General features: G+C 29.4%; 3 protein-coding genes across 3 annotated transcripts; 2 read left to right on the top strand and 1 right to left on the bottom strand.

Moving 5' to 3' along the window:
* The first annotated feature begins 12361 nt into the window (after nucleotides 1–12361).
* On the top strand, nucleotides 12362–19923 carry LOC134718917 (uncharacterized). The gene is made up of 6 exons (XM_063581763.1): nucleotides 12362–12513; nucleotides 16177–16385; nucleotides 17204–17300; nucleotides 17921–18101; nucleotides 18869–18948; nucleotides 19685–19923. Exons 1-6 carry the CDS (start codon nucleotides 12396–12398, stop codon nucleotides 19903–19905), a joined length of 906 nt encoding a protein of 301 aa, XP_063437833.1. The 5' UTR covers nucleotides 12362–12395; the 3' UTR covers nucleotides 19906–19923.
* LOC134718078 (uncharacterized) lies at nucleotides 19906–23696 on the top strand (the record flags this gene model as incomplete). Its single annotated transcript, XM_063580569.1, has 4 exons — nucleotides 19906–20475; nucleotides 21099–21238; nucleotides 21671–21864; nucleotides 22891–23696. Coding segments are annotated over 4 exons (1710 nt in total), but the record flags the coding sequence as incomplete, so codon positions are not given.
* A 4699-nt stretch (nucleotides 23697–28395) lies between these two features.
* LOC134718077 (uncharacterized) lies at nucleotides 28396–32239 on the bottom strand. Its single transcript, XM_063580568.1, has 2 exons — nucleotides 31599–32239; nucleotides 28396–28995 (listed from the first exon to the last, which is right to left on the bottom strand). Exons 1-2 carry the CDS (start codon nucleotides 32237–32239, stop codon nucleotides 28800–28802), a joined length of 837 nt encoding a protein of 278 aa, XP_063436638.1. The 3' UTR covers nucleotides 28396–28799.
* Nucleotides 32240–52156: the final 19917 nt, after the last annotated feature.

Here is a 52156-nt window from a genome sequence, read left to right as displayed (position 1 = left end):
ATATAAAATTATGGGTTTAATAAGTGAATCAAATAATTTACATGATAAATCAACAGGGACATGATGAAAATTAGACATATATTTTTTTAGTGAAAATAACGCTTTAAGCGCTTTTTTGGATAGTTCATGTGTAGATCTCTTAAATTTTCCTTTATTATCAATAATGTTCCCAAGAAAATTATACTCTTTAACTTCAGCTAACTGATTTTGTTAACTGAAGATTCACAACACTTATACATATCTTTAATTACTTCAAATATTTTCTTTCCAACATCATCCTTCTTTAATTTGTATAAGAGACCAGCATGCCAAACAGTGTCAAAAGCACGACGCAAATCAACAAAGCAAGAGTAAATTTTACTCTTCTTTTTTGTCAAAATTTTATCATTAAAGTTTTTAGAATAAAAATACTATCTGCTGTCCTATGATTATTTCTAAATCCAAATTGATGAACTGAAAACTTGTCTTCATAGTAAGTTACAACTCTAGAATTAATAACAGCACTGAAAAGTTTAGCAATACAATTTTGAAGGGAAATTCCCCTATAGTTATTAATATCTAGCTTATCTCCAGCTTTATGAATAAGTATGGTAAAAGATTTTCTCCAGTTTGATGGATATTTACCAGAATCAAGAATTAAATTAAAAAGCTTAGTAATAGCTTTACAAGTAACAACACCACTATATTTAATAATTTCATTACAAATTTGGTCTGGACCAGAGCTTTTCCCAGTTTTTAATTTTTGTATACATTTATTTACTTCATTGATAGTAAAAGGTTTATCAGTTACCTCATTGAATAAAAGTGCATCAGTTTCATTTAATATATCGGTTTCAATTTTAGTTTTAAATTCTTTATCATAGTTTACAGACTCTCCTTGATGCTTAAAATGATCAATAATTTCTGGAAAACCAGCTTGAAGCTCAATTTTTTTATTAGTGTTCTCATATTTTAATGACTTTAATAATTTCCAATATTGTTTAGGGTCTGTATCTCTAAGGTCTGAAAGCTGACTAAATATTTCCTTTTTAAATTGATTTTTCTTTCTTTTTATTAATTTTTTACACAGTTTACAGTGACCTAGGAAATTATTTCTTAAATTGAGGTTATAAGGATTTATTCGTAATAATTTGGCTAGATTTGATACAGTTTTCTTTACATCAGCTAGTTCTCTATCTTCCCATGGCTTTTTCTTTTTTAATTTCTTTTTACGAAAGGATTTAATAATTTTACATGAGCGCATGGTTAATGTTTTAAATATATTATTTAGTTGTTGTTCTGCTATTTCAACCCCAGAACAATTTATTTCAAATGGTGTATTTTCATAACCAAGTATTTCATCTCTAGTGCTGCTTTCTTCTAAAACAGTATATAATTTTTCCTTAGAAATAGTCTCCCATTTAAATGTCATATCTATCTCACTATATTTTCTGTCTATATTCATATTTTGCATGGATATACACCCTTTTAAAAAGACTACAATTTGAGTATGATCAGATACATATGAAGGTTCTAATATTTGAAAAAAAACTAACAGAGTTAATGAGGTCCACACTGGTCAAGGCATAGTCAACAGTACTACACCCACTGGGTTTAAAACATGTCATATTTCCCAGCATATCACCAATAAAACGTCCGTTCAAAACTCTTAGCTGAGAGGCAATACAGAGATCAATCAATTGCTGGCCTTGGGAATTAAAAAATTTATCTAAAGAATTTCTATCTATATTAAAATCTTGTACATAGTCCTCTGGAAGTATATCTTGTAGAGAGCTATGAATTTTATTTTCATCTGCAATAAAGTCATCATGATTTGCAATTCGAGCATTCAAATCCCCAATTACCAGAACATTACCTTTATCAGACACTTGGGTAATTTCTGCCTCCAATTTCAAGAAGTCATCATCATAATGGGGAGAATTTAGTGGGGGGATGTAAGTGGCACAGACAAATAAATCTTTATCAAGGCCAAAAAAGTTCTTATCTAATTTAATCCATAAACGGTTTTTTGATGACGTTAAATCTTTTATTTCATTACCATATGTGGATTCTTTAAAACCCTCAAGAATTTCTGGATAATTTTAAATCTCGGTCTTTTTCTGAAATTAGTTTTATTACTAGTTATCAAAATATTTTTAAACCCAAACAAGTACAAAGTTGAAGAGCATTGAGGATTCAAAATTCCAAAAAGTTGTGCCAAATACGGCTAAGGTAATCTATGCCTGGGATAAGAAAATCCTTAGTTTTTCAAAAAGTTCAAAGTTTTGTATACAGAAAATTTATAAAAATGACCACATTATTGATATTCGGTGTTGACTACTGGGCTGATGATACCCTCGTAGACGAAACGTCCACCAGCAGTGGCATCGACCCAGTGGTGTAAATAGTTATCAAAGTTACCAGAATTATAATTTAGTACGCCAGACGCGCGTTTCGTCTACACAAGACTCATCAGTGACGCTCAAATCAAAAATATTTTTAAACCCAAACTTTTGATTTTTCAACCTTGTATACAACCATTCCCTATGTGAAATTGAAAAACCGCCTGAAAGAAATAATCCACAATGCTTTTCATCATAAAAATGGTAGCATACGTTATAAATTTGTCACTTAAGGTTCATCGTAACCTTTTGGCTAAACTGGCCGTATTTATGTGAGCCAAAATTTGTTCCTGTGAAAAAAGTTCCAGTGGACCTAATTTCACAGGTAATTTGTTCTGGGAGAACTTTTTACACAGACAATTTCTATATAATTTGTTCCATCTATATGAAATAAGTTCCACACTTTACCTGTTCTGGGTTGGTGAAATTTGTTCCTTACCAAGTGAAATAAGTTCCATGTTTGTAAGATTTGTTCCTTACCTGGTGAAATAAGTTCTGGATTTGTGAGATTTGTTCCTCACCTGGTGAAATAAGTTCCTTGTCTATAAAATATGTTCCACTGGTTTAACAAGTTATCTTATATACTGAGCACTTGCCATCAGTCAGTTTAAAGTCATTATAAAAACATGTATATTGATAATGTAATAAATAAAAAGTGTAAACATCCAATTTGGATCATGTGGAGTTCAGCAAAAGTTAAATAACATACTCAATTAATAATACTAAAAATGACAATTATGAACCAGAAAAGAGAGGAATAAAAAATAACAATAAAAGTCATTCCCCAAAAAAAGATATCACAGTTAAAGATGAACATTTTTACTTTTTAAAAAAGGACAAAGTGACTGATCAATTATTTTAAAAGACAAAGAAACAAAAGACACACTCTTTAAAAACTGCAATGAACATAGCTTAGTACATGTATGATAAGAACACCCATACATGACAGATCAACAGGAAACAAGGAGGTCGAATACCACATAAACGACAAAAACATAGATACAAACTATGATACATTATCAGCGCTTTTATTTCTTATCTCCATCCTACAGTCATGCATTCAATTGCAAATGTACCCCATGCAAGCACAGTACTTATTTTCTGTGAAATAGGTTCGAGTAGAACATTTTCATTGATTTCTATAAAATACCTTTGTTCAAAATTAATATCACAGGAACTTATTTCACCTTTTCTTTTTAAATTTTAGTATTGGAACAAAACTCATGGTGCTGTAATCTTTGTTCCGGAACTTATTTCACACTTGTTTAAAAAATTAGTTCCGGAACAAATTTTATAGTGCTGGAACATATTTTCTGTGACATAAGTTCCGGTGGAACATATTTCATATGAAATTTGTTCCGGCGGAACAAATGTCACGCCGGAACAAATATTTTGTTACATTTACACTCCAAATTTTACTCTGAGCACAGACTAACCTATACACCTGGAACAGTTTTGAGGGGTGACAGGAACTAGATATATAAATTTTAAATGCATTTTATGTTTCAGAAAATTATAAACTTTTCTAGATTTTGCTATCCATTTTTTTCGTTCCTGCAGAAGGTGCAACAATTAACTAAGTAGTGAAAACGATTGAGAAGCTCCCCTCATATAATCAATGTTGTGAGTAGTATTGATTGAAATGGACAATAGACACCTGAAGACAATAGGTGATTTAACAGGTTTAAACTGTGTAACTGAGTGGACCGTATCAAATGAAACTCGGGTGTTTGTTTATTTTGCTATCTTCTGCAGACTGGAAAAAAATGCACATCAAAATGCAGGTAAGTTTTTAATTTTCTGAAACGTAGACTTCATATAACTTTTATATATCTAGTTCCTGCCATGCCTTTAAACTTTCCTGGATGTACCAGTTTGTCTGTACTCATAGTAATTTTTGAGGGGTAAACACGGCCATATTTTTCAATTCCTTATGATGAACCTTAAGGCATATTTTGTTAATAAGAAACAAAAGGGTAAAACATACTACACAGAGGAACACGTGATCAGTAAGCTGGAGTTTCTTATTGACAACATATTTTATGGTCTTGAAGTATAGATTTTGCGTACTGGCGTTGGGTTATCATCCCTATAACGTGTTATAGTATTCTTTTATTTGTCTTTATTAATATTACTTGTACTGTTAAGTCATATTGGTTACATATTCTTTTGGAGAGACTGTGGTTGTGTAAAACCTCATACTTTGAACGACAAAATTATTTCATTTACCATTATTACTTTTGCATATTGATCTTGAATACTGTGAATGACAAAACTATTTTATTCATTAATACTACTTTCTCTGTTAAGACTTTTTTATATGATAAACATTTGACATGAAACTGTAGTTATGTATCCTGTCATACTTTGAATCACACAATTATTTTGTTTATTATTATTACTTTTACTGTTATCTGTTTTTGTTATATCTACTTTACGTGACTCTGCATGTATGTATGCCGCCATACTTTGAACGACAAAATAAATTTTATGTCTACCTGTGCGAATTTCTAGCGCGCAATTTTACACCAGTACTGAAAACCGTCTATCCTTTACGAGAAGACTTTACATATTTAAATTAAGTTGTATAAGAAAAGCAAATAAAAAGTTCATAAAACTAAAAATTGTCTCTGGCTCGAAGAAGGATGTGTTTACTGAAGTAACTGGTTACACTCCTTACAAGATTCAAAATAAGTTCAACTTTTTGAAGGGATATTATGATTATATATGTTTCAATGACCAGCTTAATTCTGGAACAGACAATTATAAAACCCTAAAATGGTAATATTAAAAAGCAGTAATTCATGAAAGATTTTCTCCTTTTCCAATAATGTTGTATCATTAAAAGTAAAAACACAAAAATACCGAACTCCGAGTACAAACATAATCACGATATACAAAATGTGTGTTACATAATAAATTCGTTGTCGTGAGCACCCGTATTGATATTGTTACTCCTTTACTCATGTAGTAGGAAGAATTTTTATTTTTACATTACCTTAACCTGAGCTGGAACCGCGGGAGCAGCACTTGCTTTGACAGTCTTGCTAGCCTTTTCAAAATCCGTCAAAAAGGATAAGGAGAAAAAAATAATTGTACAGTACTAATGTATATTTTTTCCTCTTTCTTCAAGACATTGATTTGATATTGATACACATTCTCTGACAAATTGTTTGGCAGCAAGTTTGTTTAAATCATGATGGGATTCTTTCATTCGGAATGAATCTGAGATGAACTTTGCACTGTCTTATTTTTAAATTAAAATTTAAAAAAAAAAATATTGTATTTATTTGTGTGTTATGTATATTTTAGAAATGCATTTAGTGTGCCAAAAATGTGCAAACTTGACGGTCGTGACTTCAATACCAAGCAATGACGTCTTTCAAAAAAATTACCTATTTTGAGGAAAATCTTTCTGGTATATGGAAGTCAAAACGAAAAACATTAAAACACGATTTCTTGGTCTTCTTTTATGTGGGATATTTTGACCTTCTCTCTTTCTGCTTACGTTTCTGTCTAGTTTTGGCTTTGAAGTCATTTGGTGTAAATCTATATTTTCCTTACATATAGTTATGCGCTCCAAGTTAGAAATATAATTTAAGTATTGTTTCCCAGATAACGCAAACAGTTTGAATTTGGTTCCAGGAAATTCGACGATAGATTTAACTCCAGACTGTTGTATTTCAAGTATAAATGTAGTGCAATCAGTATGTGTTAAATACTTTAGTTCAGTGTTACTACTGCCAATATTCTGATTTGCTACTGTATCGCTTTCAAGACATCTTTTTATAAGATTTATTAAGGCTCTCTTTACCCCTGCTGATTTGTTTGTCATATTTTGGGACTCATCTTGTTATTGCTTCTTTGAGATTTGAATAATCGTGTTTGCTTATTGCTTTATTTTTTAAAGGGTGATTTTGGTGCTGAATCTGCCCTCCGAATCCTTTACTTGTGTTATTAGTTGTTTAATTTCTTTGCTTTGTACTAAGCAGGATCTTGCCAGTTGCATATATTTTTGGCATAGCTCTTAAGAATTAGCACCTGTTATTCGATGCTAACTTCCACATGACCGTGTGGTTTTTTCTCCATCTATTCTCAAGAAAGACAATTTAATTACATTTTTTGCTAGTACAGCAACATTCTCCGTTATTCCACCCCAAGGGTGACTGGGGTTTAGAAATATGGTCATTTGGTCTTCTCCCGACCGGCAGTAAAACGCTTGCCGAAGTGGGGCGTCCGTTTGGCTGTGCGGGATGTATCAAGTTCGCAGTCACGTCCGGTCAGAAGGGGGACGTTAAATCCGATGCCTCGTGTAAGGAGATTGCCACGCTCTTTGCACGTTAAGAACCCTCGCAACAACTCTTTGAGGGGTCCGTAGGTGGCCTGTTGCAAGGCAAAACCTTCCGGCACTTCATATACAAGGCCGTTTTGTGTTTCACTTTTGGGTATGATTGGCAAACTGTTTCCAGACTCCAGGTCTTTTGCATTTACTCAATATTTGTACATTTACATTCTTGTCAGTATTGGATATTAATTTTTACTGATATTGATTGTTGGTTGTTTTACGCCGCATTGGCACAAAAAGGCTATTTCGCGGCGAGAGCTAGTTCGAATAATTTTACAAACTAAAGCATATTTTTAAAATAAGACAAAAAGTCCTTCAATATACTAAATTCCTAGACTAAAGCAAATTGATGATTTACAAATAAAAATCAACAGTAAGATAACGTGATAAAAATTAAAAACGACTTAAATATTAACATTTATATATTCTATAATAAATTTCGATTTCTTTTAAAAATGCAACAATATTTGTAAATGGAACATTATTGAATAAATCATACACATATTTTTGACATTGAAATGCTTTTTACAAATATCAGCAAAGTCAATAAATTAATTAAAACAGGTTAGCAGTTGCAAGGTACACATTGTGGTTATCTTCATTTTTTTGAAGATACTCGTGTGTTATAGTATGACAAATACGACATCTAGTAATAACACACTGATCTTTTCTGCACATAAAGTTATTAAAACGTTTGTCTAAATTAGGTACCATTTCATGCAATTTATAATCATCTATTTTACTCAATTCATTTTTCAATATATTAAAAACATATTCTCTACACATGCTAAAGTGCCACGCATGATATACGCGAAAGTCATGCGTGAATCATGCGAAATATGAAGCATGCGTAAATCGCATGATCTTCACATGCGATTTTCACACGTTTCAAGCTTGCGTGTATCGCATGTTTTCTTAAACGCATGAGGCGCGTAAATCATGTGTGAATCGTGCGTAAATCATGCGGTTTTAGCAACATAATAAGTCCCTGGATCATTGTAGCGCCTGCAAGCCCGACCTTCCTGTACGTCGTCATTTAAGATCACATGGGCACGCCCAAGCTGATCTTAAAAAACTTACAATCACTATCATGGATCACAACGAGGATTGGTCAAAGGCCGACGACAGACTTGCTCGGGAAAGTTTTTGGATAAGAAAGCGGAGGACAGTTTCCCAAGAGGGCATTAATGAAAAAACATAGAAGAGTCACTAATTTTTCCTACCATCACTAATTTCCTGGCATCACTTGTGGCCAGTAACTACGACTTCCGTACTGGACCCTTACACTTTTCAGGAATTTTTGAATTATATTATTTTGATTACAGTTGGCAAGAATGTGTAAGTACGCAGCCACGTTCTATTACTTAACCTTAGTAAAAAATTATTACTCTAATTTTCTTATCATCAAATTACTATATTTTTGGTATGTTTAAATACGCAGTCTCTGATGCAACTGCCCTACCGTTGTCATATTTTAAATATCATACCAGTTTAGATCGGTCAGGACTGTTTATTGGGACTGTATTCCAACGCAGTTGTTTTACATCTCAACTGTCAACACCTTTGGGAATTTAGAGTTGTGCCAGTTCACGTCGTAAATTACTTTTTTTTTGGCATATTTTTGTAGTCTTTGCGGTGTGTTTGAAAATTTTAAAATTGTTCCAGCGTTCGCTTAAATTGTATAAATCAAGATTTTGATAGAGTCTTAATTTGAATTGACATGATTCATTTTTCATCGTGCAATTACCGAAGAAGGATATCTGTTGTCCGAAATATCCAACATGTTGTTCGTTTTATTGTGTTTTTGGTGATCTTGTATTCTTTTAGACTTGTTATATAGATATACGAGTCTAAATTGAAAACTACTTTCAAACCTATGACTGCGTTGGATAAATATGTTAATTTCGTTTACACAATTTTGATATATTCTTAAACATAGAATATCATTCAGTATGTGTGCTTGATTTTTTTTTTAATTGACATTTTAAGGGGAGAAAACGCGGACATTTTCTGAAGGAATTTCCACAAGGTTTTTTTTGTATTTTATCTGATAAAAACTTACGGCAAAACAATATTTGCTGTTGATTTTTGATATTTGGTGACGATTCCTCAATAATATAAGAGAACCTTATGCCAAGTTTTGATAAAGTCTGATCAAATTCATCCTATTTAAGCTCCCATACAACCTGAAGTACAATGGACAGTAGTTTGAGAAACTTATGTATACTACATGTTACTCACTCTGCAAAATCTACTCCCTCTATAACGGCCCCATCTATTTGAAGGTCTTCTCAAATAATCTTTCTTCATCTGCATCCAAGAAGTTATCTTCTTCGTCCAGTACAAAGTCTAATAGAGCCCATCGCCTCTTCGTTCTTCAGAAAAGAAGCCAGTAAATACATCCTCTCGGAAGTCTTCTGATTCGATTTTCAATAACCTCAGGTCTGATAATTTTCTACAAATTATCAAATCACATCAAATCATTCCAGAGCCGGAAATGATGGACTCCATCATAACTTCCTTGAATTTTGGGAATAATGTCAAATTAAGGGGAAGTATTGGGTCAAATATACATGCTGAAACAGATGGGTAACATGTATCTTTTGTGAAGTTTAATGTAAAACAATCAAAACCCCCTGGAGGAACAGTTGAGCACCCTGTAATAAACTTCATTAGATCTTCTTTCCCAAATGCCAACATTTACCTTCTGTAAATGTAAAAGAATAAAAATGTGAACATCAAATGTCCAAACAAATACAAAGCAAAAGAAAGACACATGCAATACAATCATAATAACCATTAACATATTCATATGCACATAAACTAAGACTATTTATCAGTCAAGAAAGATATAGAAAAATTGAGTCAGACATAATAATCTGTCTTAAGAAAAGGAGTTTCCAGATCTTTTTTTTATTATGGATACATATACTGTTAACAAATTTGAAAATTGTGCAAATTTGGTAAAAATCCATAAGAATATAGATGTATTTCATTCCCCAAAAATTAAATTTAAATTTAGAAATTCTTATTGCGATTTAGTATCGCTCACCTGACTCTACTTGGGTTTTGGAAATAATATAAAAAAAAGATAAAATTAGGCTACACATTAACAACACTTGGCCCGCACCTGATTAGGGAATGAACATTCATGCTAGGTTTGGTTTCATTCAATTTAGTGGTTCTCTAGAAGACTTTTGTATGTATTTCCCATATGTTAAACTAAGGCCCCCCCTGTGGTGGCCATGTTGGACGTGGGATTGGCGCCAAAGGAACAACACTTGGTATTAAAGCATCTTATTAGGAACATTCGTTCAATGTTCATTCCATTCCATGGTTCTCTAAAAGAAAACGTGTATGTATTTCCAATAGGGTCCTACGTTAAACCAAGTCACCCGATGGAGGCCATCTTACAATGTAGATGTTGGATCCGCTACAAAGATGTTGGTCAACACCTCAACAGGAACATTCATTCAATGTTCGGTTTCATTCCATATAGTGGTTTTTAAAGAAGTCATTTGTATGCATTTCCCATAAGGTCCTATGTAAAACTAAGTCCCCCGCAAGCGGCCATCTTGGATGATGTAAAAAGTGTATGCCGCCGCTGAACGCCAAACGTGCCCTCAATGACCTAAATTCTAGAGGTCAGAAGGCATTTTTAGCTCACCTGACCTGAAAGGTCAAGTGAGCTTTTCTCATCACTTGGCGTCCGTCGTCCGTAAACTTTTACAAAAATCTTCTCCTCTGAAACTACTGGGCCAAATTTTACCAAACTTGGCCACAATCATCCTTGGGGTATCTAGTTTAAAAAATGTGTCCGGTGACCTGGCCATCCAACCAAGATGGCCGCCATGGCTAAAAATAGAACACAGGGGTAAAATGTATATTTTGGCTAATATCTTTGAAACCAAAACATTTAGAGCAAATCTGACATGGGGTAAAATTGTTAATCAGGTCAAGATCTATCTGCCCTAGAATTTTCAGATGAATCGGACAACCCGTTGTTAGGTTGCTGCCCCTGAATTGGTTATTTTAAGGAAATTTTGCAGTTTTTGGTTATTATCTTGAATACTATTATAGATAGAGATAAACTGTAAACAGCAATAATGTTCAGCAAAATAAAACCTACAAATAAGTCAACATGACCAAAATTGTCAGTCAACCCCTTAAGGAGTTATTGCCCTTTATAGTCAATTTTTAACAAATTTTCGTCAGTTTTTGTAACTTGTACAAAAATATTCTTCTCTGAAACTACATGGCCAAATTAAACCAAACTTGGCGATAATTATCATTGTGGTATATAGTTTGAAAAATGTGTCTGATGACACCGCCTACCAAACAAAATGGCCGACATGGCTAAAATTAGAACATAGTGGTAAAATGCAGTTTTTGATTTATATCTTTAAAACTAAGACATTTAGGGCAAATCTTTCAAGATTTAAATGTCCATCAGAATAAGATCTATCCCTTCGCAAATTTTCAGATGAATCTGACAACTCGTTATTGGGTTGCTGCCCTAAAATTGGTAATTTTAAGGAAATTTTGCAGTTTTTGGTTATTATCTTGAATACTATTATAGATAGAGATAAACTGTAAACAGCAATTTTGTTCAGCAAAGTAGGATCTACAAATAAGTCAACAAGATAAAAATTGTAAGAGTACCCCTTAAGGAGTTATTGCCCTTTATAGTCAATTTTGAACAAATTTTCGTCATTTTTGTAACTTGTACAAAAATCTTCTTTTCTAAAACTATGGGCCATATTAAACTAAACATAGCCACAATCATCACTATAATATCTATTTAAAAAAAGTGTCTAATGACCCCACCTACCAACCAAGATGACAGACATCAGTAAATACAGTAACAGGTGAGCGACACAGGCTCTTGAGAGCCTCTAGTTAAATTAACTAATATATTTAAAAATACTCCTTGTGACATTCAAAATTTTACATTTATATTTGATCATACTGTAAAACCAGTTGTACTGTATGCTTCTGAAATTTTAGGCATGTTTGACACCAGAAAATGTAATAAATATAACTGAAAATATGTTTGACCAGATTTTTAATACTATTCCAATTGAAAAGGTTAATCTTAGTATGTGCAGATATCTACTGCAAGTAAATAGAAAAACATGTAAACTGGCATTGTATGGTGAGCTAGGCCGTTTTCCATTATATATTGATATTATTATGTCAATGGTTAAGTACTGGATTAGATTATATAATGATAGACCTAAAGATGCTTTATTGTCAGAAGCATTAGCTGAAAATATTACTATGATAGATAATAACCAACAATGTTGGCTTAGTTGTATTAAATGTATTTTTGAATGAATGTAGATTGTCACACTTTTATAAGAATCCAAAATTTATTAAAAATATTTTTTTGTTAGTATTAAGGAGATATGAACCTGACGAATTTGAATTTTCTGCGCAACTCGAACTGTCGGTAAAATACGAAACTTATTATTGTACAAATAAATAATAAAAACAAAATTTATTAAACGATTGAATATATTGAAACTTTTGTTATAAATGAAAGTTGTTTTATTGTTGTTTAATGGAAATAATTTTGCGATCGCACGATTACGACATCGTTTAATTTGCTGCGCCATTTGTAAACAACAACAGTCGTCTGCTGTAACGTAACGTTGGTAGATGCAGTGATGACAAGAATACGTAAGCATGGCTTCAAATCTAAAAGATATCTGAAGGTGTCGGAGAGTCAACATGCCCGATGGACCAAAACATCGACTTACTCTAATGATCACAACTATTTTTCCAGTAAGTAATCCATTTGATTCCCGAAAAATACACGACAACATCAACACAAGTTTTACAACTACAGTATTTAATATTACAATGAATAAATTATATACGTAAAATTATGTTGACCATAAAGATAATCTTTATATAGATTAGTATTAGTCCTAGATTGTTTTTACATCCAACGACTGTTTCGCCAGAAAATCTTGGACTGAGGGGCCCTCACTGGCCAGCTTGTGCAAGTTGTGGCAAAAAACCGTTGGACGTCAGAGCAATCTTGGACTAATGAGTTTTAATACCAGTAACTGAGTAAGGTTAACATTTGCCTTCAAGAATAAATGTCCTGGACTAGCATGACAAGTCATATTTTAATTCCACTTTCAAAGGTCCTTTTCATTAAAAATCAAATACTTTCTCATAATCTTTATTATAAAATAACTGTAAAAGTTGAAGTTAGCCCCAGGATGTGAACTGGGATCAAGTCTGTTTCACGCCTGGTCAAAATAATTATGACTGGCAAGGCTATTTTTTTTTTCTGGGACGCCCTCCTATGAGGTTGTCCCAAAAAAAAAAAATAGCATTGCCAGACCTAATAATTATTTGGACTATTTTGCTCAATAACCATTGTCCTTCCCTATGCCCATATAACCCTGCTCAGTCGCTCTGTAATTCTCCTATCAAGGCTTTAAAACAAGACCATGCATTATCAGCCACGTCACAATGTGAAAGGAGAAGTTATCAGGGATGTCACAATACAAGAGATGTTATCAAGCTTGCTTTTGTCAAGTGTAAAACTGTCTTAGGACGAGGGAAAAGACCAGTAACAGAACAATAAAAAGATAATCAAGTTTTCTTCTTTAATATAAATCGATATCATAAAATATCAGCCACTCGACATAATGCATATAAACAATAGCAGACAACCGAAAGCGATCGGCGCTTTAATGTCCATAGTTTCGAAATAATAAATAAAAAATCACAATAATAATGAAGGGTGGCTGGGGTATAGAAATATGGTCACTTGGTCTTCTCCCGACCGGCAGTAAAACGCTTGCCGAAGTGGGGCGTCCGTTTGGCTGTGCGGGATGTATCAAGTTCGCAGTCACGTCCGGTCAGAAGGGGGACGTTAAATCCGATGCCTCGTGTAAATGGAGTGCCACGCTCTTTGCACGTTAAGAACCCTTGCAACAACTCTTTGAGGGGTCCGTAGGTGGCCTGCTGCAAGGCAAAATTTCTGTCCCTATCCAATATACCCTCATTTTCCAGTGGCAGTCTAAATTTACCCGACCATCATCCCAGATGGCCTCTATTGTATTTATTGTGAACTTGTTCTCGTCCTGAATATGCATGAAATATTTGCCACTGGACGTTAAGCAACCAACAATCAATCAAACATAATGAGAAACATTCATAGGATCCAGGGGGGCCCAGCCCCCCCCCCCTTTTGTGGGAAAAATTTGGTTGATTATATAGGGAATTATTGAAGCATGACTGGAGCAGGCCCCCTCTTAGGTCAGTCAGAGCCCCCCCCCTTTAGGAAAAGTTCTGGATCCGCCACTGACATTTAGATCATTCGCTCCACTCACTCGTAAAAAAGGTTCACTTTGTGGCTTGTGGCTGATATTTTAAAATATCAATGTCACATTGTGTAGAAAACACCATAATCTATACGTACCACACACCTTTGCGCCCTACGTCCATTCGCGCCTTACATATTTGCACCCCATTTTTGTTGAAATTCCAGTTGAATTATTAGATATATTTTTTCATATGTATATATATTCCCTAAAAAAATTATATATATTTCCAGAATAAAATTGTGTCATAAGAGACATACATGTATCAAATGTTGTTTATTTTTTATCAAATGATGATTAATTATTAAATGTTATTTATGTACATGTATGTATGATAGCTGTTAATTGGTTAAAGCTTAATTTGGTCTCTTGCTTTGATATAAATACTGCAGATAGGTATGAGAAACACATTGTAGGGTGTGAACATGTATAGGGTGCAAACAGACCTGAAAATCATGATTATTTTTTATCTCCTTTTATGTTAATACTGTAGACAGGTATGAGTAAAACATTGAAGAATTTAAATGAAAAACATAAAAGATCGCAATACAAAAAAAAACACTTTATTTTGAAGAAATGAACAAAAACTATTTATACCAATATACTTTATACCAAGACTCAATTACTAAATTATTATAAATCACAAAACCAATAAAAAGTGTGCAAAAGGACTTTGGGTGCGAACATGTAGGGTGTGAAAGGGACAAACATAATTGGACTTAAACATATTTTTGGGTGAACAGATCTGGATTCGATGTACATGCATAGGACACAGGGAAATAAAATCATAGAATTGACTGAGTATGCAGAACGAATGACTTGCACAAATTTGAACTCCTTCTTAATGCCAGATCTAGATAATCCAAGCATCCTTTCCCTATCCAAAAAAAAAATTGTTGCTCCGGTACAAATGTTAAAATTTACATAAGAACATTTATTCAACGTTTATGCGTGTCTCCAGCATTTTAAAACAGGATATATTGTAATTATTTATCACTTACGGGAATATATAATTTCACTTCAGGGGGGGGGGGGGGGGGGGTTAATGCTACCAATCAAATCATTTTATCAAAATTTAATACTTACACAGGTTGTCGGGGAAAATCTGGATTCAAAATATTTGTATTTGTCATCTGCCTGACCAAAATATGTGTTTAGGAAATAAATCTCTTTGAATTTAAATAGAAATGTTGCCTAAAATTATTTTTCTAGGGGTGGGGAGCATGATTGAAAAAATAGCTAGTAATAATCATAATAATAAATATATTCTATTAAAATCTGTAAATACATAACATGTATCACACCTAAACTTTTGAAATTGCATCATCTGATTCTAATAAACATGATAAAAACAAAAACAAAAATTTCTGATTAATTTATTAAAACTAAGCTACTTCCAATAACAAGGCTTTATATGGGTGGGTCTTTATTATAGGTTTGACTTTCTTGATTTGAATTCAATGAAATTTTGTAACTTTTTGAACAGTTTATATGTAATGTATGTATACATATATATACTAGTCTCCTTTTGAGGGTTTGACAACAAAACGAAGCTTATATTTGTAATATATATCGTGTAACCAGACTTAAAATAATTTTCTTTATTCTATTTTATTGCCACAGTGCACAAAGAAAACCTGACAAAAACAAATTGAAAGAGGGAGGACATACATTTTAATAAATTTACAGAAAAGCCTTCCAAATATGTACATTTGTACATGTACTTTTGTATGAAACATTGTATGTTTTATTTTTAAATTTCATATGACTTTAATTTAAGACAACAGTTGCATGTAAAATGTTGACATACCCCAAGACTAAACCTTCATACGTATTGTCTATTATAATAACTCCTGAACTTATATGGATCTCTCCGTCATTGTATCTTTTATTATTCATTTATGTTTACGATTAATGACACCAATAATGATGTGACTGTAATGGTTAATAAATGCACAATTATTCCAAAAATGACGGCAATGCATCCTAGTGGAGTATCATCACTCAGAGTATATACACATTATATATACATGTATATGAATGAATATAAAATGTATACATGTACATTGTACCTGCATTCATTATTGTTTTTTTATAATTGCAGTTCCAAACATCTCAAATGCAACAAGGGAGGAAGAGGTATCTAATGAAGGAAAACAAACTAGGTCATCTGAAGACTGGAGAGAAGGGAGAAGAATTGTTGAGCTAGATGTCCTTGCCACTGGTCTAAGAGCATGTCTTAAATGTGGTCTGCCCCTACAGCTTGGACATACTATTGACATACAGACATATGGTCTTGGATGTCTACTGAAAGTAAGTAATTCAGATTTAAACAAAAAATCTAAAATGTCTAAACACTCTGAATGAATTCAGCTTGTCTTTCTATCCATCAAAAATAATTTCAATCTATGATTCAAGAACAGCCCTGAATTTTAATGATCAGTCGTCATCATTGGAATACATTGTGTAACATGTGTGTTTTAACAAGAATCAAATCTTTAGGTCAAAGTTCAGTATTCAGAAAATCAAACCAGAGAAAGCCTATTCTAAAACCTAAGTGTCAATACTTAATTTCAATATATATATATGTAATTGATGAGTGCTTTCAATATATATATATATGTAATTGATGAGTGCTAACTCCCTGGTTGTGTTCAATGCATTGAAGACCTCAGCAACACTCACCTAAACAATTTGCTAGAACTATATTTTTATTTGAGAGCATTAAATATACAAAATACATGAACATGTACATGTACTACTAAAAACCGGGGGTCTGTAATCTTGAATGGTATAATGTAAATTAATTTCCAATGTGAAATGGGAAAAGACAATTTGATATGCATGTTCATACCTAATGAAGCATTATAATAAAAAAAAGAAGGATTTTGATATGACATGCTTCTAGCATTTTAATAACAAACCGAGGAAGTTACTACATTTTTGTATATGTAACGGTATGACATGACTTACTCACTATTTAAGCTCTGTCTGCCTTTTTGTCATTAAAAAGTAACATTGAAAAGATGGGAAGAGAGTAATGACATCTAATTTTGATGAGATTTTTGTCATACAAATACTGACGTTTAACCATTTGTCTCTTTATAAAATCAACCATTTTTTTTCTTCAGGTACAGTGTTTTAATACCATTTGTATGCATGTAAACAGTGTTCCTACTGGAAAGCGTCATGACAGAGTATGGGATGTCAACAGTAAACTTGCAACAGGTACATGGACATGAATGCACAATGTTATCCAGTCATGTAAATATAGTCAATCAGCATCCAGGCAAAATTTTTTCACTATCACCTACATTTTCAGGGTTCACTTAGTTGGTTAAAGTTTATGTCATACATTACTATATCTGAGCCATTATATTTATTCGGTCATATAAACTTGCTAGCATTTTAACAGATAGAGTTCTTGCAAGATTTTTATAAAACTAATACTATAGAGCTAGTTTTGAAATGCTGGATGATTGACTTTTTGTCAAAGAGTTATGCCCCTTGGAAATGTTAGATTTATGGAAAATGGCCTTGTTAGCACTCTATGGGGGTACGATTCATGCCAGACTTTTGTATAACTTAAACTCTTAGGTTAATATCAGCAATATCTTGAAATAAATTATAAAATGGTGGGATATCAACTTTTTTAAAGAGTTATGCCCCTTGGAAATAAAAAAAAAACATGTTCTTATGTTTTAATTAACTGGTATAGTTCTAAAACTATAAAAAATGATTTTAAAAAAAAATCATCAGCATTGCGAGATCAAAAAGTCTGCAAATATTCATCAAAATTGTACTGCATCATTATTTAGATAATTGTATCTTTGATTATTTTATTACAGCCCTTCTTCACTCTGGGCTTGGAGAAAGACAAGCTAATAGTTTCCTATCAGAGCTAAATATTCCAGCATTCAGTTATAAACTTGTTAGTGCAAGACTGAAAGAAGTAGGGAATGTTGTTGAAGAGGTAGCCAAGGAATCAACAAATGAAGCACTGGAGAAGGAATTGGCAGCTGTAGAACAGTATGTACCTAAAATAAATAAAAATTGAAACATTAAACTTAACTCAAATTCATCAATGGGATACTTATAATTTAAATTATAATGATTAAAAAGAAGATGTGGTTGCAAATGAGACAACTCTCCACAAGAGACCAAAATAACAAAGAAATTAACAACTACAGGTCACTGTGCAGCCTTCGACAATGAGCAAAGCCCATACCGCATAGTCAGCTAAAAAAGGCCCGAAATGACCATGTAAAACAAATCAAACAAGAAAATAAACAGCCTTATTTTACATTAAAAAAAATCTACGAAAACCAATATGTAACACATAAACAAATGACAACCACTGAATTACCGGCTCCTGACTTGGGACAGGCACATACATACTTAATATAGGTGGGGGGATGGCTTTTGATCATGTTAGTTTGATCCTAATCCTCCCCCTAACCTTGGGCAGTGGTATAACAGTACACTATAATAAGCATTGATTGAATTTAAATTTTTCATGCACTGTAAAAAATAAGAAATTATTTTTATTTTTCAGTAACTGAGACCTTCAGTTTTCATTATAAAAATTTGGAATGTGACTTCAAGTTATTTAGATTTCTAAAATTTGACTAAATGATTTGATCCAATAATGCTTATGGTTAATATGGGTTTGGACACAAAGACAATATATTTCTGACTACGATTGACGATTTCATTTGATTCATACAATCTTTGACATCTCCAGTTACATTTTATATTATGTTTAGTTTATTTACTAGTACTTTTATAAATTACAGAAAGAATGGTACACTTGTGGTTGCTGTAGATGCAGGATGGCAGAAAAGAGGAAGTGGTAGAGCATATGACAGCAAAACAGGTATAAATAGACACCACCAGTTATAAGAATGAAAATAGACATTGACATAACATCATATTACAGATAACACCAAGAAACAAAATAAAACACGATGGTCTTTCATGTCAAATATTTATATCTTTCTAGTCAGGTTGAGTCAATGAACTGTTATGAGGTCAAATATCAATTAAACAAGCATTAACTACATGTACAAATATGCCATTTGGAAATGATGAATAGTTGTCGTATTGGCTATTGCTGATCATAACTCATTTCCTTATTTTTGTCAAGCCTGAGACTTTTGTTGCAGAAAGCTAAAAATAGGTATAGTGAGTTGGCATTTGCGGTGGTGTTAATTTTCTTCTTGAAAGCTTTATATTTTTAAAGATTGAAGACCTGTATGTTCATAATCTGTATTTAGATGCCTTATGTTAAGAAATTTCCTTCTGTCACATGTCTATTGTCCTTGACCATATTTTCATGGTTCAGTGTCCAATTGAGAAAAAAGTTAAGGTGAACATGTCCAACTGTCAGATGCCATCTGACCTTGACTTCAGTATATAAATATTATTTATAAGATTAAAAATGTTTATTAAATATCTTGTTTTGATATGTAGTAAACAAAATATCTCAGATAATCTTATAAAAACCAGATTACATAAGATATCTTGATTTTAGAATGAATAGTAAAACGGCTTGCCATAATAAATACATATCATAAACAGTTTTGATTTAAGAACTTATTTTTGATTACTAGGTCATTGTTCTATGATTGGTCCAGAGACGGGGAAAATTATAAACTACTCCGTAAGATCAAAAGAGTGCAGAGTTTGCAGTAGAGCAGAATCCAGAAATGAAAGTCCAAGAAAGCATGCATGCTACCGTAACTGGGAAGGTAGTTCAAAGGGGATGGAGGCTGATATGGTGATAGAAATGGTGAAAGATGTACAGAGTAAAGGCTGTACAGTAGCTGCATAAGTTGGGGATGAGGATTCAACAACAATAGGACGAGTACGGGCAAACATCAGTAATAGCATTGAAAAGATATCTGATAGAAATCACTTAAAGAAGATTCTTGGAAACAGTCTTTACTCTCTCAAGAAAAATCATCCTGTATTAACAGTTAAAATAATCAAATATTTACAAAGTTGCTTTAACTATATAATAGCACAAGGTGAAGGTAATCCAGAACAAATAGCAAAAGATCTCAATGCACTTTCGAAACATCCTTTTGGCGATCACCAATGCTGCTTAAGTCGATGGTGTAAATTTCTCAGCAATCCAAAGTCTGTTTTTAAATCATTTCCTCAAGGAAAACCTCTGTCAGGTGCAAGTCTACAAAAGTCTCTGGAAAGTGTTTTTGAAGGATATGCTAAGAACAGCCTTAAATTGTCAACTGTCGGAAGTACTCAAGCTAATGAGAGTTTCAACAGAATGGTTTCTGCTAAAGCACCAAAGCATGTTCATTACAGTTCTTCTGGAAATTTGAATTACAGAGTTGCAGCAAGTGTTGCCCAGAAGAACACAGGTCACAGATACCTAGTTAATGTAAGTTTTACTACATTGGATTCATTATTATTCGTGGGTTTCGAGGGTACATGTGAACCATTTAAATTATTCATGAATAACATATTCGTAATAGGCTATGTATACAGAGATTGGAAAAACCATGAAATCAAATATCCACAAATTTGCAAGTTTTCAGTAAACCACATAAATTGATATACACGAAAATAAATGAATCCACAGTATATATATTAGAGCCCCTACTTGAAAAGTGGGCAGTACATAGTGTTTGTGGTGTCCTTGTGTCCACCCATGGCCATCTGTCTGAAGACATATCAGATTTGCATATTTCCTAACCTTTTTTTATTACAACAACTTTTTAAGAGTTATGGGACTTTGACTGTGGCTCATCAAATTCAAATAAACATCCAAGGCAAATATCTTTGTATGTAGAAGCAGCATATATTGTAAAGATTAGAACTTATCTGAAAACTTTACATAATGCTGACATACCACCTCAGTCTTGTTTTTGTAGGTCAGCATTCAAAAGAATAATTGCTCTTGTAGTGTAGATCTGTTTACTTAGCTCTTATTATTTTGTTTTTTGTAAGAAAAAATAGTTTTATATAAATATGAAGTCTTATTTGTTATTTTTCATTTTTCAGGTTAATAAGAAGTTGGGTCTTTCACCAGGTTACCATACTCAGCGCCTTGCCAGATTAAGAGATTATCAGCGATCAAAGCAGAGGGCATTGGCAACTACAAGAGCATTTAAAAGAAAACGACTGGAAAAGAAAGCTAAGATGTAATTAATGTATATTTTATTTCAAAATATAACCCATTTATTTACCTGTGTATAAGAAAAATAATAATGTCCAATGAAAAACCATATTTTTTCATTGTGGAATAACCTTTACAAAACCACATCTATTGAATAACCTCATTTTTCAAAGTGGAATAACCCTTGAAAAGTACATCTTCTAGCAATTAACCTCAAAAGCCTCTTATAACTCATAGATTAATACTGAAACACCATATATATATATTTGCTTTTTTCGTTTCCATAAAATCAGTAAAAAGCTTGTATTGAAATTAAATTTGATATTTTTATAACTTAAATGGGAGTTTTCAAGACAAATAATATTTAATATTTATAGCATAAGACCCAAATGGTAAAAAATATAAAAATTGGGTAACTATTTTTCTTGATAATTGAAATAAATCTTATTTCATTTAGGCACCAAAAGCTTGCATCTGCAGAAGTCAGAGAAGGTGTCTCCTATCAAACAGGATGTTCTCTTGATGCAGCAATATCGGATGATATTCAGTCTATTCCTGCACCAGTTATTACTCCAGAATATCTTCCTTTGGAACCAAAGACCTTGAATGACAGTTGCATGACATACTTTGATGTTGAAACAACAGGACTTGGTAAGGATTACTTATTATGACAAAAGGCTCCAAGTATTTAAGATTTGAATACCTCTTTTTGTAGATTTACTGGGGTGTAAAAGAATTGTCTGACGTACTTTTTGGAGAAGCACAGATTTGCTTCATTCTAAAAATATGTTCACAGTAAATGCCTTTACAACCCTATAAAATTACTAAAAAAAAAGATTTATTAATAATAACATACTATTTTGTAAGGATCATGAAAAGAATTTTTTTCCCCAGTTTTTTCTTCTATTCACCTGTGCACTTTATTGTGAAAGCCAGTGTCATCAGGAAGTTACATTTCATTTTGAAATAAAGGTTACTTTTAGAATGATGAGAGATTATTGTTAACCAATTAAAATAACGTGTTACAAATGTATAATGAAACATACATGTAATGTTATTATATAGATATGCGTAGACGTGGTATGAATGCCAATGTGACAACTCTCCACCTAAGTCTTTAACATGGAGCCTTTGCTCATACTGGACAACAAGCTATAAAGGACCTAAAAATGACTAGTGTAAAACCAATGTCATATATATTTGAGATCTACAAAAACATTGTTTTTTTGGTGTTTTTTTTCATTGGCTAAATTTGAAAACAATTGTTTCAATTACAGAAATTTAAAGGATTCTTCTAATACAGAACTTTAATGCCAACCCAACTTTTCAAAACAGAAGTTCTTGTTAAAAATGTGGAAGGAGGGTGAAAGAACAGAGGTGGGCAACTGATCAACATAGATCACTGTGACATACTTTTTACACTTCATCACATTTTTGCTGTATTCAATGTTCAAGTTAATATATTAGCATCTAGACTATATTTGGTAGAATCAAGCAACCTTGCATGAAGATGCATCAGGGATAAATGGTCAGCTTCAAATCTAAATTGGGTTGCTGTTACTGACATTTGATGCTTCTAAACTCATGACAATATTTTGAAAAAGGTGGTAACTAATGCTAAATGAATTTGTTTAACAGGTAACTTTGAACCTCTAGATTATATTGTTTTTATTTCAGGCAGAGATTCTCACATAATACAGTTGTCTGCTGTCAACAGCCAAAACACTAAATTCAATAGATACATAAAACCAGCTAGACCAATATTACCCCAAGCCTCAGAAGTGACTGGTTTGAAGTTTCAAAATGGGAAAATGTACCATGACGATAGAGAAGTTCAGAGTATTGGAATTTCTAATGCCTTAACAGCTTTTATTCTCTTTCTGAAAGAAATTCATAACACCGTACTTGTTGGGCATAACTCCAAAATTTTTGATGTTCCAATATTAATTAATGCACTTGAAAAACATGGTCTACTTATTAACTTTATGTCATCAGTAAAAGGATTTATTGACACACTTCCTCTTTTCAAAGAGTGTATACCAAATCAACCGTCATATTCACAGCCAAAAATTTATAACACTTTATTTGGTGAACTGTATAGCGCTCATGATTCAATGGAAGATGTTGTTGCTCTACGTCGCTTATTTGAAAAAATATCGCCTAGTCTTGTATTGAAATCCAAATTCTCTGGCACTTATGAATCTCTAATGCAGTTGTATCAACACAGAAACTGTACAAAAGGTTTGCTTACAACACTGAGACCTCTAACAAATAGCAAAACTATAACGAACTGTATGGCAACGAAAATTGCTAGTAGTGGATTAGGTCTAAGCCATCTTCAACTGGCACATAAAAGAGACCGACAACAAGGAATAGAGAATCTATTTACAGAACTATGTGCACATCCATCAAAAGTTCGTGTTACAAAGTCAAAAAAAATAATACAGGCAACATCAACCTATCTGAATGACTTGGAGGAATGAATTGTAATATACACATGTAGATAAAGTTTTATTGACAAAATAGACTACTAAGCAAAGCTGCTTGATTTTATTTGTGGTTGATATTTTTACTATATATCAAAATTTATATGAAAAAAAGAAATTGTAATTCGAGTATAAAGGGTGGTGTCATAAAATAATGACCCCTTAAAGGCAGGAAAATATATCCTATCATATGGGTAATAAGGGTACTTTTTTTTAAACTCTACAAATCTACTGTACACTACTTAGGCTGTACATAAAAGAATATGATTGCAGACCAAAAGTGTAAAGGGAAGATAACCAATGTTACATCTCTAAAAGGGGGTTATACTCTGTCTCATTCCTTATTTATATAGTTAAAAGGGGGGGGGGGGCTTTTTTATCTGCATCTTAGGCAAATACCATTCAAATACCAAAGAATGTCCTGCTGGATCTTTCTTGCCTAACATATACTTTTTTTCTGTCTTTAGAAAATATAAAAAAAAAATCATACATCAAGTAAAGCAGAATTATACAAACATTTACAAGGAAATGTTTGAATATTCAGATTTAAAATTATTTCTTTGGACAAAGATAGGAATAGAATATTTTATTCCCAATAACTTGGACATAAATTTTCTAAAAAAAAATTTAAAAACAAAATAGTGAAAAGTACGGGAAAAATTTCCCTCCAAATTTCCACTATATAACCAGTCAAAAAATTCCTGCCATCTTATGGCTTGAGTTGATATTTTAGGTTTACTAAATTTATCCTTAGGGCAAAGTAACCACAATTTATAGGTAAAATCATTTTATACTTCTATTATGTACTGTCTTCTGTAGCATTATTAGGTGGGCAAGCTCATCATAATTTGAGATGGTAAAGTTATATTTTTTCTGTTACTGTAACTTTTTTTCCAAATCATGTACCCATACTTTTTTTTCTGTAATAATTTAGCTTACTGTAAAGGCTTTAATATGATAACAAAAAAAAAGAAGATTAATTATTCCAAATTATATTTTATGTCATTTATATAGGCCATGGTTGTTATAAAATCAGTGAAAATTTAGTAAATTTGGAAATTCTGGAATATCTTATTTGAACAAGTTTGTGTAATCTCATATTTTTTTGTTATTTACCTGATGCTGATGTTGTTGACATGTGAATACTACCAATAAATTAATTTCCAACAAATGCATTTACTCTTTTTTGTTGAATTATACCCTAATATCCTTCTTATGAGAATATACACAAATATGGTATATTCAGAGGTCGTTGCCATGGAAACGGTGTCCTGTACATGCCAATTTTATTTTATTTTTCTGACAATGGATATTGTCCCTTTGAGTACATACCCTTTTTATGTTACTTTAATTATTATTTTGTCAGGTTCATATCACCTTGAGAAAGTGTCTTAAGTGTAAATTTGAAAAACAGTGGTCTCAGCAATTACAAAAAAGTGATAAGTTGAAAACATATAGATTATTTAAGAATATTTTTAAATTTGAAAAATATTTATCTGTTGTTAATAATGATAATGATAGAGTAAGTATGACAAGGTTCAGAACCAGCAGTCATAAACTTCATATTGAAATTGGTAGAAACACTATACCAATAACTCCTATAGATTACAGGATTTGTAAGAACTGTAATATCAATTTGGTTGAAGATGAGTTACATTTTTTATTAAGTTGTCAAAAAATTTCTCATTTAAGGAAGGAGTTCATCTACAACTGTTTAAATAAAAACATTACTAATTCAACAATATTAATTCTCAGTTTATGTGGTTATTAAGTAATGAAGACACTGATGTATGTAAAAGTATAGCTAAGTACATAAACATGTGTTTTGCTTAGAATATGAGTGTGAAATTTTTGTTTGCTGCTTATAATGTAAAAGCTTATGTAAAATGATTACTTATATTTTTTACACTAGAGTTACTCCCCTTGGAACACATATACTTTGGTACTTGTAGTATTAATTTTAGTTAAGATTGTTTAAATGTTATTCTTTGTTGTATCTATGCTACTAATGATCATGTTCATAATTGAGCTTTCTTTAATAAAGTATTTCGTATTTCAATAATATTTTGATACACCACACAGGTAACAGAGACAATTTTGTCGTTCACAGTCAAGATAAATGGTAGTTTGTTTGAGTGGGTGTTTTTTTTTATAACTTTGTTTGTGTTTATATAATTTTGTTTTACCATGTTATAGACCATGTCGTACTAAAGTACATTTTCAACCAAAGGGTTCTTGTGTGGCTTACAAGATGTGCTTTTAACTGGACCGTTTGGTTCTATCCTTTCTATCCTTTCAAACAACTATCAAATTTGTACTGGAACACGTTACTTTATTAGGTCTTGTATTCTCTTGATGACATATGAATTTCCTTGCCTTTGGCACTGGCTTGTTTGACGAACATTTGACATGTTGCTTATGCTTATTATAGTTTTGTGACGAAGTCTTAAAAAGTGTGTTACTGTGTGTACTGGGGTATTATTTCCTGCGATAGTAATGTTATAATCTCCACTTGTCTCTGAACGTTTACCCAACACAGACAAAGAATGCCAAGTACATGCACTTTTTAACAAGATAATCCAGTGGTTATGGTAATGTGTATCAAGTCCTTGACACCTTGGTCACAACAGTTTATGGATCCCTGTATAGTTAGACAATTTGCTTAAATACATCACACTGTAATGTTGATATTTGTAATATCATCAAACATATAACAAAATTCACAATAATAACAGATAGTAAAAGATATTCCACTCCGTAGACTTTATACCACAACTTAATTTCTCGACTATTAAACTACTCAAATTACCTGTCTCTGATTCTCCGATCCTCCCTTATGACTCTCTAGATCTTTCAAATAATCTGATGAAATGTGTCTGATGTAACACTTGTATATGAAATATAACACTAGGGCACCAGTAATGTAATGATTAAGGGCTTCCTCTAAGAATAATCCCAATCTTCTCGATGTTTATCAATCATTTAATTAAGCATGTTTTTCAAAGTTTGATTGAACTTCTTCACATTTTTAGTAGTACACACTAATGTTATATTAAGAATTATATTCATATATATCATTATACAAGCTGGGTTATGACATCATGCGAATGATGAACATTTAACTGGGAAGTATATAACGGCGATCTTATGACGGAGATATTATAGATAAGTGATATAACATCACACTATTTAGAAATAAATGGAAGGATAAAAAGTCAAAAGGAAAGCTATGTCTATGTTAATTAACAGAGCATTAACAAAGTTTTGAACTTCCAGACTACTAAGTTAAGATCATGTAAAAAAAATAACTCACTGATTATGTATCAATAGCTCTCAAAAATCTTAAATTGGACACACAAAATACAGATGGCTTTAGCAGAGGTTGTAACTTGTTTCTTGAGGTAGTCAATGTGGCAATAATTGAAAAGGGATGTCTTCAGATTAGTTGGTCTAACGCTAACTGGGAGGCTGATTATTCTTTTGCAAATAATTTGCATATTAATATAACTGGAGGCCAATCGTATCCGATATTTGCAGCAGCAGCTCATAGAAATGAAAATACTAACATGCGAGAAAGTGTGCTAATATACTGATAGAAAATATGCATGTCTCAAAGTAAATATGTTTTGTACAAATTTTTTTTCAGACACTGTGAAGTGTATGGAAGGACACATACGGGTCTTAGAGTTGAAGAAAATGTATTTTTAAATGTGACTGAACATATTTGTTTTTAATTATAGTCAATTGTGTAAAGATCAGTGAAAATGCACCTACTCACGTAATTGTAGTAATTCCGAATATATTTATGGACCCATGCTAACGGACACCAGCTGAAAGTAAACTTCAAATTTAAGAATATATTGATTCCCTTTCAATCAGCGACGTCAAATCTCTACATTATAAAGAAGGAACACCAATGGAGCTGATGGTACTATATCACAGCAGACGATGGAATCAGTCAAAATGATGCCCTCTTCAAAACTTAGTTACTACAACAACAAACAGTTATCAAAAGTACCTTTATTATAATTTTAAACGCCAGACGCGCGTTTCGTCTACATAAGACTCATCAGTGACGCTCAGATCAAAATAGTTAAAAAGCCAAATAAATACAAAGTTGAAGAGCATTGAGGATCCAAAATTCCAAAAAGTTGTGCCAAATACGGCTAAGGTAATCTACTCCTGGGGTAAGAAAATCCTTAGTTTTTCGAAAAATTCAAAGTTTTGTAAACAGAAAATTTATAAAAAGGACCATATAATTGATATTCATGTCAACACCGGAGTGCTGACTACTGGGCTGGTGATACCCTCGGGGACGAAACGTCCACCAACAGTGGTGTAAACAGTTATCAAAAGTACCAGTAGCCATTTTTCCACGAATACGTTTGGAATACTTGTCGTCTGCCATGTTTGTTGTTTACCGCCGGAGTTTGACAGACGCGGTTCCGGTTCTATATTTACCATGACAATCACGTGACAAATCAAAACATCACGTGACGTAATGTCCTGCTCGTCCTTAAATATCTTCTGATACAATTATCCATTAAAGTACAATGGTTGATCTAAGTTAACAACTGTACGTTATTTAAACAATGGTTGCATTTTGTAAAAAGTAATGCAATTGTCACTAGAAAATGTGGTCAATTTGTAGTAATAACTAATAAAGTTATCTTGTGCAAGTGATTGATTTAAGTGACATAAGACATAAGACATAAAGCTTTATTTAGAGTCGGTATAAGCAAGCAATTACAAACATAAGCTCTGAAGAGCTTTTAAAACCGACATAACAACAAATAAAACAAAACATACATATCGAGTCATGCACACAACATTAAACATATAAAGCAAGAGTTCAATCAGTATATAAACATGCAGCACAAAAGTTCTTAAAGCATCTTACAAGTTTAACACATACTGGTACATGCAATTATGAGATAAAAACACAAAAGCACAAATGAAATGGTTTGCACATAAAAAGCATAAAAGCACATTAAGTTTCTAAAATTAGCACAAAAGCAGCAGAAGCACTATAGTAAAGATATTAGAATAAATTTGCCATGCTGAAAATAAAGCAACAAAACAAAAAATAATAAGCAGAGATTAACTGGTTTTGCAGGCAAAGCATTGGCATGAGCTGCCAGACCAAGAATTTATCAAGTTCTTGAATTGATTTAAAGATGATTGCTTACGAAGCTCATCTGGCAGCTCATTCCAAAGCCTAGCACCTGCATACCTGAACGATTGAAGGCCATATGCAGTTGTTCTTACATGTGGTAGATCTGCTGTATTCTGGTATCTGAAAGAGTAAGTTTTTTCCTTTAAGTGAATCAAATCATGAAGATAAACAGGACAATCTTTATTTATAATTTTGAAAACTTCAATCGCCAAAGATCGCATTCTTCTTACTTTTAAAGATGGTAATTTTGATTTGCAGAGTAGATCTTCATAACTTTCTGAATGGTCTTCGTAGATAAACCTTAGTGCTCTCTCTTGAATTTTCTCTATCTTTTTTGTATTTACCTCCCCACAAAAGTGCCAAACTAGTGGGCAGTAATTAAAGTTGGACATTATGAAAGAATAATAAATTGTTAATTTTCCGAGTTTAGTCAGGTGTTTACCTATTCTTTTTAGTACATTTAATTGTTTGGATGCTTTTTTACATATTATAGAGACATGTTCATTGAAATTTAGTTTAAAATCTATTGTTACACCTAGCAGTTTAACGTTATCTTCACACTCTATTTCATTACCTTCTAATTTAAATTTTAGTTTTTTGTCTTTAGTTTTTTTACCTACATCTATTGCCTGAAATTTTTCTGGATTTGCTTTCATTTTATTTATTGAGAACCAGTTTATCAAAATTTTACTTTCTTCTTCTAAAGTTTTAATTAATTTATCTAAATCGTTATCTGCGTATGAAAGGGTGTTGTCATCTGCATAATTATAGAGTTCACTTTTATGAATAAAATAGAAAATGTCATTTAAAAAAATATTAAATAATGTTGGCCCTAATATTGACCCTTGTGGCACCCCTTTAAACATTGTTTGCCAATAGCTTGAATTAGTACCTACTTTAACACACTGTTTTCTATTAGTTAAATAGCTTTCCAAAAGTTTAAGAGATGAGGCGGACACGCCATAAGATTTTAATTTTAGTAGGAGGAGGTCATGGGGTAGGCAGTCAAAAGCCTTGGACAAGTCCATTAATATAGCTGCTACATATTTATTCTGATCTAAAGCCTTTTTCCAATCTTCAATTATTTTTAATAAAGCGGTTTGGCATCCATATCCTTTTCGAAAAGCTGACAGAAAAATGTGGAAAAATGAATTAAAATATTCAACAAGTTGATTTTCTATAGACCTCTCAAAAATTTTTGAAATCATGGGCAATATACTTACAGGTCTATAGTTTCCTTTATCAAGAGTGTTTGATTTTTTATGCAGGGGTATTACTTGTGCTTCTTTTAATTTATCTGGGAAAACAGCTGATTCAAATGATTTATTTATTATTTTAGAAATTGGAGTGGATATTTCCGATTCGGATAATTTTAGTATTTTTGAAGATATTCCATCTTTTCCTGTTGCCTTTTTTATGTTAATTTTATTGATTTGTTTTTTAACAAACTCTGGATCTACTGGGCTAAAATTTAGTTCTTCTTTTTCTGGTTTATTTTCTTTAATAATTTTAATACTTGGATGATGTTCATCTATTACAGTATCTATTGAGCCGATATCTTTGGCAACATTTATAAAAAATTATTAAATAATTCAGCTACTTCATTTTGATTGTTAATTATCTTATTTTCTTCACAAAGTATTAGGTCTTTTGAAAAATGTGAACCTTTGTTTGTTAGGAAAGGCTTGATTGTTGGCCAAAAATCTTTGCTGTTAGGTCCTCCTATGCATCTTTCCATGAAATAGTTTCTGATGGATTTCTTTTTAATTTTATTTACTAGATTTCTTTGTTTTCTGTAGCATTCCCAATTTGTTTTATTTTTAAAATTTTGAAATTTGTTGTATGCCATTCTTTTTTTATATATTTCCCTTCGTAAAGTTTGATTCATGAATGGTGCTGGTTTGTTGATGGCTTTCTTTTTTTTCATAGGTATGTGTTTGTCTATAACCTCCATGAAAGTAGTTTCGAATGTTTCATATGCTTTATTTACATCTGCTGATTTTTCTATTATATCAATTAAGTTTTTTTCATTTAAATCTGTCAAAAAAAGTTCATGATCAAAGTGTTTGAAACTTCTGTAATTTATGAAACCTTTATTAATTTTTGGTAGTTTGCCTTTAATTTGAGTGGAAATAATGTTATGAACATCACTCAGACCACAGTTGAAATTTAAAACATTTTGACAATAAGTTGTTTGGTTTGTAAGAATAACATCATTTAATGTGGCAGGGGCATGTTTTGTGAAACAAGTTGGGTTTTTTACCAAATTTGTGAAATCAAAAATATCACAGATGTCAATTAAGGGGGTACATTTTTGCTGTGAGAGCATGTTATAATTTAAGTCACCAAGTAGAAGAAAATTATCATACATAGTTGATAATTTATCACATGTACATATAAATTCATTTTTAAAAGTATCATCTTTTATTGAAGGAGGTCTATAAAGTCCTGCAATTAACCATTTTCTATTATTAATATGCATTTCTACCATAATCGATTCAGTAAATTTAAGTTCATATTTGTCTTTTCTGTCGCATGCTATGTCAGATCTAACATACATAACTAGTCCACCGCCATGAGATGTTCGGTCTTTCCTCCAGAAGTGGAAATTATCGACTTTAAATAAAGCGTCTGGAAAAGAGTCATCTATTTTTGTTTCTGCTATAATTAGCATATCTACGGTATTTTTACATAGAAGTTCTTTAATGGAACAGAATTTGTACCTTAGGCTATTGATATTAAGGTATGCACACGAAAATGTATCAGGGTGTTTCCTTCGTGCCTCATTAAGTTCTGAAAAGATATCATACTGATGTTCATCTCCCGAGTCACTGTTTACAATATTTATTGTCCCATTTTGTGAACTCCCGGATAGGTTAAAACTGGTACTACAGCTCTGGCTAAAGGTGTCATTAAAAAACGATTCCGTAAAGTTTGGAAGTCGCTGGCTGCATTCATAGCAATAAAATGTATCATCTGATGTTGATAATATGTGATATTGTGTATTTGAGATGTTTGTACATTTGAGGTGAGTCCAGTTGTCGCAAAAATCACATTGAACGGCCTTTTGGTTTGACCTCACTGATTTTTTGCAATCTGTACAGGGGTGTTTGATAGGCCCTGGATTGATGTGAATATCACCACATAGTAAAATTGTTAAAATAAAACAGAATTTAGATGAACTTTTGATCTTCCTATGTTCAAGTGAAATTTTTTCTGGTCGGCCATGTTGTGAGTAGTCGAGTTGGCTAGGACAAAATATTTGGATGACAAAGTCTAATTCATTCTCCCTTGAAGTTTGTGAACAGGCGTAGAAACCAAGATTATCGGCTTTTACCTCATTGAGTTTATGAATGGCTTTCATTTATTTTGACTTTATTGAACCATAAAACTAATTTTTTACTCTTCACATTGAATAATCCGCGAAGCGGATTATGTAAAATGTGAAGAGTCAAAAATTAGTTTTATGGTTCAATAAAGTCAAAATAAATTATTGCCATTCATTATAAATAAATTTCTATGAAAAAAAAAGGCTCAAAGAACTATTAATACTATTTATATTAAAACAATAACAACATACACACATGTTGGCGTATGAATACACAACATCAGAATGGGCGTGTCTCCATAAAAATTGATAACATTGAAAATAAAACTAATACTTTTAACCAATCAGACGACAGTAAATACACCAAATTTATTTATATCTGAATGGTTAGATTTCTCTGGCTGTAAACGTGCAAAAAATCCAAAAATAAGGAGAGCAATTTTAAGTCCGCCACTACCTGCCGCCATCTTTTTCTAATTCCAATTAACATCCAGTGAACATCCAATAGTGAATACATTCAAATCGTGGTTTGAGGTACGGATTTATAACATATTTGAATGTAGATAACCTGACCTCCCTTCTTTGCTCATCAAATCTGTTATCAAAACTGGGGTGTTTATATAGCTTGGACTTTCTTGTGGTCATTAACTCGAAAACTACATCCATCAATACAGGGAACATGATAAATACACAACTTAAGATTGAAGTCTGCACTTGTAATGTACAGGTCAAGCTTTGTTGGCACTCTTCCTGTCAGTTTTATATCAGAATCAGGGTGACCTTAAAATATGAATAGTATTGTACTGCAGCCGGTTGTACGAACATGTCATTAGCCTAATGTGTCATTAAGTTTTCATTACCCTAATGCATCATAAGGGCTTAACGAAGACTTAAACGACACATTAGGTTAATAGCACGTTCGTACAACCGAATGCATATAATGTGATTTCAATAATAAACTTTCCTTAAGATATGTTCCATCTACAACAGGGATAGCAGAATTTGTAATATCACAGAAGAGGGATTGTGTTTTATATACCCCAATTGTAAATAAAATGGCAGATGCAGCAAACGACATTCAGAGGAAAGGCTGAATTTTGATTGTGTTGACAAAGTTATTTCAAGTACCTCAACTAGTCCATTAAGAATCAAACCACAGGATTTTGTGATAAGTCTTGTCTTGACTTTTGAATTACTTCTAATCAATCAAATATAAGTCATTAATCTGTTTCTCTGCATTTATATAGAAATAGGATGGATTGAAGGAACTACTTGTACTACTTCTCCTTACAGTACCAATGAAAATGTCCTCTTAATGAGTTCATCAGCCAAATGGTGTGCTGTATTAAAGGAGTCGGTATAAATTCTATATCCCTGTTGAAAAATAGTATTGCGAAGTTCCATTACAACTTTGTATGCTTATCCTTTATTGTTTTTGGCATACAACAGTTATATTTCCCCGTTCCCCTAAATATACATTTAAAGACGAAGCATCAGCCCTTTCCCAAAGCTTTATACCAATTCGTATTAGTTATGTGGTTGACAAAAATGCATCTATTGCTGTTAATTGACTAAAAAAATATTAATATAGGTAACATCTGAATAAATATCCAAAAAGAGGTAAGATTTACTGAAAATGTTTCCATTTTTAAATATAGCAGTGGTTGGTTAAGTTTACTTCTAAAACAATTGTCTTTTTTTTAACACTCTAATTGATTCTTTATTGCACATATTGCTGTTTAACCATTAAACTTGGTGTACAGCATTTCATCAAGTTTCCCTGTTAGATTACAACTGAATACCCAGGGATAATATTCAGTAAAATAAACTAATAAATTACTAATAACTATTATTATATTTGTTACAAATAGTCTTTTCTACATCACTTAAAGTATTTTCAGATATATTCATATAAAAAAATATCTACACAATAATTGTTTTATTATTTTATTTTTTCAGGTAGCTGTAGGCCATAAACATTGACCGTACAGATGTGTAAATTGTTTTTCATGGTGGTTTATAGTTGGATATTTTAAATTTCATACAATAGCATGGTGAGTTATCTTTCTTACCATTAATAATGAGGCATTTAGTATTGGTTTGATTTATTATTATTTTGTTATGTTATTTCTTTTGACTGACTTAAAACTAAATTCTTTTAGTCTTGTTTTTTTCCAAGAAGACTTATTTATAGGACAGTTTACATACTGAAATAACATTTGTTTTACCTGAGAAATACCGTTATACGCCTCACTGATTGCGATTTTCAGATCGTGTTTAAACGATGAATTTAGGTCTGTGTTTGTTTTTTTCTCAAATAATACCGGTTTGTTTACTATCTCTATGTTTATAGTCGGTGTATTCCTGAACAATATTTTTATCAGTTTATTTTCCCGTACCGTAGAATGTATTATGTTATCGATCTTTTCCATAATTAGCATTGATAACCTATTCTCATGATTATATTCGTCAAGCATATGATGTCTGTTTTGCAATAGATATAGACTTTCGCTGTCCAGGAGCTCTCTACTTTTAGTTGTGTACGTTCTATATTTTGTTTTTTATAGAATTTCTGGTCAAGGTTATTTCATCCGTTTTTGATGGTGAGGTTTCAAGATTGATTAATGTTTTCTAGATCAGGATATTTAGTAGCAGATGGTAAATACTTTAATTTAGTATTATAAAGTTTATTGAAGAAATGCACATTTATACCCCATTTTAGTAACATGACATAAATATTATCATCGACATATCTAGATTCTCCAGTACACAATAAAAAAATATTGCCACTTTATTAAATACACATACATTAATGTACTTTTTATTTTTATTTGTCTTTTTTCTTGTTCAGGATAAAACTTTCATGAAGAACAGACCATTTATAATCTTCATTATTGGAATTGATTAGACTATCTGTCAGTCTGTATATTTTAAGTGGACAACCTTCATCAGCTGTGTCACATAACAAAAAAACATTTTGAGACATATCTCGAATAATATATAGTTAAAAATAAATGAAAGAAATCAGTGCTATACATACTGTTTTGTGAAAAATATGATTGAAAAAATACAATTGTCAATACATACGAAAGAAAATTCATGATCAAATGACCGATTTAAGGTAACATCATAAAAAATTATCCAAAAAGTAGTCAAAATTGTCAGTAAATTGTGGAAAATTATTAATATATGTAACATCTGAATGAATATCCAAAAAGAGGTAAATACAATTGTCAATACATATTAGAACATTATCATGATCAAATGACATATTTTAAGTAAAATCATATAAAATTAACCAAAAAATAGTCAAAATTGTCAGTAAATCGTGGAAAATTATTATTGTAGTTTGTATGTATTCAACATGCTGGAAAATATATTTTGAAAATTTTACTTGGCCATGGTATTTTGACCGCCTGCGGTATATTGAACCCCCTTCTATACAAATGTAGACCTTGATTTTCAAAAATTCAAGCTATTCTAACTCCTTAACAATCCTAGTAATAAAACTTCAATAAGTTGTTTGTATGTATATAACATGCTGGAAAAGATATTTTGAAAATTTTACTTAGCCATGGTATTTTGACCCCCTGCGGTATATTGAACCCCCTTCTATAGACATTGATTTTCAAAAATTCAAGCTATTCTAACTCCTTAACATAGTAATAATACTTCAATAAGTTGTGTGTATGTATATAACATGCTGGAAAAGATATTTTGAAAATTTTACTTAGAAAATTATCATGATCAAATGACCGATTTAAGGTAACATCATAAAAAATTATCCAAAAAGTAGTCAAAATTTTCAGTAAATTGTGGAACATTATTAATTTAGGTATCATCTGAATGAATATCTAAAAACAGCTGAACATGTTTCAATTTTTAAAAATAGCAGTGGTTGGTTCACAATTACTTCTAATATAATTGTCAATACATATTAGAACATTATCATGATCAAATGAACGATTTTAAGAAAAATCATATGAAATTATCCAAAAAATAGTCCAAATTGTCAGTAAATTGTGGAAAGTTATTAATATAGGTAACATCTGAATATATACTAGTCAACAAAAGAAACGATACACGACTTTGAAATAAAATTTATCAAAAAGTGTTAAATATAAAAAGAAATGAGATAAACTATTTTAAAAAGCTTTCATTTGCAATGTATTCACATGTGATAATGAAAATTAAAACTTGTCGGAAAGCATCTAAATTTAGTGTAAACGATCGTAGGGTGCAAATTAGTTTTGCGGAAAGTTGAATAAAAATCGACACATAATTTTCTAAGTTCTAAATAAAATTTCAAATTTGTTTTAAAATATTCAATATGCTAATCAAGTAATGTTCATGTTGTTAGTAATGGGTTGAAATATTGTTTTTTCAAATTTTTGTGAAAAAAAGTGTTTTTTGAAATCTCAAAAAATGCAAAAAAAAATAATTTATTTATGTCTCAAATAAATGCTTAAGTTATGAAAATAACACACAGTAAATTTGGAACCTTTCGGATAAGTTTTAAGATTGTTACCGCTTTTTGAATATCACTTTACACATAATGTCTATGGTAAATCAGTTGATAATGTATACATTTTAACGATTTCTCGTGGGGAAAACTTTGCTTAACAAATAAACTAAAAAAACTGTATGATTTTAAAAAAAACTTGATGGCAAACACTGTCTCTTCCTTTACATAAGAGGTTGGCATCATTATTTGGACCTCCTTTTTTTAAATTGTCGTTTTATGTAAATTTTGTAAAATCGCAAAAAAAAGTCACGAAAGGAAAAAAAATAAAATGTTTAACGGATTTATATTTCCATAATAATTAAGTATTACTACCTTCAATATTGGTCCATTGAATGGAAAACTTTATCTTTAATTTGAAAAAAAGTCTTGTATCGTTTCTTTTGTTGACCAGTTTATATCAGTATATATAGATCAGTATTGTTTTTGTTTACTTCTAATACAATTGTCAAAACATATAACAAAATTATCATGATGAAATGACCGATTTAAGGTAAAATCATATAAAATTATCCAAAAAATAGTCAAAATTGTCAGTAAATCGTGGAAAATTAATAAGATAGGTAAAATCTGAATGAATATCCAAAAAAGAGGTCAAATTTACTGAAAATGTTTCAATTTTTAAGTATAGCAGTGGTTGTTTATGTTTACTTCTAATACAATTGTCAATACATATTACAAAATTATCATGATCAAATGACTGATTTAAGGTAGCATCATTAAAAATTATCTAAAAAGTAATCAAAACTTTCAGTAAATTGTGGAAAATTATTAATATAGGTATCATCTGAATGAATATCTAAAAACAGTTAAAATTTATTTCAAATGTTTCAATTTTTAAATATAGCAGAAGTTGGTTCACATTTTCTTCTCATACAATTGTCAATACATATTAGAGCATTATCATGGTCAAATGACCGATTTTAGGTAAAATCATATAAATTATCAAAAAAGTAGTCAACATTTTCAGTAAATTGTGGAAAATTATTATTATATGTAACATCTAAATGAGTATCCAAAAAGAGGTCTAATTTACTGAAAATGTTTCAATTTTTAAATATAGCAGTGGTTTTTTATGTTTACTATTCTAATACAATTGTCAATACATATTAGAACATTATCATGATCAAATGACTAATTTAAAGTAAAATCATATAAAATTATCCAAAAAATAGTCAAAATTGTCAGTAAATCGTAGAAAATTATTAATATAGGTAAAATCTGAATGAAAATCCAAAAAGAGGTCACATTTACTGAAAATGTTTCAATTTTTAAGTATAGCAGTGGTTGTTAATGTTTACTTCTAATACAATTGTCAATGCATATTACAAAATTATCATGATCAAATGACCGATTTAAGGTAAAATCGTATAAAATTATTCAAAAAATAGTCAAAATTGTCAGTAAATCGTGGAAAATTAATAAGATAGGTAAAATCTGAATGAATATCCAAAAAAGAGGTAAAATTTACTGAAAATGTTTCAATTTTTAAGTATAGCAGTGGTTGTTTATGTTTACTTCTAATACAATTGTCAATGCATATTACAAAATTATCATGATCAAATGACCGATTAAAGGTAACATCATAAAAACTTATTCAAAAAGTAGTCAAAATTTTCAGTAAATTTCGGAAAATTATTAATATAGGTATCATCTGAATGAATATCTAAAAACAGTTAAAATTCATTTCAAATGTTTCAATTTTTAAATATAGCAGAAGTTGGTTCACATTTTCTTCTCATACAATTGTCAATACATATTAGAGCATTATCATGGTCAAATGACCGATTTTAGGTAAAATCATATAAATTATCAAAAAAGTAGTCAACATTTTCAGTAAATTGTGGAAAATTATTATTATATGTAACATCTAAATGAGTATCCAAAAAGAGGTCTAATTTACTGAAAATGTTTCAATTTTTAAATATAGCAGTTGTTTTTTTATGTTTACTATTCTAATACAATTGTCAATACATATTAGAACATTATCATGATCAAATGACTAATTTAAAGTAAAATCATATAAAATTATCCAAAAAATAGTCAAAATTGTCAGTAAATCGTAGAAAATTATTAATATAGGTAAAATCTGAATGAAAATCCAAAAAGAGGTCACATTTACTGAAAATGTTTCAATTTTTAAGTATAGCAGTGGTTGTTAATGTTTACTTCTAATACAATTGTCAATGCATATTACAAAATTATCATGATCAAATGACCGATTTAAGGTAAAATCGTATAAAATTATTCAAAAAATAGTCAAAATTGTCAGTAAATCGTGGAAAATTAATAAGATAGGTAAAATCTGAATGAATATCCAAAAAAGAGGTAAAATTTACTGAAAATGTTTCAATTTTTAAGTATAGCAGTGGTTGTTTATGTTTACTTCTAATACAATTGTCAATGCATATTACAAAATTATCATGATCAAATGACCGATTTAAGGTAACATCATAAAAACTTATTCAAAAAGTAGTCAAAATTTTCAGTAAATTGTGGAAAATTATTAATATAGGTATCATCTGAATGAATATCTAAAAACAGTTAAAATTCATTTCAAATGTTTCAATTTTTAAATATAGCAGAAGTTGGTTCACATTTTCTTCTCATACAATTGTCAATACATATTAGAGCATTATCATGGTCAAATGACCGATTTTAGGTAAAATCATATAAATTATCAAAAAAGTAGTCAACATTTTCAGTAAATTGTGGAAAATTATTATTATATGTAACATCTAAATGAGTATCCAAAAAGAGGTCTAATTTACTGAAAATGTTTCAATTTTTAAATATAGCAGTGGTTTTTTATGTTTACTATTCTAATACAATTGTCAATACATATTAGAACATTATCATGATCAAATGACTAATTTAAAGTAAAATCATATAAAATTATCCAAAAAATAGTCAAAATTGTCAGTAAATCGTAGAAAATTATTAATATAGGTAAAATCTGAATGAAAATCCAAAAAGAGGTCACATTTACTGAAAATGTTTCAATTTTTAAGTATAGCAGTGGTTGTTAATGTTTACTTCTAATACAATTGTCAATGCATATTACAAAATTATCATGATCAAATGACCGATTTAAGGTAAAATCGTATAAAATTATCCAAAAAATAGTCAAAATTGTCAGTAAATCGTGGAAAATTAATAAGATAGGTAAAATCTGAATGAATATCCAAAAAAGAGGTAAAATTTACTGAAAATGTTTCAATTTTTAAGTATAGCAGTGGTTGTTTATGTTTACTTCTAATACAATTGTCAATGCATATTACAAAATTATCATGATCAAATGACCGATTTAAGGTAACATCATAAAAACTTATTCAAAAAGTAGTCAAAATTTTATGTAAATTGTGGAACATTATTAATATAGGTGTCATCTGAATAAATATCTAAAAACAGGTCAAATTTACTGAAAATGTTTCAATTTTTAAAAATAGCAGTGGTTGGTTCACATTTACTTCTAATACAATTGTCAATACAGATTAAAACATTAGCATTGTCAAATGACCGATTTTAGGTAAAATCATATAAATTATCCAAAAAATAGTCAAAATTGTCAGTAAATTGTGGAAAATTATTAATATAGGTAACATCTGAATATATATCCAAAAAGAGGTCAAATTTAATGAAAATGTTTCAATTTTTAAATATAGCAGTTGTTGGTTCAAGTTAACTTCTTATACAATTGTCAATACATACGAAAAAATTATCACGGTCAAATAGCCGATTTAAGGTAAAATCAGATAAAATTATCCAAAAAGTAGTCAAAATTGTCAGTAAATTGTGGAAAATTATTATTATATGTAAACATCTGAATGAAAATCCAAAAAGAGGTCAAATTTACTGAAAATGTTTCAATTTTTAAATATAGCAGTGGTTGTTTATGTTTACTATTCTAATACAAATGTCAATACATATTAGAACATTATCATGATCAAATGACCGATTTTAAGTAAAATCATATAAAATTATCCAAAAAATAGTCAAAATTGGCAGTAAATCGTAGAAAATTATTAAAATAGGTAAAATCTGAATGAAAATCCAAAAAGAGGTCAAATTTACTGAAAATGTTTCAATTTTTAAGTGTAGCAGTGGATGTTTATGTTTACTTCTAATACAATTGTCAATACATATTAGAAAATTATCATGATCAAATGGCCGATTTAAGGTAACATCATAATTTTTTTTAAATATAGTAGTAGTTGGTTCAAGTTAACTTCTTAAACAATTGTCAATACATACGAAAAAATTATCACGGTCAAATGGCCGATTTAAGGTAAAATCAGATAAAATTATCCAAAACGTAGTAAAAATTGTCAGTAAATTGTGGAAAATTATTATTATATGTAAACATCTGATTAAATATCCAAAAAGAGGTCAAATTTACTGAAAAGGTTTCAATTTTTAAATATTGCAGTGGTTGTTTATGTTTACTATTCTAATACAAATGTCAATACATATAAGAACATTATCATCATCAAATGACCGATTTTAAGTAAAATCATATAAAATTATCCAAAAAATAGTCAAAATTGGCAGTAAATCGTAGAAAATTATTAATATAGGTAAAATCGGAATGGAAATCCAAAAAGAGGTCAAATTTACCGAAAATGTTTCAATTTTTAAGTATAGTAGTGGTTGTTTATGTTTACTTCTAATACAATTGTCAATACATATTAGAAAATTATCATGATCAAATGACCGATTTAAGGTAACATCATAAAAACTTATTCAAAAAGTAGTCAAAATTTTATGTAATTTGTGGAACATTATTAATATAGGTGTCATCTGAATAAATATCTAAAAACAGGTAAAAATTTACTGAAAATGTTTCAATTTTTAAATATAGCAGTGGTTGGTTCACATTTACTTCTAATACAATTGTCAATACATATTAAAACATTATCATTGTCAAATGACCAATTTTAGGTAAAATCATATAAATTATCCAAAAAACAGTCAAAATTGGCAGTAAATCGTAGACAATTATTAATATAGGTAAAATCTGAATGAAAATCCAAAAAGAGGTCAAATTTACTGAAAATGTTTCAATTTTTAAATATAGCAGTTGTTGGTTCATATTTACTTCTAATACAATTGTCAATACAAACGAAAAAATTATCACGGTCAAATGACCGATTTAAGGTAAAATTTGATAAAATTATCCAAAAAGTAGTCAAAATTGTCAGTAAATTGTGGAAAATTATTAATTAAGGTAAAATCTGAATGAATTTCCAAAAAGAGGTAAAATTTACTGAAAATGTTTCAATCTTTAAATATATAAGTGGTTGGTTCACATTTACTCCTAATACAATTGTCAATACATATTAAAACATTATCATGGTCAAATGACTGATTTTAGGTAAAATCATATAAATTATCAAAAAAAAAAGTCAAAATTGTCACTAAATCGTGGAAAATTATAATATAAGTAAAATCTGAATGAATTTCCAAAAAAAGGTCAAATTTAATGAAAATGTTTCAATTTTTAAAGATAGCAGTGGTTGTTTATGTTTACTTCTTACACAATTGTCAATACATATTAGAACATTATCATGATCAAATGACCGATTTTAAGGTAAAATCAGATAAAATTATCCAAAAAGTAGTCAAAATTGTCAGTAAATTGTGTAAAATTATTATTATGTGTAACATCTGAATGAATATCAAAAAAGAGGTCAAATTTACTGAAAATGTTTCAATTTTTAAAGATAGCAGTGGTTTTTTATGTTTACTTCTAACACAATTGTCAATACATATTAGAACATTATCATGATCAAATGACCGATTTTAAGGTAAAATCAGATAAAATTATCCAAAAAATAGTCAAAATTGTCAGTAAATCGTGGAAAATTATTAATAATCGGTAAAATCTGAATGAATATCCTAAAAGAGGTCAAATTTACTGAAAATGTTTCAATTTTTAAGTGTAGCAGTGGATGTTTATGTTTACTTCTAATACAATTGTCAATACATATTAGAAAATTATCATGATCAAATGACCGATTTAAGGTAACATTATACAAAATTATCAAAAAAATAGTCAAAATTTTCAGTAAATTCTGGAACATTATTAATATAGGTATCATCTGAATAAATATCCAAAAACAGGTCTAATTTACTGAAAATGTTTCAATTTTTAAATATAGCAGTGGTTGTTTATGTTTACTTCTAAAACAATTTTCAATACATATTAGAACATTATCATGATTAAATGAAAATGACCGATTTTAAGTAAAATCATATAAAATTATCCAAAAAATAGTCAAAATTGTCAGTAAATCGTGGAAAATTATTAATATCGGTAAAATCTGAATGAATATCCAAAAAGTGGTCAAATTTACTGAAAATGTTTCAATTTTTAAGTGTAGCAGTGGATGTTTATGTTTACTTCTAATACAATTGTCAATACATATTAGAAAATTATCATCATCAAATGATCTATTTTAAGTAAAATCCTATTAAATTATCTAGAAAATAGTCAAAATTGTCAGTAAATCGTGGAAAATCATTTATATAGCTCAAATCTGAATAAATATCCAAAGACAGGTCAATTTTACTGAAAATGTTTAAATTTTTAAGCATAGCAGTGGATGTTTATGTTTACTTTTAATACAATTGTCAATACATAATAGAAAATTATCATGATCAAATGACCGATTTAAGGTAACATCATAAAAAATTATCCAAAAAGTAGTTAAAATTTTCAGTAAATTGTGGAAAATTATTAGTATATGTAACATCTGAATGAATATCCAAAAAGAGGTAAAATTTACTGAAAATGTTCAATTTTTAAATGTAGCAGTGGTTGGTTTACATTTACTTCAAATACAATTGTCAATACACATTAGAACATTTTCATGATCAAATGACCGATTTTAAGTAAAATCATATAAAATTATCCAAAAAAATAGTCAAATTGTCAGTAAATCGTGGAAAATTATTAATATAGGTAATATCTGAATGAATATCCAAAAAGAGGTCAAGTTTACTGAAAATGTTTCAATTTTTAAGTGTAGCAGTGGATGTTTATGTTTACTTCTAATACAATTGTCAATACATATTAGAAAATTATCATGATCAAATGACCGACTTAAGGTAACATCATATAAAATTATCAAAAAAATAGTCAAAATTTTCAGTAAATTCTGGAACATTATTAATATAGGTATCATCTGAATGAATATCCAAAAACATGTCAAATTTACTGAAAATGTTTCAATTTTTAAATATAGCAGTAGTTGGTTCACATTTACTTCAATCATATAAAATTATCCAAAAAATAGTCAAAATTGTCAGTAAATCGTGGAAAATTATTAATATCGGTAAAATCTGAATGAATATCCAAAAAGTGGTCAAATTTACTGAATATGTTTCAATTTTTAAGTGTAGCAGTGGATGTTTATGTTTACTTCTAATACAATTGTCAATACATATTAGAAAATTATCATCATCAAATGACCTATTTTAAGTAAAATCCTATTAAATTATCTAGAAAATAGTCAAAATTGTCAGTAAATCGTGGAAAATTATTAATATAGGTCAAATCTGAATGATTATCCAAAAAGAGGTCAAATTTACTGAAAATGTTTCAATTTTTAAATAGAGCAGTGGTTGTTTATGTTTATTTCGAATACAATTGTCAATACATATTAGAAAATTATCATGATCAAATGACCGATTTAAGGTAACATCATAAAAAATTATCAAAAAGAGTCAAAATTTCAGTAAATTCTGGAACATTATTAATATAGGTATCATCTGAATAAATATCCAAAAACAGGTCAAATTTACTGAAAATGTTTAATTTTTTAAGTATAGCAGTGGATGTTTATGTTTACTTCTAGTACAATTGTCAATACATATTAGAAGCTTTTCATGATCAAATGACCGATTTAAGGTAACATCATAAAAAATTATCCAAAAAGTAGTCAAAATTGTCAGTAAATTATGGAAAATTATTATTATATATAACATCTGAATGAATATCCAAAAACAGGTCAAATTTACTGAAAATGTTGCAATTTTTAAATATAGCAGTGGTTGGTTCACATTTACTTGAAATACAATTGTCAATACATATTAGAACATGATCATGATCAAATGACCGATTTTAAGTGAAATCATATAAAATTATCCAAAAAATAGTCAAAATTATCAGTAAATCGTGAAAAATTATTAATATAGGTAAAATCTGAATGATTATCCAAAAAGAGGTCAAATTTACTGCAAATGTTTCAATTTTTAAATATAGCAGTGGTTGTTTATGTTAACTTCTAATACAATTGTCAATACATATTAGAACATTATCATCATCAAATGACCGATTTCAAGTAAAATTATATAAAATTATCCCAAAAATAGTAAGAATTGTCAGTAAATCGTAGAAAATTATTAATATAGGTAACATCTGAATGAATATCCCAAAAGAGATCAAATTTACTGAAAATGTTTCAATTTTTAAATATAGCAGTGGTTGTTTATGTTTACTTCTAATACAATTTTCAATACATATTAGAACATTATCATGATTAAATGACCGATTTTAAGTAAAATCATATAAAATTATCCAAAAAATAGTCAAAATTGTCAGTAAATCGTAGAAAATTATTAATATAGGTAACATCTGAATGAATATCCAAAAAGAGGTAAAATTTACTGCAAATGTTTCAATTTTTAAATATAGCAGTGAATGTTTATGTTTACTTCTAATACAATTTTCAATACATATTAGAACATTATCATGATTAAATGACCGATTTTAAGTAAAATCATATAAAATTATCCAAAAAATAGTCAAAATTGTCAGTAAATCGTGGAAAATTATTAATATCGGTAAAATCCGAATGAATATCCAAAAAGTGGTCAAATTTACTGAAAATGTATCAATTTTTAAGTGTAGCAGTGGATGTTTATGTTTACTTCTAATACAATTGTCAATACATATTAGAAAATTATCATCATCAAATGACCGATTTAGAGAAACATCATAAAAAATAGAAAAAAAATTCAGTAAATTCTGGAACATTATTAATATAGGTATCATCTGAATGAATATCCAAAAACAGGTCAAATTTACTGAAAATGTTTCAATTTTTAAATATAGCAGTAGTTGGTTCACATTAACTTCAATCATATAAAATTATCCAAAAAAAAGTCAAAATTGTCAGTAAATCGTGGAAAATTATTAATATCGGTAAAATCTGAATGAATATCCTAAAAGAGGTCAAATTTACTGAAAATGTTTCAATTTTTAAGTATAGCAGTGGATGTGTATGTTTACTTCTAGTACAATTGTCAATACATATTAGAAAATTATCATGATCAAATGACCGATTTAAGGTAACATCATATAAAATTATCCAAAAAATAGTCAAAATTATCAGTAAATCGTGAAAAATTATTAATATAGGTAAAATCTGAATGATTATCCAAAAAGAGGTCAAATTTACTGCAAATGTTTCAATTTTTAAATATAGCAGTGGTTGTTTATGTTAACTTCTAATACAATTGTCAATACATATTAGAACATTATCATCATCAAATGACCGATTTTAAGTAAAATTATATAAAATTATCCCAAAAATAGTAAGAATTGTCAGTAAATCGTAGAAAATTATTAATATAGGTAACATCTGAATGAATATCCCAAAAGAGATCAAATTTACTGAAAATGTTTCAATTTTTAAATATAGCAGTGGTTGTTTATGTTTACTTCTAATACAATTTTCAATACATATTAGAACATTATCATGATTAAATGACCGATTTTAAGTAAAATCATATAAAATTATCCAAAAAATAGTCAAAATTGTCAGTAAATCGTAGAAAATTATTAATATAGGTAACATCTGAATGAATATCCAAAAAGAGGTCAAATTTACTGCAAATGTTTCAATTTTTAAATATAGCAGTGAATGTTTATGTTTACTTCTAATACAATTTTCAATACATATTAGAACATTATCATGATTAAATGACCGATTTTAAGTAAAATCATATAAAATTATCCAAAAAATAGTCAAAATTGTCAGTAAATCGTGGAAAATTATTAATATCGGTAAAATCCGAATGAATATCCAAAAAGTGGTCAAATTTACTGAAAATGTATCAATTTTTAAGTGTAGCAGTGGATGTTTATGTTTACTTCTAATACAATTGTCAATACATATTAGAAAATTATCATGATCAAATGACCGATTTAAGGTAACATCATAAAAAATTATCCAAAAAGTAGTTAAAATTAATTTTCAATAAATTGTGGAAAAATTTTAGTAAATGTAACATCTGAATGAGTATCCAAAAAGAGGTCAAATTTACTGAAAATGTTTTAATTTTTAAATATAGCAGTGGTTGGTTCACATTTACTTCAAATACAATTGTCAATACACATTATAACATTATCATGATCAAATGACCGATTTTAAGTAAAATCATATAAAATTATCCAAAAAATAGTCAAATTGTCAGTAAATCGTAGAAAATTGTTAAAATAGGTAACATCTGAATGAATATCCAAAAAGAGGTCAAATTTACTGAAAATGTTTCAATTTTTAAATATAGCAGAGGTTGTTTATGTTTACTTCTAATACAAATTAGAACATTATTATGATTAAATGACCGATTTTAAGTAAAATCATATAAAATTATCCAAAAAATAGTCAAAATTGTCAGTAAATCGTGGAAAATTATTATTATCGGTAAAATCTGAATGAATATCCAAAAAGTGGTCAAATTTACTGAAAATGTTTATTTTTTTAAGTATAGCAGTGGATGTTTATTTTTACTTCTAGTACAATTGTCAATACATATTAGAAGATTATCATGATCAAATGACCGATTTAAGGTAACATCATAAAAAATTATCCAAAAAATAGTAAAAATTGTCAGTAAATCGTGGAAATTTATTAATATCGGTAAAATCTGAATGAATATCCTAAAAGAGGTCAAATTTACTGAAAATGTTTCAATTTTTAAGTATAGCAGTGGACGTTTATGTTTACTTCTAATAAAATTGTCAATACATATTAGAACATTATCATGATCAAATGACCGATTTAAGGAAACATCATAAAAAATTATCCAAAAAGTAGTTAAACTTTTCAATAAATTTTGGAAAAATTTTAGTAAATGTAACATCTGAATGAGTATCCAAAAAGAGGTCAAATTTACTGAAAATGTTTTAATTTTTAAATATAGCAGTGGTTGGTTCACATTTACTTCAAATACAATTGTCAATACACATTATAACATTATCATGATCAAATGACCGATTTTAAGTAAAATCATATAAAATTATCCAAAAAATAGTCAAATTGTCAGTAAATCGTAGAAAATTATTAAAATAGGTAACATCTGAATTAATATCTAAAAAGAGGTCAAATTTACTGAAAATGTTTCAATTTTTAAATATTGCAGTGGTTGTTTATGTTTACTTCTAATACAATTTTCAATACATATTAGAACATTATCATGATTAAATGACCGATTTTAAGTAAAATCATATAAAATTATCCAAAAAGTAGTCAAAATTGTCAGTAAATCGTAGAAAATTATTAATATAGGTAACATCTGAATGAATATCCCAAAAGAGATCAAATTTACTGAAAATGTTTCAATTTTTAAATATAGCAGTGGTTGTTTATGTTAACTTCTAATACAATTGTCAATACATATTAGAACATTATCATCATCAAATGACCGATTTTAAGTAAAATTATATAAAATTATTCCAAAAATAGTCAAAATTGTCAGTAAATCGTAGAAAATTATTAATATAGGTCAAATCTGAATGAATATCCTAAAAGAGGTCAAATTTACTGAAAATGTTTCAATTTTTAAGTATAGCAGTGGATGTTTATGTTTACTTCTAGTACAATTGTCAATACATATTAGAAAATTATCATGATCAAATGACCGATTTAAGGTAACATCATAAAAAATTATCCAAAAAATAGTCTATATTTTCAGTAAATTCTGGAACATTATTAATATAGGTATCATCTGAATAAATATCCAAAGACAGGTCAATTTTACTGAAAATGTTTAAATTTTTAAGCATAGCAGTGGATGTTTATGTTTACTTCTAATACAATTGTCAATACATATTAGAAAATTATCATGATCAAATGACCGATTTAAGGTAACATCATAAAAAATTATCCAAAAAATAGTCTATATTTTCCGTAAATTCTGGAACATTATTAATATAGGTATCATCTGAATGAATATCCAAAAACAGGTCAAATTTACTGAAAATGTTTCAATTTTTAAATATAGCAGTAATTGGTTCACATTTATTTCAATCATATAAAATTATCCAAAAAATAGTCAAAATTGTCAGTAAATCGTGGAAATTTATTAATATCGGTAAAATCTGAATGAATATCCTAAAAGAGGTCAAATTTACTGAAAATGTTTCAATTTTTAAGTATAGCAGTGGACGTTTATGTTTAATTCTAATACAATTGTCAATACATATTAGAAAATTATCATGATCAAATGACCGATTTAAGGTAACATCATAAAAAATTATCCAAAAAATAGTCAAAATTGTCAGTAAATCGTGGAAATTTATTAATATCGGTAAAATCTGAATGAATATCCTAAAAGAGGTCAAGTTTACTGAAAATGTTTCAATTTTTAAGTATAGCAGTGGACGTTTATGTTTACTTCTAATACAATTGTCAATACATATTAGAAAATTATCATGATCAAATGACCGATTTAAGGTAACATCATAAAAAATTATCCAAAAAGTAGTTAAAATTTTCAATAAATTGTGGAAAAATTTTAGTAAATGTAACATCTGAATGAGTATCCAAAAAGAGGTCAAATTTACTGAAAATGTTTTAATTTTTAAATATAGCAGTGGTTGGTTCACATTTACTTCAAATACAATTGTCAATACACATTATAACATTATCATGATCAAATGACCGATTTTAAGTAAAATCATATGAAATTATCCAAAAAATAGTCAAATTGTCAGTAAATCGTAGAAAATTATTAAAATAGGTAACATCTGAATGAATATCCAAAAAGAGGTCAAATTTACTGAAAATGTTTCAATTTTTAAATATAGCAGTGGTTGTTTATGTTTACTTCTAATACAATTTTCAATACATATTAGAACATTATTATGATTAAATGACCGATTTTAAGTAAAATCATATAAAATTATCCAAAAAATAGTCAAAATTGTCAGTAAATCGTGGAAATTTATTAATATCGGTAAAATCTGAATGAATATCCAAAAAGTGGTCAAATTTACTGAAAATGTTTAATTTTTTAAGTATAGCAGTGGATGTTTATGTTTACTTCTAGTACAATTGTCAATACATATTAGAAGATTATCATGATCAAATGACCGATTTAAGGTAACATCATAAAAAATTATCCAAAAAATAGTCAAAATTGTCAGTAAATCGTGGAAATTTATTAATATCGGTAAAATCTGAATGAATATCCTAAAAGAGGTCAAATTTACTGAAAATGTTTCAATTTTTAAATATAGCAGTGGTTGTTTATGTTTACTTCTAATACAATTGTCAATACATATTAGAACATCATCATCATCAAATGACCGATTTTAAGTAAAATTTTATAAAATTATCCCAAAAATAGTCAAAATTCAGTAAATCGTGGAAAATTATTAATATAGGTCAAATCTGAATGAATATCCTAAAAGAGGTCAAACTTACTGAAAATGTTTCAATTTTTAAGTATAGCAGTGGATGTTTATGTTTACTTCTAGTACAATTGTCAATACATATTAGAAAATTATCATGATCAAATGACCGATTTAAGGTAACATCATAAAAAATTATCCAAAAAAGTTTATATTTTCAGTAAATTCTGGAACAATATTAATATAGGTATCATCTGAATAAATATCCAAAGACAGGTCAATTTTACTGAAAATGTTTAAATTTTTAAGCATAGCAGTGGATGTTTATGTTTACTTCTAATACAATTGTCAATACATATTAGAAAATTATCATGATCAAATGACCGATTTAAGGTAACATCATAAAAAATTATCCAAAAAATAGTCTATATTTTCAGTAAATTCTGGAACATTATTAATATAGGTATCATCTGAATGAATATCCAAAAACAGGTCAAATTTACTGAAAATGTTTCAATTTTTAAATATAGCAGTAATTAGTTCACATTTACTTCAATCATATAAAATTATCCAAAAAATAGTCAAAATTGTCAGTAAATCGTGGAAATTTATTAATATCGGTAAAATCTGAATGAATATCCAAAAAGTGGTCAAATTAACTGAAAATGTTTAATTTTTTAAGTATAGCAGTGGATGTTTATGTTTACTTCTTGTACAATTGTCAATACATATTAGAAGATTATCATGATCAAATGACCGATTTAAGGTAACATCATAAAAAATTATCCAAAAAATAGTAAAAATTGTCAGTAAATCGTGGAAATTTATTAATATCGGTAAAATCTGAATGAATATCCTAAAAGAGGTCAAATTTACTGAAAATGTTTCAATTTTTAAGTATAGCAGTGGACGTTTATGTTTACTTCTAATACAATTGTCAATACATATTAAAACATTATCATGGTCAAATGACTGATTTTAGGTAAAATCATATAAATTATCAAAAAAAAAAGTCAAAATTGTCAGTAAATCGTGGAAATTTATTAATATCGGTAAAATCTGAATGAATATCCTAAAAGAGGTCAAGTTTACTGAAAATGTTTCAATTTTTAAGTATAGCAGTGGACGTTTATGTTTACTTCTAATACAATTGTCAATACATATTAGAAAATTATCATGATCAAATGACCGATTTAAGGTAACATCATAAAAAATTATCCAAAAAGTAGTTAAAATTTTCAATAAATTGTGGAAAAATTTTAGTAAATGTAACATCTGAATGAGTATCCAAAAAGAGGTCAAATTTACTGAAAATGTTTTAATTTTTAAATATAGCAGTGGTTGGTTCACATTTACTTCAAATACAATTGTCAATACACATTATAACATTATCATGATCAAATGACCGATTTTAAGTAAAATCATATGAAATTATCCAAAAAATAGTCAAATTGTCAGTAAATCGTAGAAAATTATTAAAATAGGTAACATCTGAATGAATATCCAAAAAGAGGTCAAATTTACTGAAAATGTTTCAATTTTTAAATATAGCAGTGGTTGTTTATGTTTACTTCTAATACAATTTTCAATACATATTAGAACATTATTATGATTAAATGACCGATTTTAAGTAAAATCATATAAAATTATCCAAAAAATAGTCAAAATTGTCAGTAAATCGTGGAAATTTATTAATATCGGTAAAATCTGAATGAATATCCAAAAAGTGGTCAAATTTACTGAAAATGTTTAATTTTTTAAGTATAGCAGTGGATGTTTATGTTTACTT

This window comes from Mytilus trossulus, chromosome 5 (genome assembly GCF_036588685.1).
Source record: "Mytilus trossulus isolate FHL-02 chromosome 5, PNRI_Mtr1.1.1.hap1, whole genome shotgun sequence".
Taxonomy (NCBI): domain Eukaryota; kingdom Metazoa; phylum Mollusca; class Bivalvia; order Mytilida; family Mytilidae; genus Mytilus; species Mytilus trossulus.
The sequence above is the reverse complement of the archived record's forward strand: the minus strand, read 5'-3'. Positions and strand labels throughout refer to the sequence as shown.

Bases quoted from the DNA above. Each gene is read 5' to 3' on its own strand.
- LOC134718077 (XM_063580568.1), bottom strand. From the start codon at position 32,239: ATGAAAGCCATTCATAAACTCAATGAGGTAAAAGCCGATAATCTTGGT. The intron at 28,996-31,598 runs GTACAAATTCTG...TTACTCTTTCAG, and splicing joins CTTAATATCAATAGCCTAAG to ATACCAGAATACAGCAGATC.
- LOC134718917 (XM_063581763.1), top strand. From the start codon at position 12,396: ATGACAAGAATACGTAAGCATGGCTTCAAATCTAAAAGATATCTGAAG. The intron at 16,386-17,203 runs GTAAGTAATTCA...TTTTTTCTTCAG, and splicing joins GTCTTGGATGTCTACTGAAA to GTACAGTGTTTTAATACCAT. The intron at 18,102-18,868 runs GTATGTACCTAA...TATAAATTACAG, and splicing joins GAATTGGCAGCTGTAGAACA to AAAGAATGGTACACTTGTGG.